This window comes from Eumetopias jubatus, unplaced genomic scaffold (assembly GCF_037043125.1).
Source record: "Eumetopias jubatus isolate StellerSeaLion01/CBP00866 unplaced genomic scaffold, mEumJub1_p1.0 scaffold_2, whole genome shotgun sequence".
NCBI classification, from domain to species: domain Eukaryota; kingdom Metazoa; phylum Chordata; class Mammalia; order Carnivora; family Otariidae; genus Eumetopias; species Eumetopias jubatus.
In genome coordinates, this window is record NW_028274808.1 from 121,505,433 (window position 1) to 121,566,380 (window position 60,948).

The 60,948-nt window shown below is 39.0% G+C and overlaps 2 protein-coding genes and 1 long non-coding RNA gene across 3 annotated transcripts; 2 read left to right on the plus strand and 1 right to left on the minus strand.

The window, feature by feature from the left end:
- The first annotated feature begins 10,357 nt into the window (after window positions 1-10,357).
- On the plus strand, window positions 10,358-27,335 carry LOC114202910 (all-trans-retinol dehydrogenase [NAD(+)] ADH4-like). Its single transcript, XM_088021098.1, has 9 exons — window positions 10,358-10,375; window positions 11,137-11,238; window positions 12,296-12,437; window positions 13,990-14,077; window positions 15,983-16,214; window positions 20,055-20,315; window positions 24,272-24,407; window positions 24,874-25,012; window positions 27,311-27,335. The coding sequence occupies exons 1-9, from the start codon at window positions 10,358-10,360 to the stop codon at window positions 27,333-27,335; spliced, it is 1,143 nt and encodes a 380-aa protein (XP_087877224.1).
- Window positions 23,571-44,439, minus strand: LOC148164885 (uncharacterized). Its single transcript, XR_015767786.1, has 3 exons — window positions 44,190-44,439; window positions 37,498-37,564; window positions 23,571-23,655 (listed from the first exon to the last, which is right to left on the minus strand). It is a non-coding gene; the product is annotated as an uncharacterized LOC148164885 (long non-coding RNA).
- Window positions 44,440-44,754: 315 nt separating this feature from the next.
- LOC114203126 (alcohol dehydrogenase class-3) lies at window positions 44,755-60,433 on the plus strand. Its single transcript, XM_028096529.2, has 9 exons — window positions 44,755-44,810; window positions 47,964-48,065; window positions 49,578-49,719; window positions 50,242-50,329; window positions 55,506-55,725; window positions 55,877-56,137; window positions 56,988-57,123; window positions 59,824-59,962; window positions 60,100-60,433. Exons 1-9 carry the CDS (start codon window positions 44,799-44,801, stop codon window positions 60,122-60,124), a joined length of 1,125 nt encoding a protein of 374 aa, XP_027952330.1. The 5' UTR covers window positions 44,755-44,798; the 3' UTR covers window positions 60,125-60,433.
- The last annotated feature ends 515 nt before the right edge of the window (window positions 60,434-60,948 follow it).

Genomic DNA, 60,948 nt, shown 5'->3' on the forward strand with positions numbered 1-60,948 from the left:
CTTTCCAGATTGTTGAAACAAAGTGCCACCAGTGAAGGAGTGAAATAATAGCAGCAAAATTTATAGAGAGATATAAAGTCTTTGCGTTCCAGGATAACAAAGTCATACCTAATTTGATAGATTTGTTATGGAAACATTGAAAAAAAAGTTTTTAAAGGAAATTATATAACTTCCCTTTGGAAATCTATTCTGCCAGTGGGGTCTGGATGGAAGACCTTCTCATTCTCTAAAATGAGAAGAAACCAGAAGGTTAATGAGGAAGTTATGAGGGGCACACCATTTAAGAAACAGTGAAGAATGCCATTGCACACTATCTAGAATGGCTATAATGAAAGGAAAAAGAAAAATAGCAAGTGTTGGTGAAAAGTGGAGAAATTTGAGTCCTCATTCACTGCTGGCAGAAGTGTAAAATGGCGCAGCCACTGTGTCAAATAGTCTGGCAGTTCCCCAAAAATTAAACACAGAGTTACCATAACTTAACAATTCCACTCCTAGGCATATACACAAGAAAATTAAAAATATATGTTTCATACAAAAACCTGTATGGCAACGCTTATAGTAGCATTATTCATAATGCCAAAAAGTGGAAGCAACCTAAACATCCATCACTTGAAAAATTATAAATTGTGCTTTACTCATACAATAGAATATTATTTGGCAATAAAAAGGGATGAAGCCCTTTTTAGGGCTGAATGAAGAAGCAGAGGACAGACGACACGCTGTCATCACGTCCTACATGAACCTTGAAAACGTTACGATAAGTGAAAGAAGCCAAGCACCAAAGGCCATATATGTATGGATATTTGTATGTATGTATAATTCCATTTATTTTTCTTAAGATTTTATTTATTCATTTGACAGAGAGAGGAAGAGGGAGAGACAGCACACGAGCAGGGGAAGCAACAGGCAGAGGGGGAGGGAGAAGCAGACTCCCCGCTGAGCAGGGAGCCCGATGCGGGGTTCAAACCCAGGACCCTGGGATCATGACCTGAGCCGAAGGCAAGACGCTTAACGACTGAGCCACCCAGGGATAGGCAAATCCATAGAGACAGAAAGTAGATTAGTGGTTGCCAGAGAATAGGCAGAGGGGGAAATTAGAAAGTATGGGGTTTCTTTTTGGGGTGACAGAAATATTCTGGAATTAGTATTATGACTGCTGCGTAATACTGTAAATATATTCAACAACCATTAAGTTGTACACTTACAAATGGTTAAAATGGTGAATTTTATGTTAATTGAATTTTATCTCAATAAGAAAAAGAAAAGTGAAGAAATAATGAAGAAATGAAGGAAGACCATTAACTACAGTAATGGTTATGTGAATAGAAACAAAATGGGTGAAAAGTTAAGGAATTACAATCCATGTTTTTGCAACTACTCTATTTTATCAGAGCTAAAATGCCATCAATTTTAAGAGGCACCATAATTTTATATACCACTAAGAAAGAAAAATACTACCAATTAAACAATGATTCACCATTGATGGTAAGAAGCAACTGATATCAGAAATTTTATCTTGTAAAAAAAAGTGTTTAGAATCAAGGAAATGTACAATTAGATGCAGGAAATAAAGAAAACATGTAGTTTAGAAATAGAAAAAGACCGAGTTTATGCAGAAACACAATGAATTCAGTTTGGACCATAAGCTATTTGGATATTCATGTTGAGATTAATGAATTATTTTAAAATTATTCATATATAGAAATGTAATGGGAGAGAAATTATACTTTTAGATGTATGCAACACTGGGAGTTTCAAAAACTTTAAGCCTAAAAATCAATGGTCAGAAAAGATAAAGCCAATCTCTCAGGAAGAACAGGACCTTTTTTCTTAAACATTAGAAGCAGCCCTCACATCCAAAAGCCCAGGGATTTACCATTCTGAAATCTCTTTTCCAGCTTCCTCTCAAAACAATTTTTAGCAGGTTCTTTTGATATTTACAAAAAATAAAAGACAGTCTCTATCTTCAAAGAAACTCATCAAAGTGCAACACAAAAACAAAGGCAGAAAGAACGCTAATAAGTGCATTAATGACTACTGTATATCCAAGGTAAATATTAAATTTGATCAGCATTTATTAAGCATGGAGAACTATTCAGTCTCTGAACCATACCCTGAAGGATATGAAATGTAAGTAAAATAAAATCTTTACAATTAAGGAAGCTGGAGGTGAGAGAGAGGTGTCAAAAAGGGACACAAATAACAGAACACAAGACAAAATAACTTTTGCTTCATATAGCTGTCTATGTGTGAACAGCTTTACAAGAGATGTAAACATGAGTACTGTGGGGATTTGAGGACAGGAAAGACTGTACCCAAAAAGAACTGGAAAAGGCAAGATAGGTACCTGGAGATGGACTTTAAGAATATATTAGATTTTAAGGGCACTTGGCTGGCTCAGTTGGTAGAACATGCAACTCTTGATCTCAGAGCTGTAAGTTCAAGCCCCGTGTTGGATGTAAAGCTTACTTAAAAATTTTTTTTAAATCTTTAAAAAAAATATATTAGAGTTTTTAGTAGGCAGAGATGCAGCAGTAGGGTTTTTTTTTTTTAAGATTTATTTATTTAGGGGTGCCTGGGGGGCTCAATCTTTAAGTGACTGCCTTCGGCTCAGGTCATGCTCCCAGGGTCCTGGGATCGAGCCCCACATTGGGCTCCCTGCTCTGCGGGAAGCCTGCTTCCCCCTCTCCCACTCCCCCTGCTTGTGTTCCCTCTCTCGCTGTGTCTCTCTCTGTCAGATAAATAAATACAATCTTTTAAAAAATATTTATTTATTTATTTATTTGAGGGTGGGGGAAGAGTGGAGGGGCAAAGGGAGAGGGAGAGAGAGTCCCAAGCAGACTCTATGTTCAACAGTTGTAAGACTACTAACTGGACTTGAAAAAAGTATAGAAGACACCAGAGAAACCCTGGCTGCAAAAATAAAAGACCTAAAAACTAGTCAGACTGAAATAAAAAATGCTATAACTGAAACACAAAACTAGATGGATGTAAGCACAATAAGGAATAAAGAAGCAGGGGACAGAATAGGTGATATTAAAGATAAAATTATGGAAAATAATGAAGTTGAGGGCGCCTGGGTGGCTCAGTTGGTTAAGCGACTGCCTTCGGCTCAGGTCATGATCCCAGGGTCCTGGGATCGAGTACCACATCGGGCTCCCCCTGCTCGGTGGGGAGCCTTCTTTTCCCTCTGTCTCTGCCTGCCGCTCCCCTGCTTGTGCTCTCTCTCTCTGTCAAATAAATGAATACAATCTTTAAAAAAAAGAAAAGAATGAAGTTGAAAAGAAAAGGGAAAGGAAACCATTAGATCATGAAGGTAGACCTAGGGAACTCAGCGATTCCATAAAGAGAAATAATATCTGTATCATAGGAGTCCCAGAAGAAGAGTGGAAAAAAGGTCAGAAGGTTTATTTGAACAAATTATAGCTGAGAATTTCCTTAATCTAGGGAAGGAAATAGGCATTTAAGTCCAAGAGGCACAGAGAACGCCCTCAAAATCAACAAAAACCAGGTCAACACCATAACATATCATAGTGAAACTTGCAAAATACAAAGATAAAGAGAGGGGCGCCTGGGTGGCTCAGTTGGTTAAGCGACTGCCTTCAGCTCAGATCATGATCCTGGAGTCCCGGGATCGAGTCCCGCAACGGGCTCCCTGCTCAGCAGGGAGTCTGCTTCTCCCTCTGACCTTCCCCCCTCTCATGTACTCTCTCTCTCTCATTCTCTCTCTCAAATAAATAAATAAAATCTTAAAAAAAAAAAAAAAAGAGAATTCTGAAAGCAGCTAGAGACCAAAGATCCTTAACCTACAAGAGTAGACCCATAAGGTTAGCAGCAGACCTGTCCACAGAGACCTGGCAGGCCAGAAAGGACTGGCATGATATATTCAAGGTTCTAAATGGGAAAAATACAGGGCCAAGAATACTTCATCCAGTAAGGCTGTCATTCAGAACAGAAGGAAAGATAGTTTCCAAGACAAACAAAAGCTAAAGGAACTCATGAACGCTAAATCAGCTCTGCAAGAAATATTAAAGGGGAAACTTGGAGCAAGAAAGAGAAACCAAAGTCACAAAAACTAGAAAGGCAAAGAGGCAATCTACAGGAACAGTGACTTTATAGGTAATACAATGACACTAAATTCATATCTTTCAATAATTACTCTGACGGTAAATGGACTAATGCCCCAACCAAAAGACACAGGTATCAGAATGGATAAAAAAAAAAAACAAAAAAACAAACAGGACCCATTGATATGCTGCTTACAAGAGACTCATTTTAGACCCAAAGACACCTCCAGATTGAAAGTGAGGAGGTGAGGGGTGCCTGGGTGGCTCAGTCATTAAGCATCTGCCTTAGGCTCAGGTCATGATCCCAGGGTCCTGGAATCGAGCCCTGCATCGGGCTCCCCGCTCCGCGGGCAGCCTCTCTCCCTCTCCCACTCTCCCTCCTTGTGCTCCCTCTCTCGCTGTATCTCTGTCAAATGAATAAATAAAATCATTTAAAAAAAAAAAGAAAGTGAGGGGGTGCAGAACCATTTATCATGCTAATGGACATCAAAAGAAAGCTGGAGGAAGGGGGCCTGGGTGGCTCAGTTGGTTAAGCATCTGCCATCGGCTCAGGTCATGATCCTGGAGTCCCGGGATCGAGTCCCGCATCGGGCTCCCTGCTCAGCAGGGAGTCTGCTTCTCCCTCTGACCCTCTTCCCTCTCATGCTCTCTCTCATGCTCTCTCTCTCAAATAAATAAATAAAATCTTTAAAAAAAAAAAAAGGACACTCTATCATAATAAAGGAGTCTATACAACTAGAAGATCTAACAATTATATATATGTATGTCCCTAACTTGGGAACAGCCAAATCTATAAACCAATCAAAAACAAAATTAAAGAAACTCACTAATAATAATACAATAATACTAGAGGACTTTTAACACCCCACTCAGAGCAATGGACAGATCATCTAAGCACAAGATCAACAAGGAAACAAGGGCTTTATATTTTTTAAAAGATTTTATTTATTTATTTTAGAGAGAGAGAGAGAGCGCAAGTGAGAGAGAGATAGTGAGAGAGAACACTAGCAGGGGTAGGGTAGAGAGGGAGAAGCAGACTCCCTGCTGAGCAAGGAGCCCAACATGGGGCTTGAGCCCATCATGACCTGTGCTGAAGGCGGACACTTAGTGACTGAGCCACCCAGGAGCCCGGGAAATAAGGGCTTTGAATGACACACTGGACCAGATGGACTTCACAGATATATTCAGAGCATTTTATCCAAAGCAGCAGAATACACATTCTTCTCAAGTGCACATGGAACATTCTCCAGAATAGATCACATCCTGGGTCACAAATCAGGTCTCAACCACTTCAAAAAGACTGAGATCATACCATGCACATTTTCTGACTACAACACTATGAAACTTGAAATCAACCACAAGAAAAAATTTGGAAAGATCACAAATACATGGATGTAAAAGAATATCCCACTAAAGGATGAATGGGTCAACCAGGAAATTAAATTAAAAAATACATGAAAACAAATGAAAATGAAAACACAACTGTTCAAAATCTCTGGGATGCAGCAAAGGCAGTCCTAAGAGGGAAGTATATAAGCAATAGAGGCCTTCCTCAAGAAACAAGAAAAGTCTCAAATACACAACCTAACCTTACACCTAAAGGAGCTGGAAAGAGAAGAGCAAATAAAGCCTAAAGCCAGCAGGAGAAGAGAAATAATAAAGATTAGAGCAGCAATCAATGATATAGAAATAAAATTTTAAAAAAATAGTCAAACAGATCAACGAAACTAAGAGCTGGTTCTTTGAAAGAATTAATAAGATTGATAAACCCCTAGGCAGACTTAATCAAAAAGAAAAGAGAAAGGAGCCAAATAAATAAAATCATGAATGAAAGAGGAGAGACCACAACCAACACTGAAGAAATATAAACAATTATAAGAACATATTATGAGCAATTATATGCCAACAAATTAGGCAATCTGGAAGAAATGAAAACATTCCAAGAAACATATAAACTAACAAAACTGAAACAGGAAGAAATAGAAAAGCTGAACAGACCCATAACCAGCAAAGAAACTGAAGCAGTAATGAAAAATCTCCCAACAAACAGAGTCCAGAGCTGGATGGCTTCCCAGGAGAATTCTACCAGACATTTAAAGAAGGGTTAATACCTATTCCTCTGAAACTGTTTCAAAAAACAGAAATGGAAGGAAAGCTTCCAAACTCATTCTATGAGGCCAGCATTATCTTGATCCCAAAACCAAAGACCCCACTAAAAAGAATTACAGACCAAAATCCCTGACGAACATAGATACAAAAATTCTCACCAAGATACTAGCTAACAGGATCCAACAGTACATTAAAAGATTTATTCACCATGACCAAATGGGATTTATTCCTGGGCTGCAGGGATGGTTCAAAATCTACAAATCAATAAAGCACATTAATAAAAGAAAGGTTAAGAGTCATATGATCTTCTCAGATGCAGAAAAAGCATTTGACAAAATACAGCATACTTTCTTGAAAAAAAAACCCACAAAAAAGTAGGGATGGAAGGAACATGCCTCAATATCATAAAGGCCATATACAAAAGACCCACAGCTACTATCATCTTCAATGGGGAAAAAGTGAGACCTTTTCCCCAAAGGTCAGGAACATGACAAGGATGTCCATTCTCACCACTGTTGTTCAACATAGTACTGGAAGTCTTAGCCTCAGCAATCAGACAACAAAACGAAATAAAAGGCATCTGGGGCGCCTAGGTGGCTCAGTCGTTAAGCATCTGCCTTCGGCTCAGGTCATGATCCCAGGGTCCTGGATCGAGCCCCACATCAGGCTCCCTGCTCAGCCAGGAGCTTGCTTCTCCCTCTCCCACTCCCCCTGCTTGTGTTCCCTCTCTACCTGTCTCTCTCTGTGTCAAATAAATAAATAAAATCTTTAAAAAATAAATAAATAAATGACATCTAAATCAGCAAGGAAAATGTCAAACTTTCACTCTTCACAAACGACATGCTACTCTATGTAGAAAACCCAAAAGACCCCACAAAAAAATTGCTAATACTGATACAGGAATTCAGCAAAGTCACAGGATATAAAATTAACACACAGAAGTCTGCTGCATTTCTATACACTAACAATGAAGCAGCAGAAAGAGAAATCAATGCATCAATCCCATTTACAATTGCACCTAAAACCATAAGATACCTAGGAATAAACCTAACCAAAGAAGTAAAAGATCTGTACTCTGAAAACTATAGAACACTTACGAAAAAAATTGAAGAAGACACAAAGAAATGGAAAAACATTCCATGCTCATGGATTAGAAAAACAAATATTGTTAAAATGTCTATACTACCCAAAGCAATCTACATATTAATGCAATCCCTATCAAAATAACACCAGCATTTTTCACAGACCTGGAACAAATAATTCTAAAATTTGTATGGAACCAGAAAAGACCCCGAATAGCCAAAAGAATGTTGAAAAAGAAAACCAAAGCTGGTGGCATCACAATTCCGGACTTTAAGCTGTATTACAAAGCTGTAATAATCAATACAATATGGTACTGGCACAAAAACAGACACATAGATCAATGGAACAGAACAGAAAAGCCAGAAATGGACCCTCAACTCTATGGTCAACTAATCCTCGACAAAACAGGTAAGAATAACCAATGGAAAAAGAACAGTCTCTCCAACAAATGGTGTTGGGAAAATTGGACAGCTACACGCGGAAGAATGAAACTGGACCACTTTCTTACACCATACACAAAAATAAATTCAAAATGGATGAAAGACCTAAATGTGAAACAGGAATCCATCAAAATCCTAGAGAAAAACACAGGCAGCAACCATTTAGACTTCAGCCACAGCAACTTCCTACTAGACATGTCTCCAGAGGCAAGGGAAACAAAAGCAAAAATGAACTATTGGTACTTCATCAAGATAAAAAGCTTCTGCGTGGCAAAGGAAATAATCAACAAAACTAAAAGGCAACCTATGGGATGGGAGAAGATATTAGCAAATGACATATCAGATAAAGGGCTAGTATCCAAAATCTATAAAGAACTGTCAAACTCAACACCCAAAAAGCAAATAATCCAGTCAAGAAATGGGCAGAAGACATGAACAGACATTTCTCCAAAGAAGACATCCAAATGGCCAACAGACACATGAAAAAATGTTCAACATCACTGGGCATCAGGGAAATACAAAGCAAAACCACAATGAGATTCCACCTCACACCAGTCAGAAAGGCTAAAATTAACAACTTACAGAAACAACAGATGTTGGCAAGGAAGCAGAGAAAGTTACTTACACTGTTGGTGGGAATACAAACTGGTGCAGCCACTCTGGAAAACAGTATGGAGGCTCCTCAAAAAGGTAAAAATAGAACTACCTACAACCCAGCAATTGCACTATAGGTATTTATCCAAAGGACACAAAAATAGTGATTTGAAAGGGCACATGTGCCCCATTGTTTATAACAGCAATGTCCACAATAGCCAAAATATGGAAAGGACCCAGATATCCATCGACTGATGAATGGCTAAAGAAGATATGATATACGTGTGTGTGTGTGTACATATTATATATGTGTATGTATATACATACACGCATTGTACATATGTATGTGTGTGTATACACACATACATATATACAATGGAATATTACTCAGCCATCAAAAAGAATGAAACTGCCATCTGCAATGACATGGATGGAACTACAGTGTATTTTGCTAAGCGAAATAAGTCAGTCAGAGAAAGACAAATACCATATGATTTCACTCATATATGGAATTTAAGAAACAAAGCAGATGACCATAGGGGAAGGGAAGGAAAAATAAAATAAGATAAAGACAGAGAGGAGGCCAACCATAAGAGACTCTTAAATATAGGGAACAAACTGAGGGTTGCTGGAGGGGTGGGGGGGTAACTGGGTGACGGGCATTAAAGAGGGCACTTGATGTAATGAGCACTGGGTGTTAAATGCAACTAGTGAATCAGTAAATTCTACCCCTGAAACTAATAATGCACTATATGTGAACTAACATGAATTTAAATAAAATCTTGAACTGGAAAAAAGAGAAAAAATAATGAAATACAAATTTAAAACACAATTATATAGCATTCACACCCATAGATTATCAAAAGTTTTAAAGTTGACAATTCCAAGCATAGACAAGGATAGGAGCAATGGGAACTCTGATACACTGCTGCTTATACGTGCAGCCACTTTGTAAAACTCTTTGATCTTGTCTATCAAAGTTGAAGACCCAGCAACTCCACTCCTAGTCAAAATACTTAACAACCAATATTCCATTTCCCACAACCTGCAAGTATGACTCCAAGGGAGCTCTAGCCCACAGCACTATAGGTCACAGCCCCAGGAATTCTGATGGACACTAGGTATTTCCCTACTGGGATCCAGGGACTACCCTACTATACACAGCCAGAGACCCAGAACCTTTGCGGGTGGATGATGGGCTCACACCTCTGGAGGGTCATGAGAGTAGCTCCTCAGCAGTGACTAAACACGGCTCCCCAGGGCTGCCACAGAGTTGAAAAGAAATTTAGGAATTTGGGGCAGTGGTTTTTTAGCAACTGGAACAAAAATTTCAATGTTTTAATAGTTGGCATCACCTTAACAATCACCTTAATATTATGCACTGGTTGCACATTAATCATAAATGTTCCCCAAGGAAACTTACACACATGTACAACAGAATACATTAAAAGAATTTTAAGTAGCCACTGATTAATTATAAGCAAAAAAAAAAAAAGCAAAAAGGAAAATGGATGATAATGAAAACAGACCAATGTGGATGAATCTCACAAATTGGAGTTGAGAGGGAAAAAAAAGACAAAAGAACACATACACTATGATTCCTTCATATAAAGGTTTTAATAGGTAAAACTAAACTATACTGTATAGAGAACCATAAATCATAAGGAAATGATTAGTAGGCTTGTAAAGGAGAAGGCTGGGTACCGGAAGGATTCTGGGGCAGTAGAAATGTCCCTTATATGTTAACTCATCTGTGTAAGTTTGATGAACTCTTCTCTATTATCTTATATTTTGCAATAAAAGGGAAAAAAGTAAACATCTTCTTCAAATAAGAGCTGGGAGCAGAGGCAGTTGGCAGCTGAAACAGGATAGCACAGCACAAATGACATGAGATCGGGGTAGAGCTACGTGTGAAAGCAACAAACAGGAAAGTGATTGGATAATAAAGGGCAGAAATGGTATTTATTCAAAGACAGATTATCACAGGACACAGAGCACCTGGACAGATGTGGAAGAGCTTCTTAGATCGGAAAGAAACTTCCAAGGCTAGTTTGCCAAAGGAAAATGGGCACCAAGGGCAAAGTAAGCAAATATACCGTTTCTTTATTTGATTCTTGGTCTTTTTGTCTCTTTATAAATTTACTAAATCAAACTTCCTTCAGGATTACTCTCAGAAAGCAGCAATTTATTAAAGCTGATCAAAAAGATTTGAGTCAACTCATGCTAGGAATTTAAGGAAATTACTGTGGATTTGCCAAAATGCTTACTACCAAGAGTGTTCAATTAAATATTACTTATAAAGGCCAAAAAAAGAGAGACTTGAGTACCTATGCTATGACAACAAAACAGAATTTGCATCTGTTAGAAATAAAGCTAGAGAAGAATATGGAAAATATTTATAGTATATTAATAAGTAGAAGAAGTATTTTACAAAGTATTACATACAAAAGATCCCATATAGGGATACTGAAAAAATTTATGTCAAAATCATAGAATGAGTGATAAAATTACAGGTGGATTTTGTTTCTTTTATTCTTATTTGTATTTTGAAACGTCCCTTAATTAATATATATTGCATCTGCAATAAGACTCATGATATTTAAAAATATAATTCAAAATTGCATAACAACTATCAAAAATTATATATTCATGTGTCAAAGACTGGGAAAACCATACCAAAAGCAAAAATAGTAGCATTAGAATAGAGGATTATAGATTTGTTTCTTTCTACTTTCCTTCAATGTTACTTAAATTTAAATATTTAAATATAATTTTAATTAATTCTAGTTTATATAATTATCTGTTAATTATATAATTAATCTCCCCCTCTCCCTCTTTCTCAGGTTATTAAATGCAAGGCAGCCATTGCCTGGGAAACAGGCAAGCCCCTCTGCATAGAAGAGGTTGAAGTAGCTCCCCCCAAGGCTCATGAAGTTCGCGTGCAGGTAAGTGGGGACTTTTCCTAGCCGGTACAGACGAGGCACTAAGTGCAGACTTGGCTTCTTCAGGTCAAGCCTGCATGGCATAACTGAGAGTACCTGAAGTTTTACCTATGGCAAAACTACATTTTTAGGCCCAGATAAAAACAGGCATTATCCCAGGAGGGGTAAATTACTAATTACCACTTGTTACTGATAACAGGCTTAACATTTATTTTTATATCTTTATATTAGTCATTAGCCCTAAGAATTAGACGAAGGAATTCACTTCAGATGAGAATTAGTTAGGTTTTCTTTTTGTTTTCCAGTTGCCAGTTATTAAGTGTTATTAAAAGGAAGATAAAAAATTTGGCTCAAAACAAGGGAGAGGAAAGACCTGAAGGGCTGCCTGGGGCAGTAGAAGAGGCCTGGGGGCCCACGGTGGGGGTGGGTGGGGGAGAAGTGTGGGTGAGCGAGGAAAAGACACCACACTGAGGAGACCGCGATCACAGATCGGAAGTCAGCAGAACTTCTCCATTTTCCCCACAGCCGGCCTGGCTTGTATTTTCCCTAGGACCACTACAGGACAGGTCGATACATGAGAATGAATAGGATATCCTCACAAGCAGAATCCTGAAGAGTAAGGGGTATGTTAGTAACTGAGACAATCCTTTATCTGATAGCTCTTTGAATTATAAAAATTGTATTATTTCTATTTCATTTCATATCACTTCAACAAAATTTGCACAAGCCCTAGAAACCTGTGTTCCCTCCATTCCCTCTTCCTAGAAGATTCTGTTCAACTTTTCCCTATTACCTTTGATTTCTCCTCTCCTGGAGACACTACCTGCCAATTCCATCTCTTTGTATGATTTTCCAGTGGCAATGAAAGAAAACAAAGGCTTAGAAGAAAAGAATATATGCTGATACTTTTAATTGTTTTTTTTTTTCCAAAATGTATTTCTTTTATTGAGCCCTAAGAATGTTGTAAAGTTTCAAGGTGACACTGGGCCTAAAAAACTGCCCTCCTAACAACCCCAATGATATGACAGAAACAGGCCTCAAGTCTGTGGTTGCCTTGTAGATAATTGCCACTGCCCTGTGCCATACTGATGCCCATCTTATCAATCCTAAATTTAAAGAGGCCCTTCTCCCAGTGATCCTTGGCCATGAGGGTGCAGGAATTGTGGAAAGTGTTGGGCCAGGAGTGACCAACTTCAAACCAGGTATGTTCTTTCCTGATTCCAATTAAATGGAAATGTCAGAATATTTCAAGAACTGATAGAGAGTCCTGGCTTTGCATGCTATAACTGATCTCTATTTATACAGGGGAACCATCTGTTCCAAAGACAAACTAAGTGAGCCATACAATCTATCACAGTCTAACAGGGGGACAGAATATGTGAAATCAGAACCAATAAAATCTGGAAAATATGGTCACTTTATTTACATATAGCATTGAGAAACTGTGCTGTGAAGCGAAGCCACAAGGTGGGGCACAAATGGAAAATGTGTAACAACCTCTTCTAAATAAAACCAAAATAATTTAATATCATAAAGAATTTACAGAATGAGGACTTAGGAGTTAGCTTGAGAAATATATGTCAATGTTAGCTTAATGTGTCTTTTTGAAACTCTGTAACATAAAAATAGTATGTAAATGGAGCATGGCAATGGCTGAAATCATTTACTTCACATTTTATAACATATTCACAAAATACTAGAATATGGGCTACCTAATACTCACTTGTCATGTAGGATGACCCATATCATTCTTTCCTCCTTCAATGAGAATGCTCCAAACCTAGAAATATTTTAGATTCCATTCCCAAACAAGATCGGAGAAACAAACCGCTCCCATAAGTTCTGCATCCATCAATGAGTCTGGCCGATGCAGTCCCAGCTCTGCCACTTACTGGATGTGTCCTCCACCAGTGAAGTCACTTTTCTGTGACACAGCTCAGATTTCCATTTCCTAAACTGGGGAGAAAAGGTATCCATTTCAAAGGACTGTCTGAGAATTAAGTGAGAGAGTATGGGTAAGCAGTTAGAAGGGTGCCTAGCACATACTAAATGGTCATCAGAGGATAGAAGCCATTATTAAATTGAAATTGAGTAAAAGGCAGAAAAACATAGAATGTGAGAGTGAGGGGCACCTGGGTGGCTCAGCCATTAAGCATCTGCCTTTGGCTCAGGTCATGATCCCAGAGTCCTGGGATCAAGCCCTGCATCAGGCTCCCTGCTCCTCCCTCTCCCACTCCCCCTGCTTGTGTTCCCTCTCTCACTGTGTCTCTCTCTGTCAAATAAATAAATAAAATCTTAAAAAAAAAAATGTGAGAGTGAACTAAATGGTGACACATGGCAATGACATAAAGTTTAATCTCCATATCCAGCACATTGTTGTCCACCTCTCCTATTATATAAGGATGTTCTGTTCAATACTGGATGTTTAGAAATGAAAAAAAAAAAAAGTCATGATGCAGAGAGTTGCAATGACAGCAGAGCTCAGACAGGACTCCGTAGCTAGTGGTATCAATGCAGATTTGTTGCTTGACTGCCCAGCAGCCAAAAAAAAAGGAAAAAGTTAAAAAGACAGTATATGCAATACTTGGGGGAATCAGCGATCTTGTAAAGTAACAAAATACTACAGCTGTCTATACTTTCTGCTGAACATAAAATGTGTATCATAAAGAATGGTGTTTTCTACTGATTCATCTGGTAGAAACTTTTTACAAGCTGTATCTTAGGCACGATCCAACATACGGCCTTTCTTTCCAGGTGACAAAGTAATTCCACTCTACATGCCTCAATGTAGAAAATGCAAGTTCTGTCTGAGTCCACTCACAAATTTCTGTAAAAAACTCAGGTAAGCTCTATACGCCGGCTAGTAAGACTATAAATTGGTATAAATATTTGGGGAAGTACATTGGCAATACTTGGATGAAGTTTCTACCTACCAATCCTAGTCCTAGGTGTATACAGGAAATTGTTGCCAAACTACCCAAAGAAACATATGCTAAAATGTTCACTGCAACATTGTTTATAACAGCAAGTAAAAATAGCCCAACGGCTACCAATAAGACAATGGATTAACATTGCTATATAGTAACACAGTGGAAAACTATGCAACAATGAAAAGGGTTAAACTTGATCTACATATAACAACATAGAATAATCTCACATACATAATGTTAAGGGAATGAAGCAAGCTGCTGACAAATACGTTTAGTAAGATATCATATACAAAACAGTACAATATACAGGGGCACCTGGGAGGCTCAGTCCATTAAGCCTCTGACTCCTAATTTCAGCTCAGCTCCTAATCTCAGAGTAGTGAGATCGAACCCTGCATCAGGCTCTGCCCCCAGTGGGGAGTCTGCTTCTCTCCTTCTCCCTCTCCCCACTGGCACTGCTCTCTCTCTCTCAAATAAATAAATCTTAAAAAAAAAAAAAATACTATATACAGTATAGTTTATGGTTACATGTGTATGTAGTAAAGGTATAAATACATCACTGGAATGATAAATGCCAAACTCAAAATAGTAGCTACTTCTATAGGAAATGAGATAGGAATGAAATGAGGTGCAGTAATTTATTCCAAGGCCCACAGATAAAAGTCCTAGAGCTAGATTTTGAACATAGACGGTCTGACTCCAGAGTCCAAAACCTTTATCACCTTATTCTTTAATGAGACTACATACAGAAAAATCTATTTGTCCTTAATGCCAAATGAAGCTAGTTATTTCAGAAGCTAAATTGTATTACTCTTACATCTAATACTGTGCCTCAATTTCCTCATCTATAAAATGGGAATAATAATAATGCTTACTTCGCAGGGTTGTTGTAGATATTTAAAGAATTAATACACCCTTTTACAAACTTTTAATGAAATAATAGATTTTGGCAATGACCATCAATTCTAACATCACAAAAAGAGAGAGACTAAGGCATTATGTGTCTCCAGATGAAGATACACAACACCATCTTTGAAATATTCCTACAAAAATATAAAACCTAAATTAAATCAACCAGTTAGATTGAAAATACTAGTTTAGAGGAAATACAGGATGGAAAAATGTATTAAACCCAATTACAGAAATGTAATTAGAAAAATTCAGAATGAGGAAAACTATACAGGACAAATGACTGTTTCTTCAACAAACAAATTGCAAAGGAAAAAAACAAGGAGGGAGGTGAGAACCTATCATTTAAGAGACTTAACACAGGTATCAACGAAATGCAGTATGTCAACCTAAAAGAATTTATCTTTTTGAGATACATACTAAAATATTTACAAATGAAAATAGTTATGTGTGAGGTTTACTTCAAAACCATCCCATGGGGGAGGGTAGGTGCTAGGGGAGGGTCAATGCTGGAGGTGGGGATTGGGGGGTTAAAGACACCAGAAGATCAGCCCTCAGATGGTAACTGCTGAAGCTGGGATATGGTTGCACGGACATTCAACAAGCCAGTCTTTCTACTTTTATATACAGTTGAGTTTTCCATAATAAATTTTTTTTAAGAATTAATACATACAAACCCCTAAGAGAGTTTCTGGCACATAAAAAGTATTCAATAAAAAGTTTATTATCATCTTTAGACTATTTCTGACTATATATTTAGGTGTAAAGTCTCAAGTAATTGTCTCAATTTTTCTATCTCATAAAATGGTCATAACAAAAATATAATGCCTAACCTTTTTTTTTCAGGAGTGTAATCAGTGGCCCACTTACGTTCTCTTTTTTGCATCTTTTTTTTTTTAATTTTCTAGTCTAGTGAAAAATCCTCTTGTTGATCAAGAACTAATGGAAGACAAAACCAGCAGGTTTACCTGCAAAGGAAAACCAATTTACCATTTCATGGGGACCAGTACCTTCACTCAGTACACCGTAGTGTCGGATATAAATCTTGCCAAAATCGATGATGATGCAAATTTAGAGAGAGTTTGTCTGTTTGGATGTGGGTTTTCAACTGGCTATGGAGCTGCAATCAACAATGCTAAGGTAAAAGTGGTTCATCACCAGGTTGCATAAAATAGAATTTTCCTAGGAGACAGGGTGGTAAAGCAGCTAGTTACTCTTCAAGCCCTAGCTCTGTCATTTATTACCACTGTGGTGTTAGGCAAGTTATTTAACCTCTCCACTCCTACTCTCTGCAATAAACATCTACTACAAATAGTTATGGGGCTAATTAAATCATATTACATATGTAAGACATCTGGCCCAACAGCTGGCATATCGTTGGCACCCGGTTCATGTTAATTTCTTTTCCTATACTAATATGTTAGATTACAGACCACCCCTACCTTAAACACAGCATGCTTAAATATGTGCCCTAAATATGAATGCTCACCCTGGGACAGCAGACCCAGTCAAGAGGCAACAGAAACTACAGATACCCCCATCTCCATATGGTCACCCCTGCTTTCTCCCTGATCCTGCAGATTTCTCTCCCTCCAACTGGTAATTCATCTCTGCTTCTCATCCTGTCCCTTGGTGGCTCCAAGGGAGTGTGTCTCAGGTGGCAGCCCTGAGGGTGGCAAGATGCATCCCTGGAAGCCCATGTTAGAATTCAGAAGCTTTCACAAAACTGTTCAGTGAGAACTGGACAGATGTCAGTATCACTTGGATGCCTCAAACAACCCCGTTATTTAAATCTCTTTCTCATGAGTCTTCATCCCTTGAGTTCAAACTGCAAAATGCAACCAGAGTGGTCTTTCTAAACAACAAATGTGAAGATTTCATTCCCCTTCCATTACTCCACTTTTCCGTCAGCAGGCTAGTGTTTCTCCCTAACTCTCCCTTCACAGGCTCATCGTTCCCCAAGGCCTGACCCTGAGAATCCGGGCTCCAATCACTGTGACCCTGGGTTTTCCATGCCTGGCTCCCACCAACACTGCCTGGGATGCTCCCCCACATCTTCTGGCTGACTCCATTTTTTTTTTTTTTTTTGGTTACTTCCTATCAGAAACCCTCCAGCCTCTTAGGCATGCATTGGGTGTCCCTCCCAGTTTCCCCCAAAATATTTGTGTTTATCCCTGTCTTCCTTCTTATCACACTCTGGAGAAATTTTCCATTTATTTCTCCTTCCTTTTAGACAATTTGCTCCTTGAGGGCAAGAACTCTCTCTTGTTCATTGTGATATCTCCAGAGCCTAGCCCTGTGCCTGGCACACAGTAGGAACTGGATAATTTTTCAATGAATGAATGTATGAAGCCAGGCTCTTATGCAACCCTTAAAACATCTTGATAAGGCTTGATCCTCAGCTTAAAAATCCAAATACTCCTTTTAATCAGGTTACCTGGAATTATTCAAGTGTCAAGGAAATAAACTCACCCTAACCAAAATAAAAAGCTGATCTGATAGCCAGATTATCAAGATAAGACTTCCCATTGAGAATTAGTCAAGCAGACAGGAATGCTACTTTTGGCTATCAGTATATTAAAAATTAAAAATTGTATGGGAAGTCAGACTACAATCTGAAGGCTGCTAGAGGAAGGGTATCGTTAACTGAGTGGAGTTAAAAGCAGATGTAACCTTGGCAGTCAAGGCATAGTCTCCTCTAGATAGCACTGGAAGAATTATTGCTCTTTGGGCCACCCTCCCCCTTTCCTGGACTCCATGCAGACTATCACCTTCTCCTACTCTAGTCTTTCTTCAGGAATATTAACACTAGAGACTCAGCTACAGTTTTCTTTAAAATCCATTCAAAGTTGATGTAAATTTCTAGGTCCTGTTCTTCTCACTGTTGAGGAACACTTAAACCACTTCATAGGATGCTTAGGGAAGAAAAGAGAAATGAATCTGATAGGAACAAGTTAAGAGAAGAAGTATCAGTAATTCTAGCCAAAAGCCAAGAGCTTTAATAAAGTTTAATTTACTTCTGGGAAGAAAAGTAATGAAACAACTTTGTGTAATTATTGGGAGACCTGAGCCCAGCATCACCAGGACTCCTAATTCTTTTTAATCTGCTCGTGTCCTTTACTGACAAATTAATCATATTTCACAGAGATCTTTGGAAGCATGAAAATGTCCCATAACAGTGTTGTCTACAAATAGATAATCAACCACTATGTATAGTCCTAATTCTCAAATGGGGAGAGGGGTACTTTATAGTGACCCTCCCCCCCACTACTGCAATCAAAGGCACTTTTACACATAGCCATCTAGTTGTTTTAACACAATTAATACAGTGTATTCCAATTATACTGTTGTGAGCTATGTACAACTACTGTGTACAACATTGCCTCGATGAGAAAAATGCCTTTCTACTCTCAGTGACACAGGCAAACTTTTGAACACAGTCTGTAGAAAAATATATTTGGAACTATACTGAACACATGCCACAATATTAAATAGCACATTGTATATATAGAACAATATTCTGAATATTTGTAAAAAATGTTTTATTTTGCCCTGAGTAGCAAGTCAGTGTATGCATGCCTGATATCATGCATAAATTAAAGTAAGAGATATGCATTCTCTCTATTCCTTAATAGTTTTGTCTCCAATTTAGAACGTATCAGTACTTCCCTTAGGCAGATTCCTCTTTCCCTTTGTTTATGCTTTAATTCTAACAGTTTCCCATCATCATTAGAAAATATTACTTAAGCACTTAAGCATCTCTCTGTGTAGTATTTTTTTACCATTATACACTCTCAGAATAACATTACAGTTACAGCAACTTTCCCTATTATCTTGTACATTCAGTTTTTATTTAATTCAGTGCAACAAACATTTATTAAAGACCCAACCTACAGAAGACTTAATAGCAATGTGGAAGAAAATATGCCTTCAAAGAACTTACAATCTTTTGAAGAAACACACAAATATAAAATCAATCAACCAAGGCAGATTATAAATAACAATACAGAAAAAGCAAAAAGGTGGGCACTAATTCCTGATTGAAGAATCAAGAGAAGTTTCATGGGGAGAGTGTCATTTAAGTTAGGCCTAGAAGTAGAGTTCACATTTTATTTAGAGGAAATAAGGTGAGAAGTGCATCAGGCTGAGGAAATAGCATGAACTGAGGATAAGGAAAGGAAGCCACGACAGTGTAGAGTGACTATAGCAATGGGACTACCACAGAGATGAAGCTGGAAGTTAGCTGGTCAGCTCTAAAAACTCTTCAATTTGATGCAAAGAAATCTGGATTTTATTCCATTTAAGTTAACTGATGATTTGGGATGTGAATTAATTCACATTTAGAGAAACAGCACTCATTCAAAACCAACGATATAACACTAATACAACCAAATAAGGCCTATTAAAAATATAAATTAATTATGATCTATTGAAAAAGGAAAACAACCCTTTAAAATGTGTGGATTTTAAAATTCTGTTCTGGGGCGCCTGGGTGGCTCAGTTGGTTAAGCGACTGCCTTCGGTTCAGGTCATGATCCCGGAGTCCCGGGATCGAGTCCCACGTCAGGCTCCCTGCTCAGCGGGGAGCCTGCTTCTCCCTCTGACCCTCCCCCCTCTCATGTACTCTCTCTCATTCTCGCTCTCTCAAATAAATAAATCTTTAAAAAATAATAAAAAATAAGATAAAATTCTGTTCTGATAACAGTAAAGGGAAGTGGAAAACAAGCAGATTATTTTCACTTGGGTTTGTTTCTGATGAGCTGATAATTCTAATGGCATTCAAATGATTCTCCATATTTAGCCAGTGACCCAGCCATTTTCATATTGGCAGATTTCCCCCATTAGCTATATCATTTAGTTTTATGACAGGCAGTCTTTCATTTACATGTTCCTGCCTCCACCTCACTCTCTTTCCTTAAAAAAAAAAAAAAAGTGAGGCCACTTCCTTTAAAAGTTAATTTATAATTTTGCTGCCTGCAGGTCACCCCTGGTTCTACTTGTGCCGTCTTTGGCCTAGGAGGTGTTGGTCTTTCGGCTATAATGGGTTGTAAAGTAGCAGGAGCTTCCAGAATCATAGCTATTGACATCAATAGTGAGAAGTTTACAAAGGCCAAAGCCCTTGGAGCCACTGACTGCCTCAATCCTCGAAACCTAGATAAACCCATCCAGGAGGTCATCCTTGAAATGACCAATGGAGGTGTGGATTTTGCCCTTGACTGTGCAGGTGGACCTGAAACCATGGTATGTCTATTTTTTATAAAAGTATATAATAAATTATATTTAGTAACATTAAAAAAACATTGGCAATATGTTTATATTGAGATAGTTATTTTATATTTAATATTAATATACTTATATATGTATTTAATTTATATAAATATTAATATTAGACTGCATGTACTAATATTTAACTAATAAATATTAATATTTACTTAGTAGGTTGTTAATATTTCTGTATGTCCTTCCACATGAAATTCAGCAAAAGGAGAAAACTTAGAAATGAAAATTTAGAAGAACTGTGCCTATGAGAAATGAGAAAGAAAAAAACAGAAAAGGCAGACTTAGAGGAGGGAGGAAGACAGGCTGACATATGTCACCCGTTAACAGCTGGAGGTATTCCACTCCCACTTAAAAGCAGAGACACGAATGGTTAGTGATCTACAAACAATCCAGTTCTGTCCATCAGATCTCAATAAACGGGCTGCAAAATTAGGTCCACATCATAAATCTGAAATTTTCAATATATTCAATATATTAAACACACACACACACACACACACACACACACACACACACTGCAAAATTAAAAAGCAGATCTTTTTTCCTAAACACTACAATTTGGTATCATTCAGATTTCTTCTCTCAGAACAAGCTACATAATTTGCAGGTCTTTCTAGGTACAGGGGCCCTAAGCAACTGCACCAGTTGGAGACCCACAAAGTCAGCCCTGTTTATTCTTACTCGAGAAAGTGGAGTAAAGAGCCAACCACACAGACAACACATGGAAAAGTTAGTTTGACAGACTGCCCAGTCTCTCTCTCCAGTGAATGTTCACTTGATGCGTATTTGCTCAAAGACACTAAGTAGAGTTTTGTTTTGTTTTATGAGATGACCAATTTATCAACTAATTATCTGCCTATGGATTCTTCTTATTTCATGAGTGAGATCTGTGGAGTAATCTATGGCATTATGCCCTTTTATTTACGACTTCACTCAACATGGCTCCCAAAACCCTCCTCTACGGAGGTTATAAAAAATAGAATTCTGTACTTCAACCTCCCAGTAGCAGGCTTTGTACAGTTCTTCCCCTTGGTTCTTACCCAACTGATGCATTCTGCAGAAGAGAATGAAGTTGGGGAGGAGCTGCTGAAAGCATCAGTCTCCCTTCCTGCGTCTCTCCTCTCAGAATGGTTTCACTGCAATAATGTAACTGCTTAAAGGACAATTTGGCAGGTAATAAGCACTCAATAAATGTTAGCTATTACTGAAAATGTATGCATTAAGGGCTCCTCATCCTGCACTGCTCCCGTGTTCCATGCTTCAGACCCTCTTTTTAAATTATCCTTGGCATCTGCAACTTACAATGTGCTATATCCATTCCTCTACTTTCCACAGTTCAAATTTTTTTCAAACATTGAAATTCAGCCTATTAACCTTATTTTTCCAGTACAGAGATTCTCAACACCGGCTACACTTTAGAAATGCCTGGGGAGTTGTTATTGTCATTGTTTAGTACCAATGAATGGACCATACTCCAGGATATTCTCATGAGTCTAGGGCCCACATACCAATAATTTTTATAAGTTACTCAAGTTAAGAACCACTTGATCTAAAACTTGGCAGGTTCTATTATTATTTAAATTGTGGAACAGAATTATACCAGAGAATCCAAATAAGAATAGATGGATTTCTTTAATCACAAAAAGATCAGCTACCTACCCATCCACCAAGTTTCCATAACTAAGAAAAGCTAAATTTCTCAGGTGTAGAGGAGATTCCAGTAATGCACGTGAACTTGAGTTCAATGACCACTAATTCTCTAAAGCAGCCCAAAGAATCCAACAGAACAATCAGAAAGTTACAATAATGGAAATATTACAAAGTTTTGAGAAGTAAAAGTAATCCTCATCAAAAGTTATCAGAAGCTTCTAAATAAAACCTTGTACTTGCATATAATACCCATTTTTAACTAAGTCATCATTAGGGAGATGAATTCCTTGCTTGAAGCAAAGCTCCAAAAATGCAGAAAAGGCAAACAGAGAGGTGCCTGAGTGGCTTAGTCAGTTGGGCATCAGACTCTCAATTTCAGCTTGGGTCATGATCTTGGGGTCATGGGATAGAGCCCCGCATTGGGCTCTGCATTCAGCAGTGTGCTCGGGATTCTCTCTCCCTCTGACCCTCCTCCTCCCCCACATACGCTCTCTCTCTCTCTCACTCTCAAATAGATGGATAAATCTTAAAAAAAAAAAAAAAAGGCAAACAGGAAAAATATTTTAAACCTAAAATAGAAAATAGGAGTCAATGTAAATAGCTACCTACAGGTAACAAGTAAGATCTATGAATTTTCCCCTCTCCATGATCTCTCTATACAGCATAAACAAAAATATTTCTGCCATATAAAAAGTGCATATGTAGAAGAGTTGCTATTAGGAATGTTATGAATTCTCAAAACAATAAATAAACATTTATTCAAATAAAAACTTCAAAACACATTCTAAAAGTTCTAAGTCACTGCATCTACCATCGCTAGTAAGACAGACAGACAAAGAAAAGGTGGAGAATTTACTATACTTCAAATTGCTTCTTCTTTTAGAGGTGCTTGGGTGGCTCAGTCAGTTAAGCATCTGCCTTTGGCTTGTGTCATGATCTCAGGGTCCCGAGACGGAGTCCCGTGTTGGGCTCCCTGCAGAGCAGGGAGCCTGCTTCTTCCTCTCCCTCTGCTGTTCCCCCCACCCCCACTGTGCTCTCTCACTCTTGCTCTCTCAAATAAACAAAGAAATAAAGAAATTCCTTCTTTTATACAGTGATCAGTAATGAAAAAAGCTGTACTTCCTACTGAGACTCTTATAAAAGTAAAAATTGCCCCAACAAGTCAGAATTAAGTTGAGCGCTATGGCAAAGGATCTAAAACAAAGTTTACACTTTCCTTCTTTAAGATTAGTCTCAGAAAATTTAAGTGTTCATCTACTTACTATACAGCTTCTTGTGGAATGGCCATCCGCAAGTTTGTGTCTTTCTCAAATTTCTTTACGTTTTCAATCCTGGGCATTTTTGTATTAACCCCAAACTTGCAGCAGGTTAACGTAATATGCTTTTCTCTCTCATGGGAATATCAGTGCAACTCCCCTGGGTCACCACCTTCCATGCAGCGACTCAGCAACCAAGGCTCAATCAAGTGCACCTTCTCTGCTTCATGGTGGCAAGAGGAGGCGATCTTGGGTGTTAGAGCAGGAGAGCTCACAGCCGGCAGGGTGCACAGTGGCTTTTCTGTTCCGTCTACAAAATACCACACGTCACCTGCCCAGAGCCCATGTCCCAGAAGTAGTTACATGACTCTACCGAACTCCGAGAGCTGAGGGACCTAGAGAAGCAGATGAAATGTTTTATGAGCAGGAGCCTATGTCGGATTCTGTTTAACTGTGCTGCTCTCTGTTTTAAAATAGCACTTTATTTATCCTACATTGAGATATACTAAGTTTACAGTGTGTACCTCATTTCCTAGGTTCTAGTAAATACGTACTCATCCTCTCTTCACGACTTCAAGGATTATGTTTTTATGCCTCTGAAACTGCAAATCTTTTAGTACATACCCACAGCAGATCACCGAGAACTTGATTAGAATGTATAATATTTATCTTCTAGAGTTCTTTCCTAATTTCACACATGTTTTTTTCTTGGTATGCAATGATATACACTCCAGGTTCAGCATAACTATGGTATTAAACAGAAGGAAATAATAGGTTCTGCTTCTTTGTAATATCTTTTTGGATGAAGTTCAAATTTTTAATGAATGGTCTATCTGAAACTGAACAGTGGCGCTTCAAGTATCAATCAACAATACCATAACCTCCTTAGCTTGAGTACTCTTATATGCAGAGTTGTATAAATTTTCCCTAAAGCATTGTACATACCTACACTAGAGTTCATGTTCTACTTTTTCTACTTATTCAGTTAACCCTTTCTGTTTGACCTTCCAGAGAGCAGCCCTGGACAGTACAATAGTAGGCTGGGGATCATGTACTTTCATTGGAGTAGACTCTGAAATGAGAGGATTGATGGTATCTCCAGTGGAGCTAATAATGGGCCGTACCATAAATGGAACATGCTTTGGTGGTCAGTTTTTTTTCTCTTTTAATTTTCTCCATAGTGGTATGCAAATTCTTATAAAGAGGATTATTGAATGGAAAGGAAAATTGTTTAAATATTGAGTGCCTAATAACACATCTAGAGACTGCACAAAAGTTATTCTAGGAATTATTTGAAAGTAAACAGTTTCTATATATGGATAACTGCAATCTGCAAACTGAAATTCAATTTGCATTAAAATGAACCAACACAGAGGAACAAAAGGTAAACTTTGACCAAACTGAGATAATTCCTTATCTAGAAATAGGAACTAATTTTAACATTTCTTATTAAGAAAAACTTTTAAATAAATAAAAGTGTAGAAAATTAAAGATGGGAGGGATAATCCATTTGAAGCAACCCAAATCTTACCTAGTGATTTCATTCATTCAACAAACTGATTAAACTACTGCCAAATACCATGTCTTTACTTGGCATTTTGGTCAAATTACAGGTTGGAAAAGCATCGATTCTATCCCAAAGCTGGTTACTGACTACAAGAATAAGAAATTTGATCTGGATATACTGGTCACTCATACCCTGCCTTTTGACAAAATCAATGAGGCATTTGACCTGATGAACCAAGGCAAAAGGTAAATTAACAGAGGAATAAGTGGTATGAAAAACCTTTATGATGACTCTATGTGATGTTAAGAACTAGCCAGTTTGTCTTTTCTGACATTTTCCACATCATCACACATCCTAAATGTGCTTAAATGATTAAATAGTGGCCTCCGGAAAAAAGAAAAGCTTCCTACTCTATTTCCATAATATACACTGCCATACACTATCCCAACACAGAGTGGTGATATAAACTGATACATATTTTCCCTTTCACAAACAACTGTTAACTCAGTTGGGGCTGCTCCCTAGAAAGAAAGGTTTCCACAGTATAATGTCAGGTCACTTTGGTGCAATATAGCCCTGGGTCTCGCATCATTATGTTCTACAATTAACAAAAGAATGCCCACTCCAGGCCCTTCATGATCAGAACCAGGTGAAAACCATGGATATGTGAGGAGTGGCTCATTTAAAGAAACCTAAAGGATGACCCAACGCTCTCTTGCTTTGTCCCAGGTCTCCTATAAGATAACATTCCGATCCACAGTTTTATTGTGGATATTAGTTAGTTATATTATATTATTATTATATATTAATATAATATATTATATATTATATTAATATAATATATAATATAATATATATAATATATATAATATATATTATATATAATATATAATATTATATTATTATATATAAAATATTAATATATTATAATATTAATATAATATATTAATATATAATATATTATATTATTATATTATAAATTATAATATATTATTATTATATTATATTATTATATTATTAGTTAGTTAACTAATATAATATTAGTTATATTGTGCTCCTCTGGCACAGACCCTGAGAACTAATTTATAGAAATGTCCCAACTGGGGGAGCTGTAGCAATTGAGGAGCAGGAGTCACTAGGATCAATGATTTTGGTTAAAATGATCAAGCACAGCTTGGTCAACAGAAGCAAAAGGAAAAACACCAGGAACAGTTTCACAGAGGAGATGCAGGACCAAATAAGCAACAAAAAGAGAAGATACCACAAAACGGGGGGGAGGGGAGCCTAAAGTTAAATGACATGAGTTTGAAGCAGAAAACAAATGTGGCAAAAGAAGAAAATAGGTCCATGATGTGAGGACTCAGGTTACTTCCTGGGAAAGAAACCTGAGAAATTATTTCTACTGACATGAACTCTGTAATTTGCAAACACACTAGGTGCAACGTATCAAAAAGAAGTTCAATAAAAAGAAAACGAAAAAAGAAACATTATTTAAGCTACACAAAATAACTCAGTATATAAGCTCTGCAATATCTTGCACAATCTCAATATCCCCATAAGGAGCAGCCCTTATGTCAGGAGTTAGGTTGGAGTTTGGGGCCTTAGACCCTCTTATCTCCTCCACCACCACCCCTTTCCCCTAGAGTTCTCAGTTATGGAAAATATCCACAAGGAATGCTAAGTGGCAGCTAAATGGAAAATGGTGAATTACTTTGTTAACAGCTGGGCAAGTCTCCCATACTCCCAAAGTAGGCCTGATAATCAGTGGAAGAATGGAAGGCTGAGGGCTAGATACCTGAATGAGGCCTCCTACTTCCCCTCTGGCTCACTGGGAAGACCACATTACTGCCCACACCGATGGAAAGGTGACAGTGGAGAAGGCAGAAGATGGGACTTAGCATATGGGTATAGAAGCAAGGAAGTAGAGAGAGTACAACACCCAGGTGGTCTTTTAAGGTGCAGTGACCCCCAACTCATGGTGAGGAAAGGACACAGAGGTTCTCTCTCCACAGGCAGACAGATGTAGTTCCTGTCTCTGGGTGAAGAAAACATCATGAATGGCAACCTGCTAATGCTAGGGATTCCACAGCTCCAGCAGCAAGGAGGAACATAAGGAAGTCTCTGTTCTTGAGGCTTACCCCCTTCTTTGCTTCTACGTGTTGAAGGAATTATCCAGGAGTAAGAATATTTAGGTTCTCAGAAAGCATCATCCCAACACACCAAGCAGTGACTCTTCCAAGATGAAGACCCCACTACAACCTTAGCATGTTTACTCTATAGAACCATTAGGCAGCACAGACCTCACCCAGGGTCACGTGAGGGTCCCCAACTTTTCCCAGCTTCCTAGCATCATATACAAAGTATTATTAATTCCATGAATGTCAAGATAAAAGAAATTAGGGATAATGTGCTAATTTCTTCTCTTTACAGATGTCTATAAAGAAAGATTAAACCAAATGCTGAAAAAAAATACAAAAATTATTTGTGGGTTTTGGTTAAATTTACCATAAAAATTATGCTGACTATTGTCTTATTATTAACAGCATTCGAATAGTCCTGACCTTCTGAAGACACCAGGAACAAACTGGAATACTACCTGACTGAATCTGAACCCTTCTTGTTACTTTATAACCTGTAACAATGAACCAAGGATTGCCATGAATTTAAACAACTATTTATACTTAACATCTTAACATCAAATAGTTATAAACATCACAGCGTTTTTAAATATATTAATATTTCCTGTTTAGTAATAATGATAACTGATGTGTTTATGAATAGAATTACACGATGAGAATTGTTTAAAACTAGTTCTGGAGAGGTGGGGGCGGGGAATGAAGAGTAATAAGTAAAGCTAGATTGGCTATTTGTTTATAATTTTTTAGGTTGGGTGATAAACATATGGGGTTTCATTACACTGTTCTCTCTACTTTTGTTTATGCTTAAAATTTTCCATAATATAATCATTTTTACTAGAAAAAAATTACTATTATATATGTGTACATAAGATACATATGTCTTTAAAATATGTCACATATATAAAATGCTATTACATAATTTCTGGGTTTCAATAAGCTACAAGCTAATCTTTAATAAACTGCTAAATAATTTCCTTTTTAATATCTGGTATTTTCTTTTCTCTTAGCCCTGCTTTACCACTCTGAACTATAATCACAAGCAGTGGGATATCAGAAGCTATATAAATGAGTACAGATATATAAAAAATGAAGATTTTTTAAAAGAAAAAACACACCCATACTCTCAAATTTCCATCTTTATTAATTGCCCTTTTCACCTTTGATAATCATGACAACACATAATGTTTAGAGCTTTAGAGTTTAACAATACGTAATTAGCACTAAGTATTTTTTAGAGTCAATTAAAAGTGACAGAGAGCAAAGTACCTATTATAAAGTAACGCAGTAAGTAAAAAGTTACAAGATGTAACAGACAATTAGATTTATATAGGCTTTAGTGGGAAAGGAGGGGAAAAAAACTAAAAATAAAAAAGATTTATATGAAAAGCAAAATGAGTGCTTTCAAACAATTATCCTCATAGATGCCACAATGGACAGTTTAAGGGTAAGAGATGATAATTTGGATCGGAGTAACAAACACTAGTTATCAGCTTAGCATAATTCCTGAAACCCCCTAGTTTTATTTTTAAACGTTTACTACATATTGAACTCTGAGAGAGGATAAATTTCTCCGAAGCTTTGGCAGAGGAGGGTGATAATACCTCAAAGTGGAAACTTGCATTCCTGCTTACTGCAGACTCTCTTTCGTTAGAAATGGAAGCCAGTTCATCTGTCTGTAAATGCTTTGTTGGCACTGGGGGAAGTAGGATGCACCCAACAGGGGCTCTCCTTTCCCACACTGTTCCCTGTATCAGCTGTGTTCTGTCTCCTCATCCTCTCAGCCTCCACTCCTCAGTCTTTCCCCAGCCTCGCTTGAGACCCAACTCCTTTTCAGCTGTGGACAGCCACAGAGCTGTTTCCCTTCCCTGATCTTCTTTGACTCTTAGTGTCTTTATCGAAATCTTAAACATGCCCCTTCCATTGTTAGTTTTTCAAGGGTATGTCTGCAACCTTCTTGAAGGCAGAACAGTCTTTGAATACATCCCTCTGTTAGACATACTCAATAAACACATGACACTTGACAAATTTATCCTCACAAGTATCCGGTTTATTTTAGAATATTTCTTTTGAATGATGTTTTTCCAAAACATTTTCTACATGCCCCTTTTTTTCCTAAAGAGAGATTCATAAACCCAATCCTAAGAACTCAGAATGGTCATTATGAGGATTAATTTTTATGCCAAGTTGTGATGCAGTAGTTTCTCCCCCTCTCTCTCTCTCTCTTTCCCTCTATCTCTGCAATCCCTCCTGCAAGTCAGTGACCCCTACCTCTGTCCATCTTCTAATTTTCCAAGTTTGGTTATGTGACTTGGAAAAAAACAAACAAACAAAAAACTTCATTATTCTCCATAATGCTGTTAAAATTACTTATAGAATCAGTGAAAACCCAGAATGACGTGTATGAGGTTTAAAGCTTAACTCTGATCATTCCTTTGGCAGCGGAGACCTTTTTTCTCATCCATGCACCCAGCTGAAACTCCTAGTATATGTAATTACAATATAATTCTTCAAAATGTACACCTAATGCCTAAATCACCCAAACATCTTTCTTAAGATGAGAAATGAATGCTGAATCTATATGATACTCCAGAAACCAAAATCATGCACCAGTAATGCATTTGGCAATGTGCAGAAAAGTTCCATTTAAAAATTGCACTTTATTTTTTTTTAAAGATTTATTTATTTATTTGAGAGACAGAGACAGAGAGAGTGTGGGCAGGAAGAGGGGTAGAGGGAGAGGGAGACAAGCAGACTCCCTACTGAATGGGGAGCCCGACACAGGGTTCAATCCCAGGACCCGGAGGCTCATGCCCTGAGCTGAAATCAAGAGTAGGACGCCACCCAGGTGCCCCTAAAAATTGCACTTTAAAGACATAAAAATAAATCTGCAAGCTACTGACAATTATCTGTTTCTCCTAAGGGCTCTCACATTCACTCTTCAATTTTAAATGTCACTTTTTAAAATACTAGGGGCAACACACAAATCACAGTATTTCTAGGGTATCAAGTTACTGAAACAAAACTGGAATGGAATTTGATCCCTCCAAAGGGAAAAAGAGAATTATTTTAAAGGTTTGGATTCTCTAACATAGTAGATATTCAGGTCTATTTTTTGTGTGTGTGCTTTTTCAGCCTGAAATTATTACAAAACTTTAAGAATGTCAGTTAATAGGATGAATTTAGAAGGCAATACAATCACGGTATATTCTTGGGACAAGAAAAATGCAGTTTTAAGGTATAGTCCCAGTCTCTTCAAACATTTTAGCTGGTCATTGTTTTCTAAATGCTACTACAGCGCCCTCTGGTGTTCTTTAAAACATTTTTCCCATCTACCCAGATTCTATTTTCTTGAAAAAAAAAAAAAAAATTCAGGGAGAGAATAACAAGTTTCATTTACATCACAGTTGACATTTTAAAAAGTACTTTCATGTGCATTATTCCATATGATTCTCCAGAATTTTGACTGGACCATAAACTTTGAGAGCAAGGCCATTTTTCATATTCTTTGAGTGCCTTGCAGATAGGCCCTCCAGCGATGTGCTCTATCAGGTAGACAGGGCAGAATTTATTAACCTCATAGAATAAATCCTGTGTTGCAGGGAAAAGACACTCTCATAAGCAAGTAAGAAAAATCTTGAAGGTTCACAGAAACTTCAAGCCGAACATGATCTTAAGAATGGATGGTTGGGGCAGCTGGGTGGCTCAGTCGTTGAGTGTCTCCCTTTGGCTCAGGTCATGATCCCAGGGTCCTGGGATCGAGTCCCTCATCGGGCTCCCTGCTCCGCGGGAAGCCTGCTTCTCCCTCTCCCACTCCCCCTGCTTGTGTTCCCTCTCTCGCTGTCTCTGTCAAATAAATAAAATCTTAAAAAAAAAAAAAAGAATGGATGGTAACATGTAGGATAATGTCCCTATTAGGAGATACTTGCTGAAGAATTTAGGGGTAAATTTCATGAGAGTTGAAACTTCTTTTCAAATGGCTCATCAAAAAGGGGGGGCGGGGGGCATCTGGGTGGCTCAGTCGTTGAGCATCTGCCTTCGGCTCAGGTCATGATCCCAGAGTCCTGGGATCGATCCCCACATTGGGCTCCCTGCTCCATGGGAAGCCTGTTTCTCCCTCTCCCACTCCCCCTGTTTGTGTTCCCTCTCTCGCTGTGTCTCTGTCAAATAAATAAAATCTTAAAAAAAAAAAAAGTGTGTGTGTGTGTGTGTGTGTGTGTGTGTGTGTGTGTGAGAGAGAGAGAGAGAGAGAGAGAGAGAGAGAGAGAGAGAGAGAGAGAATTTGACCAAAAAATATTAATTTGTAATCTAGGTGAGAAACATAGAGGTATCCATTATCCTGTTTTTCAAATTCTGAAATTGCAAAACTTTTCAAAATAAAAAGTTGGGTCAAGAAAGATGGATATTGGGAGTCTGGGCGGCTCAGTCATTAAGTGTTTGCCTTCGGCTCAGGTCATGATCCCAGGGTTCTGGGATCGAGTCCTACATCAGGCTCCCTGCTTGGCAGGAAGCCTGCTTCTCCCTCTCCCACTCCCCCTGCTTGTATTCCTGCTCTCGCTCTCTCTCTCTCTGTCAAATAAATAAATAAAATCTTTAAAAAAAAGAAAGAAAGAAAGATGGATATTTCCCAATTCCAAATTAAATAAATAAATCACTTTTTAAAATATGCCTGACAGGTGGTCAGTCAACCCTAGATTAAGCACCCTCACAGGCCAACTTTTTCCTTATGGTTAAAACTAAAGTCTGCCTCCCTAGTTCTGTCCTCTGGAGCATCACAAAGGTTAGTTCCTGTGGTAGCTGAAGACAGCTGGAATAATCCTGTCTCCCATACCACCATGTCCACTTTTTTCCTAATTGAATATCTCTAAATATACTTAGAGTCAATACTCCACATGCAGTGTGAACCACAGACCAGTAAATGCAATCTGTATTTATATATTCTTTAGTCAGCCAGCTCCACCATTGACAAATATTGAGGTGTATAAAATTCCTAAATATTTCCTCTCTGAAATACTACTAACCAGAATGCTCTTATTCTATCACTTTAACCCAAAGATAGACCATTTGTCTTCTCCGATGTTTCAAGGTCTTTTTAGAAGGAAATTATGAGTAAATAGGCATTTAATAATATAGAAAATTATATCCTATTTATTTATTGCTACTAAATAACATTTTTTAGCCTTTCTGCCAATAAACTTCTGTTTTATAGGCCCACTTACAATGTAGCTAATAAAATTTCAGAACCTGACCTTAAAAATAAAAATGTTTATAATTAACCAAAGGAGTTTGAGAAAGAGATGAAAGCGATACCCCTTCCTGCAGATATGTAAAAAATAAAATAAAATTCTGCATCATAAGCTACTTTTAAAACCTGGTTTGAGGGCGCCTGGGTGGCTCAGTTGGTTAAACGACTGCCTTCGGCTCGGGTCATGATCCTGGAGTCCCAGGATCGAGTCCCACGTCGGGCTCCTTGCTCAGCAGGGAGTCTGCTTCTCTCTCTGACCCTCTTCCCTCTCGTGCTTTCTATCTCTCATTCTCTCTCTCTCTCTCAAATAAATAAATAAATAAAATCTTTAAAAAATATATATACTTAAAAAAATAAATAAATAAAATAAAAACCTGGTTTGATAAGGTATTAAATTAAAAAGGTTTCCAAAAGAGACAAACCAAAAAACCAACTCTGAACTATAGAGAACAAACCGATGGGAAACCAACCAGAGGAGAGGTGGGGGGGGGGAAATGGGTGAAATAAGTGAAGGGGATTAAGAGTACACTTACCTTGATGAGCAGTAATATATGCAGCTGCTGAATCACTATATTGTACACTTGAAACCGATATAACACTGTATGTTAACTATACTGAAATTAAAACTCTTTTAAACTCAATTTTGTCTGAAAAAAAATTAATAAATTTAAAAGGTTTCCAAAAATATCTACTGGTTCTCCTCAATATGGAGATGTGTGAATATTCACAACTATTACTAGAATGTCTTCTGTTTTTTGTTAAAAAGAAATCCATTCTCAGTTAATTTAATGTTACTTGAACCAAAATATATTATATGACTCCAAAGACTTTAGAAAGTGTCGCCTTGTCCTGTGAAAATAACTTCCAAGAGGAATCTGCAATTCTGCTCATCTTATAGCCAAGATTTTGACTTGGTAATAATATTGTAATTGATATCTCTGTATTTCTAAACAGTCTTCAAATTTTTCTGCCAAATTAAAAGAGAATCCTTAGCACTTTCCTTTTCTTCTGCATGCACAAGGTGAAATTATTAATTATTCCAAAATAATGGAGTAAGTGAAAGCGTATGCCTTTGCTATATTTACTTTCTTTTTAATCTGAGAGTCTGAATCTATGTTTCATTTATATTAATAAATCCATGGATGATGATACAAGTAGAAAAATAATAGATAGGGAAAAAATTATAGGTTTGGAATAAGGGTTGATCCCAGTGAGAACAAATTTCTGCCCCCTGCATAGTGAAAAGAATCCAATGTAACCAATCTGTCACAGAATGGCTGCCTAGTCCCCCTTAGGTATTATACCATATTGGGGATCCAGGGTGGTTAGACATTGCTGTCTAACCATGTCTAACAGTCTGAACACTCAGCTGTGGCAGAGCCAGAACACGCTTGGAAAGGAATATTTATGCTGTTGAGCCTATGCTCACATCTATGGGCACAACATGTATAAGCCCACTAAGAAAGCACTTGGCGGACATATATTTTCTCACATACAGTGCTCCGTACAAAAGGTCCAGCCACATATCTCTTCTCCAGACTTATTACCAATCTTATAACCTCATTCCTTCAAAGTCCCTGGCCATCTGACCAAATCACTAATTACTGCCTATTAATCAATGTAGATCCATACCTCAAGCCATTTCATTCTTGTCAAAGAAGACTCAAAGAGATATACATAGGTGCACCTGGGTGGCTCGGTCAGTTAAGCATCTGCCTTCGGCTCAGGTCATGATCTCAGGGTCCTGGGATCGAGCCCCACATCGTGCTCCCTGCTCAGTGGGGCGTCTGCTTCTTCCTCTCCCTCTGCCCCTCCCCCCACTCATGCTCTCTTGCTCTCTCTCAAATAAATAAATCTTTCTTAAAAAATAAAAAAACAAAGATATACATAATTCTTGAAGTTCTGTATTCCTATCTGCCTCTCTACCGACTGCCAGAATATTGTACAGAGCACTGTCAACAAAGCTGAAATCCTCCTCCTCTATAAACTGATCATACAGAAGTAGAAGTGCAGTAGGAGTGTGAGTCAATTGCTCAGGCAATTTACTGGGCCTTCAGGATCTGCTTGCATCCAGTCCTGTATACACAGTTCCACTTGATAATGCTATCCTCCTGGGGCATGTCCAGGCTTATAATTCTGTTGATCCAATAATACTCAGTTCATGGTGAGAAACACAGAAAGCATGATCACCTAGCATGTCTTAGTTAGACATTTTCAATCATAAGCAGGACTGAAGAGAGCAAGACTTTGCTCTAAAATGCTAGGTTCTCCACCATAGATCTACTACTGGAGCTTGTCTAGGCTCCATACAACATCCTGCCACAGACACTTAAAAAATATTGAGTCCAGGGGTGCCTGGGTGGCTCAGATGGTTAAGCGTCTGCCTTCAGCTCAGGTCATGATCCCAGGGTCCTGGGATCAAGCCCCATATCAGGCTCCTGGCTCAGCGGGGAGCCTGCTTCTCCCTCTCCCTCTACCTCTCCCCCTGCTCATGCTCCTCTGTATCTCTGTGTTTCAAGTGAATGAATAAAATATTAAAAAAAAAAACACAAAAACATTGAGTCCATAAAAGGAAAGCATCAGGGTTGTTCTCACAGCAGTCTAGATCAGCTGGACTTCTCTTACTCTACGTTCCACTCAAAGCTGGCAGATTTTAGGTCACCCTAGGTGAGAGCTGCCCAAAGATGATGATGCCCACACTGGCTGCTGACTCATTAGCCATTCCTCACTTCTCCCTTACAAAAAGAAACCCAATTTCATTCAAGAAACAGGCAATAATCAGCTCAGGGAAGGTGGGAGTCTCCTTCAGCCCCAAGAGTTAAGCTATGAATGGTCTAATCCCATTCTCCTTTGCTAGTGACTGATTTGGGATAGACACATGACTCTATTCTGGTGAGACATATGGGGACGTCTGTTAGAGGGCTTTGGGGAGTGATTTCTCCCCTAATTTTAAAAAAAGGAAGGGTAAAAAAAAGATCTTTTCCTTTCTACCTTTGGATGTTGTCATATGAGGACACGAGAGGCTGGAACTGTAGCAGCCATCTTACAACCATGGGGGGAAAAACAAGAGAATAGCAGAGCAGTTAAACTAGAGCCCTGACATCAGAGAGCAACCAGAATTTACCATTCTCTTTCATTAAATTGTCCAGCACTTTTATTTTTTCTTTTTTTATTTAAAAATCAATTAGCCAACATATAGTACCTCATTAGTTCCAGATGTAGAGTTGAGTAATTCATCAGTTGTATATAACACCCAGTGCTCATCACATCATGTGCCCTCCTTAAGGCCCATCACGCAGTTACCCCATCCCCCCATTCTCCTCCCCTCCAGCAACCCTCAGTTTTTCCTATAATTAAGAGTCTCTCATGGTTTTTCTCCCTCCCTGATTTCTTCCCAGTCTCCCCTCCCTTCCCCTATGATCCTCTGCACTGTTTCTTATATTCCACATATGAGTGAAACCATATGATAGTACTAGAAGTCCTAGCTTCAGCAATCAGACAACAAAAAGAAAAAAAAGGCATTCAAATTGGCAAAGAAGAAGTCAAACTCTCTCTTCACAGATGACATGATACTTTATGTGGAAAACCCAAAAGACTCCATCCCGAAAATGCTAGAACTCATTCAGGAATTCAGTAAAGTGGCAGGATATAAAATCAATGCACAGAAATCAGTTGCATTTCTATACACTAACAATGAGACAGAAGAAAGAGAAATTAAAGAACTGATCCCATTTACAATTGCACCAAAAACCATAAGATACCTAGGAATAAACCTAACCAAAGAGGTAAAGGACCTGTACTCTAAAAACTGTCCAGCACTTTTAGAAGCAACCATCTACCCCCTCTGGCTCTGAATGACTCATGCATTTTAATACTCTTGTATGGCAAAAACTGAATAGTCTCCAAGGCTTTGCCTCCAATACTTACTCACTTCATTCCAGAAAATCAGAGTTGACTTTTTAATTAACTGTTTCATCCATCCCTGCACACCTAGAGATGCTCTACTCCTTAGAATCAACTGAATTTTCACTGCTTTCAGCCTCAACCAGGTCAGATAATTAATCCCAGATTAACTCACTGTTGGTCTGTTTTCTTGCAAAATTCCTAATACTGTTTTTGACTGATTTCATCGCAAGTCACAGAAATCAATTCTGACTAATTTAAAACGATAAGGAACTTATTTAAAAGCTACCGGGTAGGTCACAATATTATCAAGAGGACTAGAAAACACTTTCAGAGATACACAGCTTGAAATTCATATTCAAGCCTATGCAGCAGAACTGATCTGCATAGGGCTCCAGATGCTACAGACTGAACCACAATACCACCCTTGGACACAGGACATCACATCATCACTGGCTTGGTTGCCACTGATGCCCCAGGAAATTAAATCTGCAATGGGGAAGGAATGAGGAGTTTGCTTCTTCTCCTGTTCATGCTCCATCACTCCCACCACTTGCTAGCTACTGCTCAAGCCCCTCCATTATCCAAACTCGAAGGGAGGGGAAATTTGGAAGAAAAGACTGTATTCTACACGACCAGTAACTACTGTTACAATCTGATATTGGTACTCTTTGGGTGTAGCACCTTTCAGATACTGGATTCCTTCTTGAGTGGGGAATTTCTGTGGGTTTCACAAAGAACCCTCCACCCCACTGGGGACCTCCTACCTACAATTCCTTTACAGGTTGGATTCTTTACACAACGAGCCAACTAAGACTTTGCCTTCAGCCCCTGACTTCCACCAGGGCCACCTACCCTCTCCAGGTGGATTTCTTTGGTGAAGTTTCTTTTACGATTATCTACAACTGTATCCCTTTGCAGGCTCCACATTTGGTCCATGGGAAAACACACCTGTGTGTCTGACTCCACTAAACTCTGCTTTACTTCATTCTGCCACCAGACTGCTCTAGCCAGCCTCTAGCCTGACATTTTTTAATTATTTCAGATACCAGACCTTGAGTCGTTCAGGATCCAGAAAACACATTTCAAGCTTTTTGAGTGGTTTTCTTCTCTTGACTTCAGATGAGAAGGAAGTGCTTCCATCACCCTCACCAGAATATACAGCACACTGACAACTCTCTCCAACGAAATCCTCCCTCCCAATTATTTCTGCCCTTCCTTGTGAAGTCTTTGCCATCCCTTACAGAGCTCAGAAACAAGAGATGAGCTAATGCTGGCAGAAGAAATTGTCCGTGTCTTAGCATGTCCTACATAAAGTACCTTGTCTTCCAATGTGGGAGTAATTTTGGTACCCATATTGTTTAGCCTTAGAGTTCTTAGTCAAAACTGAGACAATATGAAAAGTGCCATTTTAATTTCCTATTACAACGTAATCATGAAATTATACCTTATACTTCTCCAGCCTGTCAGGTTTTCCAGAATCTCCAGAGTTCCAGAGTCTCCAGAGTTCCTGTCTGGAAAAGATAAACTCAGATTATTTACAATAAGGAATAACTTCTAATATATGATTACCTACAAAAAATACAAAGAAAATTTACTTCTTTGGGATCACAGAGCCACCTAAGTCTCTGACCTCCTGATTCTGTGATATGTGTTGGTCTTGAAAAGTAACAAGAAAAATTGCACAACAGGGCACCTGGGTCGCTCAGATGGTTGAGCGTCTGCCTTCGGCTCAGGTCATGATCTCCAGGTCATGGGATCAAGCCCCATGTCAGGCTCCCAGCTCAGTGGGGAGTCTGATTCTCCCTCTCTCTCTGCCTTTCCCCCTGCTTGTGCTCTCTCTTTCTCTCTCTCTCAAATGAATAAGAAAATCTTTAAAAAAAAAAAAAAAAGGAAAACTTGCACAACATAATTCAGATCTGTAGCTGCAAACTAGATATCCATCTTCTCTGTACGCTACGTGTATATGTGTTTCCCAAGAGATAGGGTTTGTTGGGTAACTTTGGAACCTTCAATTTATCAGAATTAGTACCAGTGACTTCTGGTTCCCTCAGGTCAACTCATCTGAGACTTCCTTCAATTCAGACAGTTTCCTGTTCCAATTCATGGGGTCTATAGCACGGGCTGTCTCTGCCTCTCAAATGGAGTATGTACACAAGCAATGTCAACTAGAACTGGGGGGAAAAACAGTTCCCCTTAAAATGCAGAAAATATTTATGGGTTTCATGAACTCTTCTTTCAATTCGTTCAGTACTATTTTTCTTGCGAGCTCTATGAAATATGCTTCCATTTTTTGAAATCCGCTTGACTATAATACACTTACTTACTTGTTATAAAGTCTAAAATGATGGGTCATTTTCACCTAATGAGTTCTTCAGTTCAAAATAAGATGAACTTTTTTCTTGAGAATCAGAATTAAGTACAAGTTAGCAGTATAACTCATTGTTTACTCTCTTCTGCTAGATGAAAGAGAGCAAGGTAGACAGATCAAGAATTTAACTAAATGATGCCTACAGGTTGATGCTCCCCATTACTTCTCTCTTTTGCTTGCTATCCCCATTTTGTGCTCTGTATTTGGAAAATATCACCTGTATCTCCTACCTGGTCAGGTTATTTCTAATCTAGTCCACACTAGCAAATTCCCTAATGAAAGTGAAGGCCTCTGATTTCACCCTGAATCAATTTTTCCTTCTCATACAAAGTAGATGTGACTTCCACATCTACTTGTAACTCCTGCCTATATTTTAATATACTTTACTTTTAGAAGTTTTAGGGTTCACAGCAAAACTGAACAGAGTTCCCACATACCTGCTGCATCCACAATTAGAAACGACCTGCCCCACTATCAACATGTCCCACAATACTGGTACATTTGCTACAATTAATAAACACTGACACATCATTATCACCCAAAGTCCAGACTCTACGTTAGGGTTCGCTTTTGGTGTTATACATTCCATGGATGTTGACAAATGTATAATGATGTATCTAACATTACAGTATCATACAGAATAATATCATTGCCTTAAAAATCTTCTCTATTTCACCTACTCATCCCCACCTCCCCCCAACCCCAGCAACCACTGATTTTTTTTTTTTTTTACTTTCTCCATAGCTTTGTCTGTTTCAGAAAGTTATATTGTTGGAATTATATAGTACATAGCCTTTTCAGATTGGCTTCTTTCATTTAGTAATATGCATTAAAGATTCCTCCAAGGCTTCACAGAGCTTGATAGTTCATTCTTTTTCAGCACTTGACAATTTTATACTATCTAGATGATTCATCCATTTACCTACTAAAGGATATTCAGTTGCTTCTAAGTTTTAGCAATTATGAACAAAGCTGCTATAAAATTTGTGCAGACATAAAGTTTCAACTCATTTGGGTAAATATCAAGGAACATGATTGCTGGATAGTATGGTAAGAATATGTTCAGTTTTATAAGAAACTGTCAAACTGTCTTCCAAAGTGGCCATATCATTTTGCATCCCCACCCACAGTGAATGACAGTTCCTATTGCATTTGGTGTTCTGTTTTGGATTTTGGCCAGTTGTGCAGTAGTATCTTATTGTCTTAATTTGCAATTCCCTAATGACATATGATGTTGAATATCTTTTCATACTTGCTCGCCATACATACATCTTCTTTGATAAGGAATTTGTTCAAATCTTTTGTCCATTTTTAAGTTGGGTTATTAGTTTTTTTATTGGTGAGCTTTAAGGGTTCTTTGTATATTTTGGAAGACCATCCTTTATCAAACATACCTTGCAAATATTTTCTCCCCGTCTGTGGCTTTTCCCATTCTCTTGACACTTCTGGAGCATGTTTATTTCAATGAAGTCCAGCTTATCAATTATTCCTTTTATGGATCATACCTTTGGTATTATATTTAAAAATCATTGCCATACCTAAGGTGATCTAGATTTTCTCCTATGTTATCTTCTAAGAGTTTTATAGTTTTGCATTTACTTTCAGGTCTATGATCTATTTTGAGTTAATTTCCATGAGGCATGAAGGTCTGTATCTAGATTCATTTTTTTGCAGTGTCTATCTAGTTGTTCTGGCACCATTTTTTAAAAGACTATTTTCTGTATTGTATATATTTTCTTTGCTATATTGTCAAAGATCATTGACTATATTCACATGCATCTATTTGTGGACTCTATTCTGTTCTATTGATCTATTTGTCTACTTTTTGCTGATACCCCACTGTCTCAATTATTATAGCTTTATAGTAAGTGTTGAAGTTGGATAGTGTCAGTCCTCCAACTTTGCTCTTCTCCTTCAATACTGCGTTGACTTATTCTGGCTTTTTTGCCTCTCCATATAAATTTTAAAGTCAGTCTGTTGATATCTACAAAATAATTTGCTGGAATTTTGACTGGGATTATGTTGAATCTATAGATCAAGTAGGAAAGAACGGACATATTGACAATATCAAGTCTTTCTTTCCATGAATGTGGGATATCTCTTCATTTATTTAGTTCTTATTTGATCACTTTCAACAGAGTTTTGCAGTTTTCCCCATATTGTGTACATATTTTGTTAGGCTTGTACCTAAGTATTTCATTTTTTCACAAGCAAATATAAATGGTATTGTGTTTTTAATTTCAAATTCCACTTGTTCATCGCTGGTATGTAGGAAAGTAATTAACTTTTGCATATTACTTTGTACCCTACAAACTTGCTATAATCACTTATCAGTTCTAGGAGCTTAATGTGGATTCTTTCATATTTTCTACATAGGCAATTATGTCAATTGTGAACAAGATAGTTTTATTTCTTCCTTGTCAATCACTATACATTTTATTTTATTTTCTTGTCTTACTGCATTAGCTAGGACTTCCAGTGTGATACTGAAAAGGAGTGGTGAGAGAGGACGTCCTTGCCTTGTGCCTGATCTTAGCAAGATAACTTTTGGTTTCTCTTCATTAATTACATTGTTACTTGTAGCTGTGTTGTAGATGTTCTTTACTAAGCTGAGGAAGTTCTCTTCTATTCCTAGTTTCCTGAGTTTTTTTTTTATCATGAGTAGGTGTTGGATTTTATCAGATGCTTTTTTCTGCATCTATTGATAGGACCATGATTTTTCTTCTTTAGCCTGTTGATATGACAGATTATGTTAATTGATTTTCCAATGTTGAACCAGCTTTGCATACCTCAAATAAATCCCACTTGGTCATGCCATATCTCTTCTTATAAGTTGTTGGATCCAATCTGATAATATTTTGTTGAGAATGTTTGCACTAGGTTTATGAGATACTGGTCTGTAGTTTTCTTTTCTTATAATGACTTTGCCTAAATTTGGTATCAGGGTAATGCTGGCCTCACAGAATTAATTAGTAAATATCTATCTTCCTCTGCTTCTATCTTCTGAAAAAGATTGTAGATAATTGCATAATTTTTCCCTTAAACAGTTGGTAGAATTCACCAGTGAACCCATCTGAGCTTGGTGCTCTCTGTTTTGAAATGTTATTAATTACCAATTCAATTTCTTTAATAGATATAAGCCTATTCAAATAACCTATTTATTCTTGTGTGAGTTTTAAACAGATTGTGTCTTTTAAAGAATTGTCCATTTGATCTAGGTTATCAATTTTTTGTGCATTCAGTTGTTCACAGTATTACTTTATTATCCTCTGGATGTCCATGATATCTGTAGTGATGTCCCTTTTTCATTTCTGATGTAATCTGTGCTCCTCTCTTTTTTTCATAACTAGCCTGGCTAGAGGCTTATCAATTTCATTAATCTATTCAAAGACCCTGCTCTTGGTTTTGCTGAGTTTCTCAACTGATTTCAGTTTCCAATTTCATTGATTTCTACTCTAAATCTTATTATTTATTTTCTTCTGCTTACTTTGGACTTAATATGTTCTTCTTTTACTACTTTCCTAATAGAGAAGGTTAGGAAATTAATTTTTATCTTTCTTCTTTTCCAGTATATACATCCAAAGCTATAAATTTTCCTATAAGCACCACTTTCACTACATGCCACAAATTTTGTTGTCTTTTCATTTCCATCAGGTTCAAGTAAGGAGCCAAAACAAAACTTCCTTCACTTCCTTCCCACTGAGCAGCTTGCCCAAGACCCTATTCCAATTCTGACAGCCCATTTACAAGCCAAGCCCCCACATACCCCCTGAAGTCACAAAAGTGTGAGGACCCCCCCCCCCATGACTAGATCTCTCTGGAGTTAACTCTAAGACTTACCCACACTAAACCTCTAGCAATTCATCAATTACACTTCACATTTTCCAATACCAATACTGGTTTCCCCAGAAGTGGGTTTTTGCTCCAATAAGTTGTGATTCTCTATTATTTGTTTAACTCTCCAATTCTGGGGTCATTGGTTTACCCCATGATCTCAATTCTCTGACAGATCTAAGAAGAGTTTTTGATTTCTCAGTTTGTTCAGCTTTTTACTTGTTGTTAGGATGGACTGACAACTTTCAATCAATCTCCTTACATATGAGACTGAAAACTAGCAAACTAGGAAGGTATCACAAAAATGCAAATGCTTCTTCCCAGAAGATAAGCAATACATCTACAATAGGGAAGAACATTAACTCTTTGCTAAAAGCTTTCTTTCACTAGAAAATGGCTTACTGCATTCCAAGCAAAAGTTCTATTATATACAAAGTCCTGGAATCAAGAAAGAGAACAGTTCTTTAAGAAAATGCAAATGTTCCATAAGATTGGAATGAGACTTGTGTGGTGGAATAGCAGAAAATAAGGATGTAGAGATAAGGAGGAATCATGTTATGCAGAACCTGACTGGCCCAGCTAGAGTTTGGATTTTATACCTTTCTCAGCCTTTGAAGACTTTTAAATAGTAGAATGACATTTATTTCCTTCTAATCCACTTATTCAAAAACTATTAAAGGTGAAAGAAAATGGCATTAATTGATTTATGTTTCAGAAAGTTCACTAAGGGGGCATTAGTTAGAAGTGCATTAGATTCAGGGACCTGGCAAAGACATCAGATGGGAGGCTTTTTCAGAAACTCTGTTAAGACATGATGACAGCCCAAACTAAGGCAGCAGCAGTGGTGGGGGAGGGGGAGGAAAGGGGAAGAGGGATGGATCCGGGTAGAGAAGAGGCACAAGATATGAGAGGTATTTAGGGTTTGGTGACAGATTGAATGCAGGCGCTGAGGGTTAGGGAGAAGTTGCGACTTCCAGGTTTCTGACTTGGGGCAAGAAGGTGGGGGTGCCTGGTGGCAGAGTCAGTTAAATGTGTGTCTTTGGCTCAGGTCATGATCCGTCCTGGGATCCAGTCAGACGCAGGGAGTCTACTTCTCCCTCTGCCCCTCCCCCAGGTTGTGCTCTTTCTCTCTCTTTCTCTCTTCCAAAAATAAATAAAGTCAAGAAAGAAAGATAGATAGATAGATAGATGGTGGTGCCCCACACAAACAGAAGGAAGATTGAGGAAAAAAGATTACGAGTTTTGAATAAGTTGACTCTGAGATAACTGCGAGATATCCTAATGGAGACACATAGATGTCTCGTAGTCAGTTGTATGCCCAAGCCTAGAGTTCACCACAGCCATCCTTAGTCATAATCTAGAAGCTGTCCCTATATAAAAAGAAGTTAAAAGCCTTGGTGTAAATGAGAAGAGTGGAGGGCGCCTGGGTGGCTCAGTCGGTTAAGCGTGTGCCTTCCAATCAGGTCATGATCCCACATTCCTGCGACTGAGTCCCATTTCAGGCTCCCTACTCAGCAGGGAGTCTGCTTCTCCCTGACCCTCCCCCCCTGCTCGTAATCTCTCTCTCTCACTCTTTCTCTCTCAAATAAAAACCTTTAAATATATATATAATAAAAAATAAATGAGAGAGTGGAATGAAGGGAAAGTCGTTGGACAGAATTTTTTTAGATCGGCACTTAAGATACATACTGAGCAAAAAGAGCCATGAAAAAGACCGTAAAGCAGAGGAAGAGAGTGGTCTGGTAGAGCTTTTTTAATAAAATTCAGCGTTAACAACAGAGTTTAAGAGTAAACTGGCAAATACTCCATCATCCCTCTTTCTCCACAATGGCCACTCCTAAACCACAGCACATCAAACACGTCCACGTTCTGGAGGTTTGGCACTCACTCGTGCCCCTCCCCGTGTTCTACCCAACGCCAAAACTCCTACTCACCCTTCAAGAACAGCGGGAATAGAGCCGGGGTAGTTTCCCGAATGGGTACCTCCTTGTGTCCCCTTTACCACTCTTCTCACAGCTCAGTTTCCCCCTCATTGCAGTCATTTGAAGGGCTAGATCTTACTCATGTTGTGATCTCAAGACGCAGCGCACACGAAGCCTGTAGAAAGAGCACAAAATGGTGCAGTCCTGTTTCTCACGTGCTTCCAGTTAAATTCCTGGTTCCTCGCCTTCCATAGCTCTCCTTCATAAGCCTTATCTACGCTGCCTGGGCTAGAGTTAACAGGGGAAAACCCCCTCTGGACACAGACGTTTCACATCTAGACTGATAGCCTCGCCGAAACCCCTCTGACTTCAGAGCCGAAACCACCTGGTCGCGCGCTAGAGCGCCGGCCGCGCCAAGCTCAGGCCCCGCCCCTCGCGCCCACAGCCCGCCCAGCAAACCCCGCGTTCACGCTTCGCCCCCGTGCGGGCGGAGGCGGGACCGCGCCAGGAGCACTCCCCGCCCATGCCACGCCCCCTGCGCCAGGGGCTCTCCCCGCCCCCATGCCCAGTACGGTGGGTCCCACCCCGGATGTTCGCCATTCGCTGACCGAGTCGGAGGCCATGGCTGTGCAGGTAGGCCTGGCGGTGCTGGGCGACCTACTCCAAGGAAGGAGGGAACAGAGGGAAAGCGTAGGATGGAACTGGGCCGCTAACTGCGCGGGGCTCGCGGGGCTCGGCCCGTAGACAGGCATGAGCTGCCGGATCCGAAACGGTACCTTGGGCGAGCTGCTCTACGGGAAGGAAGGGAAAGAATCTTTGTTTCGGTTCTTTACTTGAAAAGGTTTTGCTGCTTCTGGGGCAGCGGAGTGAGGTGGGGGGTGGGGAGAACCGGAGAGTGGGGGCGGGGGGGGCGGTTTCCTGCTAGAAGTGGTTTAGGAGCGCTAGTGCTTTGCGTATGCTAAAATAACTTGCCTGGGGTCATTCTTGCACGTAACAGAACCGGCGCTCCTAACGCTTAAGGTTGCTGTGTTTCATGGTTGTAATTCATAATTGAACAATTATGGGGACACCAAAGAATGTATTTGGGAAGACCCGTAGGTCCCTTTCAGTAGTAACATTTCTGAGCATTTAAGGCACCAGAAGTTTATATCCTTTTAATCTTCCCGTGACGCTTCTATGAGGTATTGTCTCCATTTTACAGACCAAAAATTGAGGCCTTAGAGGTTTGGCGTGCTTAGTGGTCACTTTTAAGATAGCCAGGATTCCGGTCCAGGTCTGTCCCTGTGCGAGGAACTATTCCAGGTTCCTGAAATATACATTAGACAATAAAAGGCAGAAATATATGAATAATCAGTTTGAAGTTATTTAGTGTTTTAATGTTTTGCAAACTTTAGAAATTTTCTAGAAAGATTTAGGACCTTAAATGTTGAGGTTGAGAAGAAATGGTGAACTCTAGATCTTTTAGACCTAACAAATTGGCAAGTTTTCCTTATTACTAAGTGCCTTTATTCGGAGAAGGTGAAAAATTATAATCCTGTGATAGTTTAAATGTTGAAGTAGGACCTTTGCCTGTGGATCTAGGGCAGAGCTTTGTTTTGCTTAGAATTGTCATTGAAAGAAGAGGTTAATCTTTCAAACATTCCTGAAATGAGGGGAAGGGGCATAAAAGCTTAGATTATAGATGAATTATTTATTCATGTTGCTTAAGTTCTCTAGGATCCATGACTATTCTGAATTTGACCTTTGGGACTTTGTTTTGAGATTTATGGTACATTGCATTGAAAACAGATTCTAATGCAATGTCTGAATTTTTTCACCATCAGATTTAATATTTACACTTTAATTTTAAAAGCAGTAATTTCCAGCCTCACCAGTTGACACAAGCCACTCATCTCTGTATATAGTTCAACTCTCCTTTTCCTCCACTCTGTTCTGCTAATAAATATTGATTTGTTTTTGCAAAGCTACACAATGCCAAGGACTGTATTAGGGACTTTATGTTCATTTTCATTTACTTCTCACGATAGCTTTTTGTAATTGTACGTGTTTTATCATTATTTGTAACTCTTTCTCATCCTTTGGTATCCTAGTTAAAAATGAAGTTTTTTCAAACCCACCAACCAAATTTAACTCTCTTTCTCCACTTAGTGCAGGAGCACTTTATGCCTCTCCCTTTAACTTAGTTATTGGAATTGTTGACTTTCAAGTTTGTCTCCTATAAACCCAGCAGTTTGCAACCTTTATTCTGTCAACACAATTTATAAGCATTATGTGAACTAATCAAACTTCCCTGTGGGGGTGGGGGGGGTAAAATAGGTGAAGGAGATTAAGAGGTTCAAACTTCCAGTTATAAAAATGTCATGGAAATGTACAGCATTGGGAATAAAGTCAATAAAATATTGTAATAACTTTGTATGGTGACAGATGATAACTAGACCTACCCGTGGTGATCATTTCCTTATGTACATAAACATCAAATCACCATGTTGTACACCTGAAGCTAATATAATATTCAGTGTTAACTATATTTCAATTAAAAAAAAAATTTTAACTCTTCTCATTACACCTGATTCTCTGGTAAAGGAGGAGTGTACTGACTAGAATTTCTAAGGCAGTGCTATGCTATAGAAATATAATACAAGTCCCATATGTAATTTTTATTTTTCTAGTTGCCACATTGAAATTGAATAAAAATTTAATCCATTATACAGTAGTCCCCTCCCCCCCCACCTTATCTGCTGTTTCAGTTACCCAAGGTCAACTACAATCCGGAAGCAGGTGATCGTCCTTCTGACCCCTTATCAGAAAGTCAATAGTAGCCTAACGCTACATCACAATGCCTATGTCACTCACTTCATGTCGTCATCTCACATCATCACAAGAAGGATGACTGCATGCAGTACGATAAGATATTTTGAGAGAGAGACCATATTCACATAACTTAGAATATAATTGTTCTATTTTATTGTTAATCTCTTACTGTGCGTAATTTAGAAATACTCTAGGGTATATGTTAAGCATTCAGATTCTTTGGATCCTGTGCCAGACCTTACTGAATCCGATTGATTGGAACCTGTATTCTTTTTGTTTTTTTAAAGATTTTATTTATTTATTAGAGAGCAGAGCAAGGGGGAGAGAGCGTGAGCAGGGATGAGGGGCAAAGGGAGAGGGACAAGCAGACTCCCTGCTGAGCAGGGAGCCCAACATGGGGCTCAGTCCCAGGAGCCTGAGATGATGACCCATGCCGCAGGCAGGCACTTAACCCACTGAACCACCCAGACGCCCCTGGAATCTGTATTTTTTTTTAAGATTTTATTTATTTATTTGACAGAGGGAGACACAGCGAGAGAGGGAACACAAGCAGAGGGAGTGGGAGAGGGAGAAGCAGGCTCCCTGCTGAGCAGGGAGCACGATGTGGGGCTCGATCCCAGGGCCCTGGGATCATGACCTGAGCCACCCAGGTGCCCCTGGAATCTGTATTCTTGATATGCTCCTGCTTATGCATTGTAGAAGGCCATTAAATACTTGATTAATAAAACTGCTTAACCAAAAGAGGCTTTCATATCTGACCATGTGGTCATCTCAATTAAATTCTTTTAGTGAACATTATTTGTATGAACTCTAAAAACATGCAAAACAGTTCTCCATATCACTTCGGGGTGTAGAGTTTTTTGTGATTGTGTGATCTACTTTCTAAGATTAGCATTCGTCAGGATCTAAATTAATAAGGAGTTCATTATTAGTGCAAGAGGATAAACAACTTCCTCTCTTTTGTCCCCATTTCAGGTTATCAAGTGCAAGGCTGCAGTTGCCTGGGAGGCAGGGAAGCCTCTCTGTATAGAGGAGGTGGAGGTGGCACCCCCAAAGGCTCATGAGGTTCGAATTAAGGTAATAACACATCTAAGGCACTGGAAGAGAAGACTTACAATTAGGTCTTTGGGTAGATGAATCCTCTGAGGATAAACCCCAAAGGCCAGTGTCAAGGAGAAGGTATTGAAACTCATCCAACCTTAGAATCACAACATCCTCTTATTTTACCCCCTTCACTTTTGCAGCACTCCTCTCCGTCTTTTTAGCTTTGATGTTGAGCTCAGCAGCTTTCCCCACGGATCACTGGAGTATTGCAATTTATCTTCCATAGCCTGTGTTTAAGATGAATTTGTAAGATGCTCTCCTTTCTCCTGATCCCATGACTTAAAACGAATGATGACACATTAGAAACAAAAGTAGAATTGGTCTTCAGTCTCATTAGAGGCAGTTTCAAATAAGATTTGGGAAGAGGCTCCTGATTTGACTGGAGCAACAAGCAAGTGAACTCCACTTGCTTAGAGAGCTTTAAAATGTACTGAAACTTGCAGGCAAGGCCTTGGTTCAGGGGAGCCATCAGTCTAGTCCTGCTCAACCTCTGCTGTGGCAGAGAAAGGAAGTTAGTTACCTGTGGAGAGAGGGATATTGCACAAGGCAGCCACCTGGATATTTTTAGCGTTCTACTCTGTTGTTTTGATGTAAAGGTAATACTTTAGTGACCATTGAATAAAACTAACATTCTAGAAAAGGTAAGCTTTTTTTGCTGTGAATTAGAGTATACTTTCCCCATCCCACCTCCAAACACTTGTGCTCCCAGGAATCATAAGTGTAGGAGCCCACAGCCAAATAACTTTTCAAAATTCTTTTCAACCCGGACCCAGGAATCTGAAATCTTATATAGTTAATACATTTTTCTCTAAGTTCAGAAATTAACCTGATTGTGATTTTTGCCACTGAAAAAGAAACTGTGTCCTGGGATGTACTAAGATGAGCTGTATGGGAAACTACTAACAAATAGCAGGTATATGGGTGAGAAACAAAGAAGCATAAATATAAACACTCCACAATTTCTTTTTTTTAAGATTTTATTTATTTGAGAGAGAGCACAAGCAGGGGAGTGGCAGAGGGAGAGAAGCAGACTCCCCGCTGAGCAGGGAGCCCAATGCAGGGCTCGATCCCAAGACCCTGGGATCATGACCTGAGCCGAAGGCAGACACTTAACCAACTGAGCCGCCCAGGTATCCCTCCGGGATTTCTCTTCTGTGCTTTCAGTGGTTCCTCTCCACACCTGGAGGCACAGTGCCCATAAAATCACCGTGTTTACCTGCTCTTGCTAGCCTGCACTGGAAAGGAGATAGATGTACCATTTCCTTTGCATATAAACACACCATCACTTTTATGGATCACTAAAAACTGTCAATTCTAATTGTTAAGATGCCACAGATTATAAGCACGTGTTGATTTTAAAGAGGTTAAAATATCAAAGAAATGTATCTTAGAATCAGTGAAATAGGGTATTAAAAATGCCTTTGACCTATATCTCACTCTGAATTGCATGCAAACACACTTACACGCCCTTTAATATTCTCCTAGATTATTGCTACTGCAGTTTGCCACACCGATGCCTATACCCTCAGTGGGGCTGATCCTGAAGGGAGTTTTCCAGTGATCCTGGGACATGAAGGTGCTGGAATTGTGGAAAGTGTTGGCGAAGGAGTTACTAAGCTGAAGGCAGGTAAGGAGGATATTTGAACCACTTAATTTCATAATTTCAACTTATTTCTGCAAGGAAATTACATTTCCATTAAGCGATACATTGTTTCTTCGTGAACAAGTTATCACCTGAGTCATTTGTCAATGATTTTATTCCTTATCTGGGAAGCACAAATATTTGAGAGGTTTTTTCCTTTTGGATTTTGCAGACTACTGTTCATCTGAAAGTATTTATTTCCAAAGCCAGTTTTGACCAGTTAAACAAAAATTTTTAAAGATTCATCAGTGAGTCAGTATTTTGAAGCCCATGACCTTGTTTTCCAGTTACAATTTTAAGAGCTTCGTTTCAGTCAAAATTTTGAAAACTTGTATTTCTTGTATAGTCAGTGTGTGAATGATGTTATGTAGGTAAAGTTCTAAGTTGAAGTTGTTAACTTTGTAAAGCCACATGAGTTGACAGGTGTGGAAGTTTGCAGGGGTTGATGTATCCATTTAGAAACAGATGCTCCCTATTCAGGGTAATGTCTTTGCATTTGTCTCCCAGGTGATACTGTCATCCCACTTTACATCCCACAGTGTGGAGAATGCAAATTTTGTCTAAACCCTAAAACAAACCTTTGCCAGAAGATAAGGTTAGTATCTTTGTTATTTTATTCTTAAAATAGTAAGTAATTCTGTGGCAGTCTATCCAGAATATTCTACATGAATTATTTCATTTCAGCTTTATGGCAGCCTCATTATCACTGGTACCCCCATTTTCATAGATGAGAAAATTAAGACTCAGATTAAGTGATTTACCCAATATCAACTATTGGATAAAACAGAATTTTCTGAACCCATTCTCCTTCCATAACACTGGGCTAAATTTGCCAAAATAGAAATTAAGGAGGGACATGCTTACAGAATCAAAGGAAATCATTTTTATGAGCCATTTTATTGTCTGTGAAATCCAAGTAATAAAACTCATAAGGTTCCTAGGAAGATAACAAGAGATAACATAACCCCTTGACACAGAAAAGGTGGTTATTTTATTGTAGTAAGGTAGCAGCACTTACCTTAATACAGGCAATTTAAGATCTCCTTGTATTCCCCTTTTTTTACTCTTCTTACTGAGGTAGAACATATGTAATAAAGTACTTAGTCTAGAAATCTTAAGTGTATGCTCCACGAATTGTTATGTATATACTCACCTAACGGTTAGATAGAGAACCTTCCAAGCACCCTACAGTCATTGGTATCCCTTCCACGTCATTACCTGCCTCCCTCAAAGGGAACCACTGTTCTGATTTCTTTTGCTACAGGACTCCATATAAATAGAATCACATACTATGTGCCCTTTTGTCTGAGTTCTTTCGTTCATAATGTCTGTGAGATGTATCCAAGTTGCTCCGTGCATCAGTTCTTTTGTTGCTGTGCCACATTTCATTCCTTCATCTCTATTTATCCATTCCCCTGTTGATGGACACTAAAGTTGCTCCTTAAATGTTTGGGGCTGTCATGATTCATGCCGCCGTGAACATTCTTGGGTATATCTTTTAGTGAATATATGCACTACTTTCTCTTGGGTATTTTCCTAGGATTGGAATTGCTGAGTGTAATACTGTGATTTCATTTAGATGACCAAATTTATATTTCTCATATGTATTTGGTGTTCTGCCATGGTTTCTGGCTCATAGCTACTAAAACCCTTGGAATTTCCTGTGATGTGGGCTATAAAGGTGTCTTTGTTTCATTAGTGAAGGTGACTTTTGGAAAACCATTAGGAAACCTGTGGATGGCCTGGCCTTTGGTAAGGGAAAAGGGGCTCTTGAGGTTGAATCAGTCAGTGGCCAATGACAGTCAATCATAATTATAATTAAGCTTCCATAAAACCCCAAAAGGACTGAGTTCAGAGAGTTTTGGGGCTATTGAACACGTGGAAATTGGGGAGAGTGACTTACCTGTAGAGCCTGTGGTAGCTCCTCAGCTTTTCCCCATACCTCCTATGCATCTCTTCACCTGGCTGTTGATTCATATTCTTTATCATATCCTTTAATAATGTAAGTGTTTCCATGAGTTCTATGAGCTGCTCTGAGGAATTAAAAGAACCTAAGGAGGAAGTCTTTGGAACCTCTGATCTGTAGCCTCTGGGTCAGAAGCATAGGTAACTTGGGGCACCTGGGTGGCTCAGTCAGTTGAGCTTCCTACCCTTGGTTTCAGCTCAGGTCAAGCCCTGTGGCAGGATCTGCACTCAGCGCCGAGTCTGCCTGAGATTCTCTGCCTCGCCCTCTGCCCCTCCCCCAACTTGTATGCGCACGTGCACGCACTCTCTCTGTCAAATAAAATTAAAAAAAAAAAACACTGATTAACAGCCTGGAGCTTGTAGCTGGCTTCTGAAGTGGAGGGTAGGGGGCAGTCTTGTAGGACTGAGCCCTTAACCTGTGGAACCTGATGGCTCTCTCCAGGTAGTTGGTGTTAGAATTGAGTTGAATTCTCAGACACCCTGCTGGTGTCCAAGAATTGTTCAGTGTTGTGTGTGAGGGAACACACCCCCACACACACATTGGAATTGGATCCATGACCTAGAAGATTGAGTCACATACGGAAAATCCACGTGTTCTTACATTTGTTTTCTAGTGCCATTGACAAAATTAGTTTATATTTTTGGGAAACAAGATTCCATTTACTTTATAACATTAAGTCCAGTTAGTTTTGGCAAAGCTAGAACCAAAATAAATTTTGTTTTGAAAGGTAATTTCAAACACTGTTTAAAAGCTTGGGACCTATCAAGTATAATAATGGTAATGGGCTTTTTGTGGCTGGCTGTAGCATTTTCGAGGGACAAGTTCTTTCAAAGCATAAAATGTGTCCCATGTCACCTTTTGTTCAAGAAAGTCCTCTGGGACAGAAGTGATTTCTTACATTAAGGAAGGCTAAACAAACTTAAGTTGCTCTCTTGAAGGTTTAAGTTATTTGTGGTAGAGCTTTGTCACATAGTTTTTTGTTTCTGGTCATATTTTTCTCTGAAAGGAAATGTATTTACTCTTGAGTCTAAAGGCAATCCATTTTCTTTTCATCTGTGTATTTGTCTATTCTGTGTATTCCAAAAGATTAGCGTAAGAATGTACATCAAATTATAGTGTGTTGTTTTTACTAAAAATAACATATAAAGCACCCTGTGCCAGGCACAATGTTAATGCCTTATATAACATTTGGTTTTTATAGCAATCTATAAGGAAGATATTATTGTGTCTCTCCATTTTCTAGTAAGGAAACTAAGGCACAGAGGTTAGTTAACTGGCCCAAGATCACATGGGATTTGAACCCAACTATGTTTGACTTTAGGGCCTGTACTCCTAAGCAGGACATTACGTTACCTATCTATTTAGAATGTCAAAAATAATTTTCAATACCATTTATCATACTGGTTGCCTTTGTGAGGTTTTTTTCTTCATCCCTCATTAGTGTTACCAACTACACAGGCAAAAAACAAAGAGAAAGAAAAGATAACTTGAATCCTTGAGGACTGTTTTGAAAAAAAAAGCCTCCTGAAAGATCTAAATTAGCCAGTGTGGCTACCTATTTTCATCACCGGATCTGCATAATTGTTCATAATCTCTGCTTGGGAAGATTCTGGTTTTGGCTCTGTGCTTTCAGAAGTTATATTTGCTCACAGTTTTATGACGGAATTTTAAAATTATTTTCATCTGATCCATAAGTTGTATCTGTAAAATTTATTTCAATACCCAACAGTAAGATCAAGAAAGATATTGAATGTTGGAAAAGATACGTAAGGGTAAAAGTCTTTCTTAAGTTTCCCTAATAAGGCATTGCCGAAAGATGTTATTTTTTTTTATTTTTTATTGTTATGTTAATCAGCATACATTACATCATTAGTTTTTGATGTAGTGTTCCATGATTCATTGTTTGTGCATAACACCCAGTGCTCCACGCAGAACGTGCCCTCTTTAATACCTATCACCAGGCTAACCCATCCCCCCACCCCCTCCGCTCTAGAACCCTCAGTTTGTTTTTCAGAGTCCATCGTCTCTCCTGGTTTGTCTCCCCCTCTGATTTACTCCCCTTCATTCTTCCCCTCCTGCTATCTTCTTTTTTTTTTCTTAACATATATTGCATTATTTGTTTCAGAGGTACAGATCTGTGATTCAACAGTCTTGCACAATTCACAGCGCTCACCATAGCACATACCCTCCCCAATGTCTATCACCCAGCCACCCCATCCTTCCCACACCCCCACCACTCCAGCAAACCTCAGTTTGTTTCCTGAGATTAAGAATTCCTCATATCAGTGAGGTCATATGATACATGTCTTTCTCTGATTGACTTATTTCGCTCAGCATAACACCCTCCAGTTCCATCCACGTTGTTGCAAATGGCGAGATCTCATTCCTTTTGATGGCCGCATAATATTCCATTGTGTATATATACCACATCTTCTTTATCCATTCTTCTGTCGGTGGACATCTTGGCTCTTTCCACAGTTTGGCTATTGTGGACATTGCTGCTATAAACATTGGGGTGCACGTACCCCTTCGGATCCCTACATTTGTATCTTTGGGGTAAATACCCAGTAGTGCAATTGCTGGATTGTAGGGTAGCTCTATTTTCAACTTTTTGAGGAACCTCCATACTATTTTCCAGGGTGGTTGCACCAGCTTGCATTCCCACCAACAGTGTAGGAGGGTTCCCCTTTCTCCGCATCCCCGCCAACATCTGTCGTTTCCTGACTTGTTAATTTTAGCCATTCTGACTGGTGGGTGGTATCTCATTGAGGTTTTGATTTGGATTTCCCTGATGCCGAGCGATGTTGAGCACTTTTTCATGTGCCTGTTGGCCATTTGGATGTCTTCTTTGGAAAAATGTCTGTTCCTGTCTTCTGCCCATTTCTTGATTGGATTATTTGTTCTTTGGGTGTTGAGTTTGATAAGTTCTTTATAGATTTTGGATACTAGCCCTTTATCTGATATGTCATTTACAAATATTTTCTCCCATTCTGTCGGTTGTCTTTTGGTTTTGACTGTTTCTTGAAAGATGCTAAATTATTAATACATTAGAAATTAGACTTTGGGGGGCGCCTGGGTGGCTCAGTTGGTTGGGCGACTGCCTTCGGCTCAGGTCATGATCCTGGAGTCCCAGGATTGAGTCCCACATCGGGCTCCCTGCTCAGTAGGGAGTCTGCTTCTCCCGCTGACCCTCCCGCCTCTCATGTGCCCTCTCTCCATTCTCTCTCAAATAAATAAAATCTTTAAAAAAAAAAAAAAAATTAGACTTTGGAGGTTGCCTGGGGTGACGCAGTTGGTTAAGTGTCCCAACTCTTGTTTTCAGCTCAGGTCATGATCTCAGGGTCGTGAGATGAGCCCCACATTGGGCTCCATGCTAAGCACGGAGTCTGCTTGAGTTCTTCCTCTCCCTCTGCCCCTCCCGCTCATGTGTGCACATGGTCTCTCTGGAGCGTGCGCGTGCTGTCTCTCTCTCTAAAATAAATTTTTTTTTTTTTATTTGAGAGAGAGAGCATGAGAGGGGAGGGGGTCAGAGGGAGAAGTAGACTCCCCACTGAGCAGGGAGCCTGATGTGGGACACGATTTGGGACCTCGGGATCATGACCTGAACCGAAGGCAGTCGTTAACCAGTTGAGCCACCCAGGCACCCCCTAAAATAAATCTTTAAAAAAAAAAAAAAAAAAGAAATTAGACTTTGGGTCTTAGTACACTTTTCTGTCTATCTGTCATATTTAAAATTGATTTCTTTTTCCTGTGCATTTTGGGAAACCTGATTTACCCTGCCTTTTTCCTTTTTTATTTTCTTTAGAGTTACTCAGGGGAAAGGATTAATGCCAGATGGTACTAGCAGATTTACTTGCAAAGGAAAGACAATTTTACATTACATGGGAACCAGCACATTTTCTGAATATACAGTTGTGGCTGATATCTCTGTTGCTAAAATTGATCCTTTAGCACCTTTGGATAAAGTCTGCCTTCTGGGTTGTGGCATTTCAACTGGTTATGGTGCTGCTGTGAACACTGCCAAGGTAAGAGATTGGCCTGGATTTTAGCTTCTGCCTTCTGATTTGATACAACAAAGCTTTGCTAGAATAGTGAACTTGGCCCGGTGTGTAAGAAACCTAGTGATTTCCTTGACACTTGTGCAACGAGTACCTAATAGACTGTCTTTCCTGTTAGGTGGAGCCTGGCTCTACTTGTGCCATCTTTGGCCTAGGAGGAGTTGGACTGGCGGCTGTCATGGGCTGTAAGGTGGCTGGTGCATCCCGGATCATTGGTGTGGACATCAATAAAGATACATTTGCAAGGGCCATGAAGTTTGGAGCCTCTGAATGTATTAACCCCCAGGACTTCAATAAACCCATCCAGGAAGTGCTCATTGAAATGACTGATGGGGGGGTGGACTATTCCTTCGAGTGTATTGGTAACGTGAAAGTCATGGTAAGTGTTTTTTGCTTCATTTTTTTTTCTTTCTCTAGCTTTATTGTAAGAATAGAGCATGTAATACATACACAAAATATGTGTTAATTGACTATTTATAGTATTGGTAAGGCTCCCAGTCAATAGTAGGCTGTTGGTTAAATTTTGGGGGAATCAATAGTTATATGTGAATTTTCGACCGCACGGGGGGTGGGCGCCCCAACCCCTGTGTGTTGTTCAGGGGTTAGCTATACATCCACTTTACTAACCTCGAGCAACAACTTCTCTAAAGCTCAGTTTCCTCTTGTGTAAAATGCAGACAGTAATGATACCTCCTTGACACAGAGTAGATGCTCAGCAGGAGTATTACTGTTCTCCACCTGCTTCCTTTATTAAAGTCTTTAGAATTTTTAGAATTTATTTGAAAAACTAGACATCAAGGGGCGCCTGGGTGGCTCAGTAGGTTAAGCGTCTGCCTCCGGCTCAGGTCATGATCCCAGGGTCCTGGGATCGAGCCCCAATGTCGGGCTCCGTGCTCAGCAGGGAGCCTGCTTCTCCCTCTGCCTGCCGCTCCCCTGCCCCCAGTTTGTGCTCTGTCTCTGTGTCAAATACATAAATAAAATCTTTAAAAAAAAAAAGCTAGACAGCAAATAAAAGCCTTAAATTCTTTCATTTTGTGTTAATATTTAGCCAGGTTAATAATTTTTTTTTAAAAACCGTTGAATGAAATTATATTTACCAAATAGTGTGATCGCTTTGTGTGATTCTTTTAGAAGCTCTGTGCCACCACTCTTTCCTCCCAAAGCTACTTTGCTGATATTCTCAGCAGAATGCACTGACCTGTGTGATTCGATCCTGCCCCTGTCTGCAGAGAGCCGCGCTGGAGGCCTGCCACAAAGGCTGGGGCGTCAGCGTCATAGTCGGGGTAGCTGCTTCGGGTGAAGAAATCGCCACTCGCCCATTTCAGCTGGTAACAGGCCGCGTGTGGAAAGGCACTGCCTTTGGAGGTAATTCAGTGCGTGAGCACATTTTCTCTTTTGTTATTTCCATTGGCAGAATTTTCATCCCAGGCTGATTTGTTTTAACAAGAATTTTCATGGACTACCTTCTCATCATAAGTTGTTGCATAGTTATTTTAATAAGAGGGTTTTCTATTCAATCACTATTCACCTCTGGGGCTAGGTTGATGCTCAACTTCCTCTGAAGCATGAGATCCCTTTTTACACACACAAAAATCAGTATCCTGTTGATGAGGAAATAGTTGGGGGTAGGGCAGGAGTGAGAAGGTGGCTCCAGGGTACACAAACAACAGTGTCAGCCACATTGCTATGTTGTGGACTTAAATGGGTTATTGGCATTTCTCCTCATTTTTCCCAAGTGTAGTTTTCACTGGATGTGATTGTACCTCTGTCTACATAGTACTGACTTCAGCAGTAACCAATACAAAGTCTTAAACTGAAAATACCGTATTAGACCAAACCTTATAACAGAATTGAAAAGCTGCCAGACTGATCATTTTTCCCTTTTGTGATCCTAAAAAGTACACGGTTGGTTGGGGTTGCCTAACTACTGGTGGATTGCTGAAAAATCATTTCCATCTTTTCCGTGGTTGCTCAGCTAGGAAGCACAAATCATGCTTTTATATCCCAACAATTATGAATGAATGAAATCTAACGTTTTTATAGGTTTTTAAATATATATATCTATAGATACACACACCTATATGTATATATATACATTTATATTCTCACCATCCTCTTAGGGGGAAAAATCACATTGCATGAGTTTTTAATCTGTATTTAACAAAGAGTCTCTTAAGATCCCCATCCTCATATTATGTCCACTTTTTTGAAGGCCAGAGGAAAAGATCAGGAAAGTATGAGGGGTTTAGCCAAAGTTTTCTGTCTTTATACTATAGAATTCAGCATAAAAAAATGTCAAGGGGCGCCTTCATGGTGCAGTCCGTTAAGTGTCTGACTCTTGGTGTCAGGTCAGGTCATGATCTCAGGGTTGTGAGATAAAGCCCTACATCGGGCTCAGCTCAGTCTGCTTGCAGATTCTCTTTCTCTCTACCTCTGCCCCTCTGCCGACTCAGGTGAGTGAGCTCTCTCTCTCTCTCTCAAATAATAAAATCTTAAAAAAAAAAATTTTTTTCTATTAAAAAAGAAATGTAAAGCTGACCAAACTTGCCTTTCCAACTAGATGTATGCTTCACCTGAGTATCTTAGAATAGACTTTTAAGGCCACACATCCTCCCAGGTCCTTAACTATATTGGAAAGGGCATTCTGAGCGTGGGAGACTGAGCCAGGGGGTTTGATCCTAACCTCTCATGGGAGCCTCGTCCTCCCAGCTCATGCTGGTTGGGAAATAAGCTGGAGCATTAGGGCCCAATGGGTGTTGTTAAAATATGACCCATAGATGGAAATAGAAGTTTTGGTCTAGAGAATAGTGGTGGCTGTACTTGTCTCAGTTACCAGGAGATTTAAAGGAGAAAGAAAGGGGTGCCTGGCTGGCTTAATGGGTAGAGCATGTGACTTGATCTTGGGGTCATGTGTTCAAGCCCCATGTTGGGCATGGAGCCTACAATCAATCAATATTATATAAATATAATTTTTTTTTAAAAAAAGGAAAAGGGGCACCTGGGTGGCTCAGTCAGTTAAGCATCTGCCTTCGGCTCAGGTCATGATCCCAGGGTGCTGGGATTGAGCCCCGCATCGGGCTCCCTGCTCAGCGGGAAGCCTGCTTCTCCCTCTCACACTGCCCCCTGCTTGTGTTCACTCTCTCTCTCTGTCTCTCTGTCAAATAAATCTTTAAAAAAAAAGAAAGAAAGAAAAAGCCCCACAATTTTTAGGGGAAGAATAATTGGTAGAAGATAGAAGGAGGGAGGTTTGGAAAAGGCTCAAAAGAGGTTTGAAATGAGCTACACGGTATCCCTAGTTTAAAAGGTGGAAAGGCTTCTTTGTCGATTTATTATGTCTTTCAATATAAGTGAAAGACTGAAGGACCTGATTTTGTTTAAAATCTTAAGTAGCTAGGGCGCCTAGGTGGCTCAGTGGTTAAGCGTCTGCCTTCAGCTCAGGTCATGATCCCAGGGTCCTGGGATTGAGCCCCGCATCGGGCTCCCTGCTCAGCGGGAAGCCTGCTTCTCCCTCTCCCACTCCCCCTGCTTGTGTTCCCTCTCTCGGGGTGTCTCTCTCTGTCAAATAAATAAATAAAATCTTTAAAAAATAAAATAAAATCTTAAGTAGCTAAAAATTTCCCATTGTTTTCAGTTTCATAGTTTTCTAGGGTGCATTGCTATCCCTAATTTCATTAAAACCAAAGGAATAAAGTCATGTATCACATCAGTTTTATTCTTCCTTGAATTTCATGATTACAGAAATCTTTCTGTTATGGACCTAAATAAGTTTGGTGTAAGACTTCCAGAGTTCTGTGCTAGATAGTTTAAAATTTTGTCTGTTTGCTAAAAACTTAATGAGATTTTAGTAAATCTTAATACAGAAAAAGGAAAATACTCAGAAGGCATTTACTGTTTTCTTAACTAAAGACATACATTAAATTCTTCCTCCTCTCTGCTGATTTTGGAGTTCTCCATTCCTTTTTAATTCATGATAAAATTTATTCTCTTAAATGTCTGTCACCCACTAAGTAATAAGCATACTGTAAAGATTTTTGGGAGAATTAATAGATGTATGATTTCTTTTAGGATGGAAGAGTGTGGAAAGTGTCCCGAAGTTGGTGTCTGAATATATGTCCAAAAAGATAAAGGTTGATGAATTTGTGACTCATAATCTGTCTTTTGACCAAATTAACGAAGCCTTTGAACTGATGCATTCAGGGAAGAGGTAAGCTTCCTCTTTGGCTCTATATTATAAAATGTAGTAATGATTTAGGGTTTATGTAGGAAGGGTAAAAAAAAGATAGTTTTAGTGGTCTTAAAAGATATCCATTAAAACCTGTTTATTGCTTCCTTCTCTTACAGCATTCGAACTGTTGTAAAGCTTTAAATTCAACAGAGAAAACCTGTTCATCCTTGTTCCGAGGTCTTGTGGTCCAGCTGGAACAGCCAGACAAGCCGGGAGATCTTCCAAGTTCACAGCCTCTTAGACATTCTAGACCTTCTAGACCTTCTCTACTACTACTTCTAGAGTAACCTACTCTAGGCAATAATATTTTTTGTATAATTCATAAATCTCTAATCAAGGACAAGGCTAATACAGTCCTAAATCTGTTTTCTGAACTCTCCTTCACATGTATAATTGCCAACTCATTAAGGAATATCCTAACATAATAAAAGTAATTTCTGTGTATGTGTAGACGTTGTCATCTCTGTTTTATGCTGAATTCGTTCTCATGGTTCCTGTCCCCATAATTTTCATTCTTTACAGGAAAGCTAGAGGAAACAGGGCAGTGGTGAGTATCTGACCTTGCCTTCTTCCATCCTCAGTAATTTTTGCTTAGCTTTTAAGAGTCGCTGGCCCATTTACTAAAAACAGATAATCCTCACCATCAGGGGCAAAGTTACTCAGAACCCAAGTCAGCCCCTGTGAGATTACATTCTTTAGAACAGATATCATGCCTTGTTTAGACTCACTCTCCCAGTTCCCAGTGCGGCATCTGGCCCACCCTGGGCGCTAAACTTCGTTGACGAAACTACCTTCTGGGCATAAGAAGGTGTATGTGGGTTGGTGGCAGCTTCTATGAACTCTTACAAAAGTATTTAAAAAATATACATACTGAATTTCAAAGTTCCCAGGCACTTTTTCAAATCTTAACGTTTACCACTTCTGGACACATTGCCTTTCCTCTCCAGAGGTTTTTTATGAACTAT

Excerpts from the sequence above, each read along its gene's own strand:
- LOC114202910 (XM_088021098.1), top strand. Across the intron at positions 12,438-13,989 it reads AGTGACCAACTTCAAACCAG|GTGACAAAGTAATTCCACTC; the intron begins GTATGTTCTTTC and ends CTTTCTTTCCAG. Across the intron at positions 16,215-20,054 it reads CTGCAATCAACAATGCTAAG|GTCACCCCTGGTTCTACTTG; the intron begins GTAAAAGTGGTT and ends TGCTGCCTGCAG.
- LOC114203126 (XM_028096529.2), top strand. Across the intron at positions 49,720-50,241 it reads AGTTACTAAGCTGAAGGCAG|GTGATACTGTCATCCCACTT; the intron begins GTAAGGAGGATA and ends TTTGTCTCCCAG. Across the intron at positions 59,963-60,099 it reads CTGATGCATTCAGGGAAGAG|CATTCGAACTGTTGTAAAGC; the intron begins GTAAGCTTCCTC and ends CTTCTCTTACAG.